A 72,089-nucleotide genomic window follows, 5' to 3' on the forward strand; every position below is an offset into this window, starting at 1 on the left:
GCTTTGGCCTTTTCAAATAATAAGGCAAGCTTATGATACTCATTGACCATGTCATGCAATGTTGAAATAAGTTCTTCTCTTGTAAAATCAGTTGAGCTAAAGTCAAATACCTGTTGACTGCTGGACTCCAGTTCTGTGGCACCAGCCATCAGAGATTTCACTTCCTCTTCATTGTCACTAGAACTGCATGAAGTTTCTGGTTATAACTCCTCGCTGTCAGTGTCTGCCCACTTTGATTTGCTCTCTTCAGCCAAGAGCACTTCATGCTTCTTCCTGGAGAACTTCTTATCATCTTTGGATCTCTTTTTGTGCTCATATGGTTTCTTTCTTCTTTCAGTTGTGCCTTGACTGTCTTTCTTTGGTTTGGTACAGTCAGCAATGAAGTGACCTGGTTCGCCACAGTTGTAGCAAGCGTTTGATTCTTCCTTGGAATTACTTCTTTGATATTTATTTTGAAAGTTTCCTTGATTTTTCCTCATAAATCTTCCAAACGTTTTGATGAACAATGACATGGCATCATTGCTTAGTTGATCAGCAGCTTTTTCAACTGAACCAGTTGGTTCTGTTCTAACAGCAGCTAAGGCAGTCGTGGCTACTGGAGTAGAAGATTCTCCTTCTCGAGTTTGCAGCTCAAACTCGTAGGCTTTCAAATCAGCAAATAGATCATGAAGCTCAACTTTGTTCAGATCCTTGGATTCCCTCATTGCCATGGTCTTCACGTCCCACTCCTTTGGAAGACCTCTGATTATCTTCAATGCAACTTCTTTGTTTGTGTACACTTTTCCAAGTGCATTTAATTCATTGATGATGCAGCTGGTTCTTTCATCATAATCATGCATCGTTTCACCAACTCTCATTTTGATATTGTCAAACTTCTGAACAGCAACAGAAAGTTTGTTTTCTTTGGTTTGTTCGTTCCCTTCGCAAAGCTGGATCAGCTTCTCCCAAATCTCTTTGGCAGTCTTGCACATTTTGATTTTGCTGAAAGTTACTTTATCCAACGTCTTATATAGTATGTCCTTTGCCACATTATCCAAGTTGGCTTTTCTTTTATCCTCTGTGGTCCATTCTTCTTTGGGCATATCTATACGATGAGGTGCCCCATCAGTAATGGCAACAGCTGTGTTGGCTTGCAAAATCTTCATGGGTCCATCATTTATAACGTACCACATATCATCATCTTGTGCAGCTAGGTGAGCCTGCATCCTGATCTTCCAATCATCGAAGTCTTCTCTAGAGAACATAAGAATCTTATTTAATGAAGACATAATGAAAAATTTGAGTATAGATATTCTGAGACGAGATACAACTACTCTGATACCACTTGAAAGGATCGGTTTAACGTATAAAGAGTGTTTAGAAGGGGGGGGTTGAATAAACACTCCTCAAAATTTAAAAATACTTCGACAATTTGAGTTCAGTTTGTTACAAACTGATACTAGGTATCACGTCGGTCAATGACAATCAGTTAAACTGAATGAAACAGTTGCGGAAAATAAACTGACTGAAAGATAGAGTATCTAACTGAAAAGTAACGACTGAAGTAAAGATAACACAATTTGTTTCTGGATGTTCGAAGTCTTGAATAACTCCTACGTCACCCCTTCTATCACGAAGATAGGATATCCACTAAAAGACTTTGATCAAATACAAGATACTGCACTGACCCACTTCAGTTTGGACTTGTCACTTTGCCACAACTGAAACTCTTAGTATATAACACTTTTACAGATGGTAACTGATCTTAGCACAACTTATAAAAACTTATCAAAGATTACACAGTGCTATTTAAGCTCGAGAATGTAGCCTTGAATGCTACTGATATAACCAGTAAACGTGAGCTTTTAACTTCTGAATGTGAGTAGATATTTTTCCAGCGTAACAACAAGTAGAATGTAATAGCTGAAATCAGTCGTTGTTTCTTCGGCTGCTATCTTCGATTATTTATAAGCTTCTCTCTCAACGGTAACATTAAAGGATATTTGAATATTCTAACCGTTGATTTCCACATCGATATTCTCTGACAGTCATACACTGCTCATTCTGAAATGCGGCGTTCCACTACTAGTTGCAGGTAGTTGTACCTTTTGTCGGTTGTCGTTTTCAACTAATGACGTGTACAGCTGAGGAATCAGCTGGTAAAGAGTCAGTTGACGAGAATGACTGAAGAGATGTTCAGCTGAAAGAGCAGCTAGCTGTTCAGTTATAATACAATTGCGTCGATCAGTTAGCTGGATTCAGTTGCTTGGTTAAGTTGGTTTATCTCTTGTCAAACACCGGAATTAAGTTTCCAACAATTGTTTTTATTCATGCTATGATATTTATGTTTCAGAGTTGATGGTATTCAAATGTTTTCAAAGTTATGTTTTTCAGAGTATGCAATGTATCTGTTGCTATGTAAGTGTTCCACTTGCTGAGTTTTATACTCATTTCAGTTATTTCATGTGATGCAGTTAAGAGCGACGAGCCTGGACGTTGATTGGAGCCGGAGTCATATGCATATAGAGAAGGAAGGAAGAAGGCTATTTTGCTAGCATTCTGGACATGATCACAAAAATGATATTTTGTATTTTGTTGCATCATTTTATTGATCATGTATATATTTTTGATTATATATTGAAATGTATTTTAAATCCTTCTTTCTTTTAAGAAATTTTAAATTCCGCTGTTATTTTATAAAACTGGTCAGAAGTGTTACAAGACAAATCAGTTTATTTGGTTTGGTTTCAGTTATTTTTATGGAAAAATCTGTTAAAAATAAAATTGTCTTGATTTCATTGATAACAATATTTACATGTGGTTAGCTATCCTACTAGTTGTTTAGTTGTTGTTAGGATATCTTGTTGGATGTATATTGGTTGTTGGACAAAGCTGTTAGATTAAATCCTACTAGATTCTTTATGGTTGATGGAAGATACTGGATGTTATCGGAGCAAGTCAGAATATCCTAAGTGATGGACAACTAAGTTTTGGTGAGCTTACAAAATATGTAGTTGGGCTTACAAATATGTATCTAAACCGAATTGAATCCTACATGATATTCGGAATATATAAAATTGGTTAAGTGTAAAAATAGACAAGTTGTCTAAAACAATGAACTCAGCAATGACTACTTTTCAAAGCATGTCGATTCATAGTCAAACTGCTCTTTTATCCAAGCTGGTATTTCCTTAAAATATGAAAACATTCAGATTAACACTCAGATAATTTCAGAGAATGTTTTTAGGGTAAAAGACAACAGTGCAGAAGTCGTTGCATAGAAAGTATCTTGCGCACATACCGGCTGTAACATTTCGTGAAACTTTTCAGGGACACATGGCACAAGATGCCATTTTTTAAATGATTAATTTACGATCCAAAGAGGCATTCAAATTTGAATGTTTGAAACTTTCCTAAAAATAGGATCGATATTTGAACTTATAAAGTTTGTAATCTTTAATGCAATTATTCATAATTAAACTCTACCGATTTTCAGCAATCCTTGCCGAAGTGCATCCTAGCTAAATTCTACAAGCACACTGCATATTTGTTATATCGGACCATTTTAGGATCGTTTGTTTGTGCTAGAATTGAATCTAAACTACTTGTAATTGTGAGGAGTCCTTCTGTACAAATTTTGTAAGTTTGATAGACTAAGAGTTTCAGTTGGTAAAAGTGTGTAAGTCCAAGTCAAGTGGGTAGTTGCAAATTTCTTGTAATCATCAAAGTCCTTTATGAAAAATCCTTCTAGAAACAAAAGAAGAGACGTAGAATAAGTACATAACCTTCGAACTTCTATAAATATTCTACTACCTTAAATATTTACCTCTTTAAATTCTCTTGCCGATTTTTGTTTAAGTATCATTTTGTTCAATCGAGATCACGAGTTTATTTCCGTGCATAATCATTATCTTGATGACTTGTATCTCTATTGGGTTGAGATAAAGTGATTGTATTTTGTTAACCTAAGCCAATCAACAGGAAATTTTATTAGGTATTTATTCACCCCCGATCTAAACACCTAGCCGATCCTAAAAATATTATCAAATAGGATTTATCTCGACCTCCAAACCTTGATACTAAAATGGCCTCATTAATAAAAATCCCTATGTGTTTTAAGGAATAATTTGATGATTGAAAGATAAGAATGAAATTAAAACTTGCTAAACAAGATAATGATATATGGTACATCATTGTACCAACCAAAATGATGAAGGCTAATATTGAAGCAGCCATTACTGAAGGTGCACCACAAAATGATAGAAAATTATAGAAGCGAGTGGACTACCGATTTCAAAAAGAAAGCGAAAGCAAACTTGTAGGCCAATGACCTGTATAAAACTTTGGACAAAAACACTTTCAACAAGATTAAGAAATGTTATTCTGCCAAGGAAGTTTTGGAAAAGCTTACTCAGCTGTGTGAGAACAATGATCAAACGAAAGAAACAAAGCTGACTATGGCAATGAAAAATTTTGAAAGCATTAAATGAATCCTGGTGAGTCAATGAGTGACTTCGATTAAATATTCAGTAGTGTGGTGTTTGAATTGAGTGGTCTCGTGAAAGGATTGGTTAGAAGGTGATAAGTGTTTAGAATGAGGGGGGGGGGGGGGGGGGGGGGTTGAATAAAAACTCACGGATTATATATATTTTCCAAAGATTGAGTTCAGTTTAGTGACAAACTGACACTCGGTATCTCGTCAGTCGATAACAATCAGTTTAACTAAAAAATAGTTGCGGAAGTAAACTAACTGACAAATAGAATAACTGACTGAAAATAATAACTGAAATAAAATGCACACGATTTGTTTCTGGATATTCGAAGAATAGAATAAATCCTACGTCACCCCTTCTATCACGAAGATATGATATCCACTAAAAGACTTTGATCGAATACAAGAGTTGCATTGGACCTACTTCAGCTTAGACTTAACACTGTCAAAACTGAAACTCTTAGTTCACAAAAACTTACAGTGCGTGATTGAATTTAACACAACTGAATGAATCTATCAAAGATTTCAAAGTGCTGACAAGCTCGTAAATATAGACTTGATTGCTACTGATATATCTTATAAGGGTGAGCTTTTGATATTTGAATATGAGTAGTGATTTTAGCAGTGTAGCAGCAAGTTTGAATAGAATAGTTGTTCGTTCTTGATTCTCAGCTGCCCTCTTCACCTATTTATAGGCTTCCCTATCAACGGTAATATTAAATAATATTTGAATCTTTATATCTGTTGATTGCCACGTCAATATTCTCTGACATTCGTACACTGTAGATTCTGAAATGCGACGTTCCACTCCGAGTTGCAGTCCGCTTTGTACTATTGTCAGTTGAATGTCCTTTTTAACTGATGACGTGTTGCAATAGCTTGTGTGCTCTCAACTGAATATATCGACTGATTGGCTTACGACTGATCAGTCAGTGGACTTGAAAATTTAGTTTCGCTCCACTGATCAGTTTCCAACTGATCAGTCAGTTGTAAATTCAGTTTAGCTTGTATCAGTTGCCTTTAATATTATGCACATTAATCTTCAGTTAGGCAACTGATAGTAGATTTGCGAAGCCTGGTTACTTGATCAGTAGTCCAATAAATTTGATGCTTAGTTTGTCAAATCACTGAAATTTAGATTCCAACAATTTCCCCCTTTTTGGTGATTGACAAAACTTGGAACTTAATAAACTGATCAGCTGAAGTAAAGAGAATACTTTAAAACATTGTAGATAACATAATTTTTCTAGTGTACAGATTTGTACAAAGAAAACAAATATCCTTCAACTAATAACTGATAACAGTTGTTCTTCAGTTCTGATCCTATCTTATTCCTTCATCAATATAGCTGCTTCCCTTTTTTTGGTGATTGACAAAACTTGGAACTTAATAAACTGATCAGCTGAAGTAAAGAGAATACTTTAAATCATTGTAGATAAAATAAATTTTCTAGTGTACAGATTCGTACAAAGAAAACAAGTATCCTTCAACTAATAACTGACAACAGTTGTTATTCAGTTCTGATCATCTCTTATTCCTTCATCAATCTAGCTGCTTCCCCTTTTTTGTCAAGAACATCGACTTTTCGAGATAAAATCCTAACATCACCTGCAAATATCTTTGACAGCAGACAATACAGTGGTTTTCAGCAAATAGATTTTCTTTGAAACAGATGTCTCCATAGATTCTACTCGTTTGCTGATTGAGTCTTGAGTTAAGGAGAGACTCTCAGCTAAGCCTCTGTTCTTTTTAAGTTCATCGATTGTAAATGAGATAGAGGTCACAACAGTTTGAATTGACTTCAGTTTCCCTGAATTGAATTCACTTGAGGAGTTCAGCTTCAGAGAGTGAGCAAGTTGAGTGTTTTGAATTTCCTTGATTTCTTTCATTATCTTTGACATGTTGTTCTGAATGTCCTGAATTTCTTCAAGTACTAAGTCCATTTCTGAGGATGAATGAGGAGAAACGGGTCCAGATGGCCCTGGTTCTTGTTCCTTGGTAGTTTGATCAAAGACCACCAAAGTCCTGTCAGAAACTTCCGTTTCAGCATGTATAAGCTCTTGTAGATTCAGGGGAGAAGAAGAGATAGTAGGAAGATCCAATGAAGAAGATGGTTCTTCAGTTTGTTGAACTATTGGTACTTCAGTTTGCAAATTTTTCAGTTGAAACTGAGTTCAGTTGAGTCTCGTCCGTAGAACTAAGAACTGTCTGTTCAGTCACAACCACCGACTGAACAGTTTCATTAAATTCTTCAAAATTAGCCATTTCGGCTTGTTCTTCAGTAGCTTCAGTTTGAACATCTGCTGGTTTTTCAGTTGATGCAACATCTTCAGCTGTTCTGACTGTTTCAAGTTGAATGTCAGTCGTAATTGACTCGATGACCTCATCTAGATTTGCCAATGTCAATTAAATTTCAGAGTAAAGCTGTGGATTATCAGTAGGAGGTGCAGAAATTGGTGATGTTGGAGCAACTGAAGTTGAAGGAACATTTGCTTTTTGATAAGAAGTATCAACGTCCTGAGGAGATTCTTGAACTGAATCTTCAGTTGAGAAATCTTGAGTAGCTACTGGGATGATCAACTCTTGATCCATTTCCCAATGTTTGATCTCCGTTTGTAGTCTGATAAGATCCATTCCAGTTGAGCATACATTGCTTTATCATTGAATGCGATTGGACTGGTCGGATCAAAGTTTTATCACAGCTTAGCAACTAACTTCTGTAGTCTCTGTACTCTCATAAGATCGAAGAAATACTTCTTCCTTTCAAGAACTTGAGTAATGGTTGATGCCTTTACTATCTTCATCACCACTTTTTCAAGATCAATAAACCTCCTCTGTTTGGATTTCTTCTGAAATTCTTGGCAAAGACATGAGTCCTGAATCTTACCCATTCATCAAAAATTTTGAGCTTCTCTGCTGAAAATTCATTAATCTCATGCCAAATGAGATTAATGTGCGTCTGTATGGCATTTTTAGGTCTGGGCTCTTCTTGCATCTTTCCTTTTCTCTTTGGATCAGTCAGGATATGTGTAATACTCAATCCTGAAGTAGTTGAATCGATACCTTCTCTGATCACTACTCCTTTTGGTCTAGAAAAAGGTAAAGGACTATATCCGGAGATTTTGATCAGTGGAGCCGTAACTCCAACAAGATTTTTCTTTCCACTAGATTAAGTGACTTTATTCTATGGCAGAATCTTGGATAAAGGTAATTGATCCTCAGTTGAGGGTCCAGTTGGGATTGCTTTCAAAGGGCAGCCATGATGGGCTGTTGAGTTTCTGATATAGTCACCCTATCAGTTGGGATAGTGCCAAGTATTGCAGTAAGCTTGGTCTTCAAAGTACGTGGTTTTTTGATGATCTTTGGAGATGGAGTATTCTCAGAGTTAGATTCAGTTACAATCAACTTGCGTTTGATTGTCTTTTTCTGAACAGCTTTCTTCTATTGGACTGATTTGGGAGCTTGTTCAGTCTCAATCTCCTTATTGATCTTCAAGAATTGTTCAGGAGACATTTCCAACTTTGATTTTGGTGGCTGAACGTTTTTGGGTTTGAAGATTTTAAGTTTTGATGATCTCTCTGAATCATCAGCTACCAGTCCTTTGACTTTCATCAAATAACTCAGCTGTACTGCGAATCCTTTCGACTGCTTGGTTGATTGAAACATATTCCTCAGGATATTGAAGATAAGGTGCTTCCAGTTCAATCTTCGACCAGCATAATAATAGTAATGACCTGAAATTTCTCCAAGGTTAGTGCAGCAAATGATCATGCCTTCGCTAATAGCCCCTTGGCTAAAATATCAGCCAGCAACTGAACTTTTGGATTCACTTCCTTCTTTGGATCGAAAACTTTGATTTTCCGTCCATCCGTAGAAAGTATAGTTTGCATCTCTTCGACATCAGATGCCTTTACTTCAGCAAGGTTTGCTAGCCCATTAGAAGACAATAAGAATTGTTCTCCAAAAGACTTTTCAGAAATGGTCAACAACTGACCATTGATAGTAGTGATGACGTTTCCATCAGAATTGACATACACATTTGAGTAGAAATCATGAAGTTCCTTCGGGTAGATTTCCTGAGAAGATTGTTCCAGAAACGTCTTCAAACCAGCTGCTTCCAATTTTAGAAATACGTTCTTGATATATGCCTCGTTGACTGACAGAACTGATTCAAAATCAATAGCCATAGCATTCAAAATGTGTGCTGGAATTTGATTTGCCATTTCTGAGAATACGAAAACCTGAAAGTTTGCAAGATATAAGTTCTGAGTATGAATTTGCTCTGAAAATTGATGTTCGCGTAAGGAAGAACTGAATTGGGGCAGGAAAGGTACATATATAGGTGACTGTTCAATTTCTGGACATATGTCAGTCCACGAAAAATTTGAATTAAAAATGTGTGTACGTGTGCTGCAAGCGTGTGTACAATTTCAAATGTTTCAAATGAGGCCACGTTTTAAAGATGCTATTTAGCAATTAAAAAAAAAAAACAGTCACATCACTTGATTTGGAATATAATGTGGTTAATTAGTTAACTTATGTGAGAAGATTAGTAAAATAATCAGCTGAACGATCAGTTTTGAATCTGTGTCTTTTCAGTTGAGGATTTACTAACTGCTATATTCTCAGTTAACCTTTTAAAACAAAATTCCTCCTTAATAATGCATATATAAATTACTAGAATTTAAGCATGATATAAAATGACTAATTAAAGTAAATTTTATGCTTAGCAGGTTAATCGTCTGTCGTAATGAGTTCGTCCTTTCAGCTTCCTTGACCCTAGGCTATAAATTAGAATAGCTTGGTTAGTCTCAATCATATTAGCAAATAATTATTCAAAAGCTATAATGGCAGGTGCAAGTAGCTCGAAGACTCCTGATATGGCCGAAGCATTTAAGGACTCAGCTTTGGAGAAAAGAAAGACTGCTATGGAAGATGAAGTCTTCCACAAAATTCTCCGATACTGGGAAGGAATTCAAGAACTCCAGTTCCTCCAGGAGTGTGGAGCGGCTACCACCCCCAAACTTGTGGCAAAAATAAAGAAATATCAGCAGCGCTTGCACGTTGCTGATGAGGTGGACATCTTCGCAGATGAAAGTGTCTATCTACTAATGTTCCAGAAAGAAGGGAAGATCCTAGAATGAATTGCTGAATCAGATAGCTTCCTTAAGACTTCCACTGGAGTTTTAACCGGTTGGTTGGCCAAGTGGAGGTCTTCTGTTGAGGAAGAATATTTCACTGTACTCCGTGCTTATTACTTTCAATGAATAAAATGTTTATCTAGTTTATCTTTGTCTTTTATCTTCCTGCAAGAGTTAATCTCATCAGTTGATAAGTAAATCATGAACTGAACATAATAGCTGACAAATAAAAAACTGACAAGCTGACATCAATTAAAAATTAAGAATTGATAGATGGCACAAATTAATTAACAACTGATATATTAGCAGTAAAACTGGTTAGGATAAATCAATTAATCCAAGTATATTGCGAAAGTGAGAAAAATTAGTCTCGGGCAATGGTTTGGTGAAGATGTCAGCTGCTTGTTGTTCAGTTGAGACATATTCCAGTCTTAGGTCCTTCTTCAAGGCATGATCTCTGATAAAGTGATGCCTGACATTTATGTGCTTGGTCCTTGAGTGAAGAACTGGGTTATAGGTAATAGCAATCGTGCTTGTATTGTCACAAAATATGGGCAATTATTTGGTAATAACTCCATAGTCTTTCAGCTGTTACTGAATCCAGAGCAGTTGAGCACAGCAACTCCCAACAGCAAGATATTCTACTTCAGTTGTGGAAGTAGCAATGGATGTCTGCTTCTTGCTGAACTAAGAGATCAGTCTGTCTCCTAGAAACTGACATGACCACTTGTACTTTTACGATCAAGCTTACATCCTGCATAATCTGCATCTGAATATCCAACTAAATTGACAGAGGAGTCTTTAGAATACCATAACCCAACATTTTGAGATCTTTTAAGATATTTTAAAGTACGTTTGGCAGCTGAAAAATGTGATTGCTTAGGTTTTGCTTGAAATCTAGCATACATACAGACAGCAAATACAATATCTGGACGACTAGCAGTTAGGTACAATAATGAACCTATTAAACCTGTGTAAAGTGTCGCCTCAACTGATATCCCTCCTTGATCAGTGTCCATTTTAACTTATGAACTCATGGGAGTATTTGAAGTTGAACACGATTCCATGGAAAATTTCTTCAGCAACTTCCTTCGTGTATTTAGTCTGACTGATAAAAATGCTTGTCTCCAGTTGCTTCACTTGTAGTCCAAGAAAAAATTGTCAGTTCACCCATCATGCTCATTTCAAATTTATCCTGCATCAACTTAGAAAATTTCTCACATAATATGGGGTTAGTTGACCCAAATATAATGTAATCAACATAAATTTGAAAGAGTAAAATGTGATCATTATTTGAAAATTTGAACAATGTCTTATCAACTGATCCAACAGAAAAATCACGATCAATTAGAAATTTTGAAAGAGTTTCATACCAAGCTCTTGGAGCTTGTTTAAGACCATATAAGGCTTTTTTCAAATGGTAGACATGATCAGGAAAATGATGATTGATGAAACCTGGAGGTTGTTCAACATAGACTTCTTCTTGCAACTGACCATTCAGGAATGCACTCTTTACATCCATTTGGTAGACTTTGAAATTCTTGAATGATGTATAGGAAAGGAATATTCTGATAGTTTTCAGTCTTGCAACTGGTGTATATGTTTCATCATAGTCAATTCCTTCTTCTTGCCTGTATCCTTGTGCTACCAGTATCTCCTTGTTGCACACAACTGAACCATCTTCGTTCAGTTTATTCCTGTACACCCATTTTGTACCTATAATAGTTTTTGAAACTGGTATTAGAACTAGGTTCCAGACATTGTTATGGGTAAACTGATTCAGGTCATCTTGCATTGTATTTTTTCAGTTTGGATCAGCAAGAGTTTCATCAGTTTTCTTCGGTTCCAATTGCGATACGAAAGCTGAATGAATAAATAAATTGAGCATTTTATTTCTTGTTCTTACCGGGTCAGATGGATTACCTATCACCAATTCTGGAGGATGTGATTTCTTCCATCTGAGTTCAGCGTTTGTTGCTTCTGTATCATCAACTACTTTTTCAAGAACTACTTCCTGTTCAACTGATTGATCCACAATTTCGGGTTCATGTGTTTGAAGGATGTTTTGATTGATATGATTTTCTTCTTCATGATCATCATCCAAACTGATATCTGTAAATCGATCAACTAGCTCAACTGGATTAGTTGGCTTATCAGTTAGTACAGTTTCATCAAAAACAACATGTATAGATTCTTCAAAATTCAAAGAATTTTTATAAAAAACTCTATAAGCTTTGCTGACTGAAGAATATCCCAGAAATATTCCCTCTGCAGATTTAGCATCAAAGGCTTTTAAATGATTTTTGTCATTGTCAAGAGTAAAACATCTGCAGACGAATATTTTGAAGTAAGAAACCACACTTTTTCGTCCATGCCAGATCTCATATGGAGTTTTCAAATGATTTTTATTAATCATTGATCTGTTCTGAGTATAACACGCAGTGTTTTACCGCCTCTGCCCAAAACATTTGAGAAATACCAGAATCAGATAGCATTGTTCTAGCAGCTTCTTTAAGGGTCCGATTTCTCCTCTCAGCTACACCATTTTGCCGAGGAGTTCTAGCTGCTGAGAGCTCATGCTTAATTCCAGCCATTTTCTTAAAAATTTGAAAGAATTTGATTGATGAATTCAGCTCCTCGATCGGATCTGATTCTATCAATTCCAACTGATTTTTCATTTAATAGTCTTTTGAAAAGCTTGATCAGTTGTGCAGCAGTTTGGTCTTTGGATTTGAGAAAAATAACCCAAGTAAATCTTGAAAAATCATCCACAACCACCAAGGTGTATTTCATACCCCCTAAGCTCATGACTGGTATTGGATCAAATAGATCCATATGTAACAGCACTAAGCATCGGGAAAAAGATTTACGGCCTTTGTTTTTAAAATAAGATTTTACTTGTTTACCAAACTGACATGCTGAACAAATTTTATCTTTGGTAAAATCCATTTTGGGAAAACCAGTGACAAGATCGTGATTACTCAGATATGAAATAGATTTAAAGTTCAGGTGGTTTAATCTCTTATGTCACAACCAGTTTTTAGAAAATTTTGAAGCAATAAAACATACTGGTGCATAAGGTTGATCATTCCAATTGACTTTGTAAGTGTTTTCCACACCATTTGCCAGTTAGGATGACTTCATCAGTTGCGTCTCTAACTGAACAAGAATGTTTTTCAAACTGAACTGAGAATCCATTATCGCATAACTGACTGATGCTAATCAGATTATACTTGAGATTCTCAACTAATAAAACATCATTAATGATAAAGTTACCATGGATAAGCTTACCCTTACCCACAGTTTTACCTTCGGAATTATCTCCAAAACTGATGTTTGGTCCAATGTACTTGATCAGTTGAGATAACAAGTTTGCATCTCCCGTCATGTGTCGTGAGCATCCACATCCAAGTACCAGATTGATTCCTTGCTTGTACCTGTTACCTGCAATCACACAAAAGATATAATTTTGGTACTCATTTCTATTTGGGTCCAAAACTGATTAGTTCTTTAGGAACCTAGACTTGGATTAGTCTGACTGACTGTCTAGTTGCTGTATTCCAGATGGTCTTTCTCGATTTGTGTGTGCTTGGTGTGTAGTGTGCAGATGAGACAACATGTGATTTAGCTTTGTTCAGCTGATTGTTCAGCCGATATCTTTTTTGAACTGGCTTGTTGTTATAGTAATTGTAGTAGCCATTTGAATAATTCCTGCTGAATATTTTTGACGACTGGCTGCGTGAGTTAGTTAAAACTTTTGAGCTATAACCAATACCATATCTTCTAGTCTTGTTCGTACTTTCAGTAGGCTGTTCAACCAGTTTACTTGTCTCAGTTTGTTCTTGTACCACAACTGATTTGACAAAGTGAATGTATTCCCTTTATCCATATTTAGTTTTGGTCGAGTATCATTGGAAGACATTTAATCTTGGTTACTGAACCCTAAACCAGTTTTATCAGTAACTGATTTCTGTGAGTTCTATATTTCAGTTAATGCAGCAGATGATTTGTTCCAAGCCTGAATAAGCTCAGTTTGCTTTGAATTCTCAAGCATCAACTTCTGAATCATTGACTGATTCATGCTTCTTTCAGCATTGAGCTCAGCAATCTCCCCTTTTAGACTCAACACATCAACAGATTCATCAGTTTTAGTTTTATTGTCTATGGGATCAGTTTGCTTTGCTATGGCCTTTTCAAAAGATAAAGCAAGCATGTGGTACTCATTAACCATGTCATGAAGAGTTGAAATGAGTTCTTCTCTAGTGAAATCAGTTGAGCTGAAGTCAAATACCTATTGACTGCTTGACTCCGCTTCTGAATCACCAGCCATTAAACACTTCACTTCCTCTTCACCATCACTGGAACTGCATGAGGTTTCTGGCTCTGACTCTTTGCTGTCAGTTTCTGCCCATTTAGATTTACTTTCTTCAGCTAAGAGCACCTCATGCTTCTTCTTGGAAGACTTCTTATCATCCTTGGGTCTCCTTTTGTGCTCATATGACTTCTTCCTTCTTTCAGTCGAGCCTTGATTGTCTTTCTTAGGTTTGGGACAGTCAGCAATGAAGTGACCAGGTTTGCCACAGTTGTAACAAGCATTTGATTCTTCTTTAGAATTGTTTCTCTGATAATGCTTCTGGAATTTCCCTTAATTTTTCATCATAAACCTTCCAAATTTTTTTATGAACAATTACATAGCATCATTGCTCAGTTGATCAGCAACCTTCTCGACTGAACCAAATGGTTCTGTTCTGATAGCAGCTAAGGCAGTTGTGGCTGCTGGAGTGGAAGGTTCTCTTTCTCGAGTTTGCAGCTCAAACTCATAGGCCTTCAGATCAGTGAATAGGTAATGAAGCTCAACATTGTTTAGATCCTTGGACTCCCTCATTGCCATGGTCTTAACGTCCCACTCCCTGGGAAGACCTCTGATCACTTTTAATACAACTTCTTTGTTGGTATACACTTTTCCAAATGCATTTAGCTCATTGATGATACAACTGACTCTTTCATCATACTCATGCATCGATTCTCCAGCTCTCATCTTGATGTTGTAAAACTTCTGAACAGCAACAGAAAGTTTATTCTCTTTGGTTTGTTCATTTCCTTCACAAAGCTAGATCAATTTTTCCCAAATCTCTTTAGCTGTCTTACACATTTTGATTTTGCTGAAAGTTACTTTATACAGTGTTTTGTACAGTATATCCTTTGCCACATTGTCCAAATTTGATTTTCTTTTATCCTCAGCAGTCCATTCATCTCTGGGCTTTTCAATTCTATGAGGTGCCCCATCGGTGGTTTCAACTGCTGTGTTGGCTTTCAATATTTTCATCGGACCTTCAGTGATGACATACCACATGTCATCATCTTGTGAAGCTAAGTGAGTCTGTATCCTGTTTTCCAATCATCGAAGTCTTCTCTCGAAAACATAGGAATTTTATTGAAAGATGCCATGATAAACAGTTTGAGTAGAAATATTATGAGACGAGATACAACTGCTCTGATATCACTTGAAAGCTAATGAATTTGATCTTTAAACCATGAAGGCTTATGAATTTGAGCTTGAAAACCATAACAAGTGAAGAATCAACTCCAAAGTGACTAAAGCCTTAGCTACAACCACTGTATAAACATCATCATCAAAAGAGTCTACCGAACAGTTAACAATGATGCATGTCACTATTTGTGAAGAAATTCGTAAAGTTTATGAGAAAGAACCAAGGGAAGTTTGACAACTATGACCGAATGCAACATTACAATAAAATCTCAAAGAAAACTATAATTCCTGCTTCAACTGTGGAAACACAAGGCACTTCATTGCCAATTGTATTAAACCAAAGAAAAATGAGAATGGAACATATGACAAAGAAAAGAGAATCCAAGACAAGAAAAATAAGCACATGGAGGAGAAGAAATCCTTCAGAAAGGAAAGAGATCAGAAAGTTCTAGTTGCAGAGTAAGGAAATAGCAAATTGGCGAATCGGACTCTGAATCATTTGAAACAAAAAGCTCATATGATAGCAGTGAGATGATGAAGTTGATTATATGATGTTTGATGCTGAACAAGAAGAAATCTGTGGTGTATTTAACTTTGACTCTGGTGAATTCACGTGCAATGATTTAACTGAAGAATTATATGAAATGGTTAAAGAAGACAAGATACTCTCTCAATCATTTGATGAAATTAAAGATGAGAATAACAATCTGTTAAAGGAAAAAAAACTAAGCTTTTTTGGGAACAAAGAGGTGAAACAAACAGTCTAAAATCAGAGAATTCCGAGCTAAAAATTGAGAATTAGAGTGTACAAGCCGATAATCAAAAGCTGTTTAAAGAGTACATAATATTGAATCTTTTGATTTAAGCTTGGAACAAGTCGTCTCTATCATTGGAGAGAATATGTGGGGACCCGGACTCTAATCATGTTCTTAATCGTTATTGGGACTAAATCAATTATAATAATCAGGGTCTAAATTTTTTTTTTAAATGCGGAAGGTAATGGAATCAAACTCCTATACATATCAGTATAAAAATATAAATCTGATAAAATATACAATCATACATACTCAGATTCAACAACTACTATCAAGTGTTTAACCCTAGGTCTAGTCCAAGTCCGGTATCACCACTCTAATCTCGGTCTGTCTTCACCTCTGTGACCCTGTACCTGTCCCACCTGTTGTCATGCACACATACAAATAAGACAACAGCCGGATAACTCCGGTGAGATATAAATATCCCAGTATAAACAATGTATTAAATGCAATCATATAAAACATATATAAAAGCATAAACAAACATCAAAACATGTATCTAATCTGACTACATGAATCAATGACTCGTGATCTACTCTTATCTTATCTCAAATCTAGGGATCCCAATCTAATTTAGACTTTGGTATTCTGTATCAAGTGTCTGAGATAGACGTCGATCTACATCTAAGGCTCTTCGATACACCGTAAGTCTAGAGTCTTATCGGTTCTGAGAAAGACTCGGCGGTTCTGCCCTAGCTAGGCTGATCTGCCCTAGACTCGGACTCTGACTCTGTTCTAAGTCAATACAATAACATATCAATCTGATAATCTGCAAATATCAATGCAATAAAATAAAGTATGTGATTTAGGGAAACTCAAGTCAAACCTAACTCGAGTTGTGCAATCCCGAATCAACATTTATTTATACCTTTCTTGATGTCACTCTGATACAATCGAAGTCTCGATTCACAGTCTGTCACTGTTTAATCTGGCAATGACAATATCAATATACTGTATCAATATTCTAATCAATTCACAACATCTCTGTTTTATCAAATTCTGTCAGTACAATGGTACAATCTTGCGATACCAGTGATACCACACCAGTATATACTAATACCAATAACTTAAAATCAATCACTGTACAAATCTGACATCACATCTCAGTCAATTTCATTCTGAAATTCATAACAATTCTATAATCAGTCCGTTTCTTAATCTGACTTCGATTCTACGATGTCTAACATGTCAAGAACAACATATATGACATGTATTCAATTCTAACAACATCATAATTTCAAAACATGTCAAAACGTAGTAAAACTTACGTCCAGTTGTATCCTGCGTTGATAGGAACACAGTACCGAAGTCGGAATTAAAATCTAACGGACGGATTTCTCACAATTCAAATTTGGATGAAATTCCTCTCGGAAGCTCTCGTTCCTTTTCCCTTAAATTCTGAAGGGATTTTTGCATGTATATATATATATATATATATATATATATATATATATATATATATATATATATATAAACCCACTTACATGAAACAGCCAAATGTCGCTTCTTCATTATGCATGTCTCGCGCATATGCGCGACATTTCTGGCGCATATGCGCGAGACCTACTGGTCTCGATCTCGGCAACTCGCGCATATGCGCGACATTACTGGCGCATATGCGCGAGGCCTACTAGTACTCAACTGCACAGGCTCGCGCAAATGCGCGACATCTTTCGCGCATATGCGCGAGGTCTTCTGCCTTTTTGGCGCATGTGCGCGCATCCGGTCGCGCATGTGCGCCGATGCTACTGTCCTCGCACATCAATTTTCACACGCGATCTCATTTTGTGTCTCTGTTAGCCCTTTCATAATTGTCTCGATTAAAAATCTATAATAGTAATTTAACACGACTATAAAATCTTGGACATTACATTTCTCCCCCCCTAAGATACGATTTCGTCCTCGAAATCACAAACATTTCATTCGTATCAATAAGGAGTATATATACAAAACTGTATAAGAAATTTACATCATCGAAATAACTCTGGGAATCTTGTCTCATATCTGATTCAGTTTCCCAGGTTGCTTCTTCAACACCATGACGAGTCCATTGAACTTTTACAAGTGGAATAGTCTTCGTTCTGAGCTGTTTTTCTTTACGATCAATAATTCTGAATCGGTTTTTCAACATAGCTCAACGTCTCATCAGTTCGGCCTCGTCTGGTTGAATAGCATGTGAAGCATCAGGAAGGTACTTCCTTAATAATGATACATGAAAGACATCATGTATCCCAGATAATGAAGGCGGTAGGGCTAGTCGATAGGCACGATCTCCTATCTTTTCGAGAATCTCATAAGGCCCAATGTATCGTGGAGACAGTTTCCTTTTTTTGCCAAATCTGACAACTCCTCTGAAAGGTGAAATTTTCAAAAATACTCGGTCTCCTACGTCAAACACCAACGGTCTACGTCAAACATTGGCATATTTGGCCTGTCTATCTTGTGCTGCCTTCATTTTCTTTCGAATTAGCTTCACTTTTTCTGTCATATCTCTGATCATATCTGGTCCAATTTCAGGCACTTCAGAGATATCATCCCAATAGAGAGGGGATCGACACTTCTTTCCGTACAACGCTTTGAATGGTGCCATCTCAATACTCGTCTGATAGCTGTTGTTGTACGAAAACTCACAAAGAGGCAATGCATCTTGCCAATTAGTGCTGAAATCTAGCACTACTGCTCTCAGCATATCCTCCAGTGTCTGGATAGTCCGCTCTGACTGTCCGTCGGTCTGTGGATGATATGCGGTACTCAGATGTAATTTCGTACCGAGAGCCTGCTGCAAACTCTGCCAGAAGTGCGAAGTAAATCGAGGATCACGATCTGATACGATAGACTTCGGCACCCCGTGTAATCTGACCACTTCTCTGACATCTATCTCTGCCATCTGGTCAAATCTGTACGTCATCTTGTACGGAATAAAACATGCAGATTTGGTCAATCTGTCAATCACGACCCAAATCGCATCACAATCTCGGGAGGAACGCGGCAACTGCGTCACAAAGTCCATGGAAATATGATCCCATTTCCATTCAGGAATGGACAAGCTCTGTAATAAACCTCCTGGTTTATTTCTTTCTGCTTTCACCTGCTGGCAATTCAGACATTTGGAGACAAACTCGGCAATGTCAGTCTTCATTTGTTTCCACCAGAACTGTCTTTTCAAATCATTGTACATCTTTCTGCCACCAGGATGAATACTGAATCGACTGTTGTGCGCTTCTGACAATATCTGTCGTCTCAAATCTGAAACATTCGGCACAACTAGACGATTATTCACATACAAGACGTTATCACGTACCTGATATTCTGATCGATGTCCTGTTCTAACCATCGATACTGATTTCTGTACATTCTGATCACTTCGCTGAGCTGCCTTAATTCTCATAATCAGCTCTGGTTCTACTTGTACCGTATAAAGTTTCAACGGTTTATAATCTGTTTAAAATTCTAATCCAGACAAACAGCAGTCTTCTATCAAATTTGAAGCACCAATCATCGATAAGGATAAAGAACATACCTTTCGACTCAGTGCATCAGCTGCTGCATTAGACTTTCCTGGATAATATTTGATTTCACAATAAAAATCTTTAAGCAAATCAAGCCATCTTCGTTGCCTCTTCAATTCAGATTGGGAAAACAGATATTTCAAACTCTTATGATCAGAATATATCTCAAACTTCTCCCCATAAAGATAATGTCGCCATATCTTTAATGCAAAGACAATGGCTGCCAATTCTAAGTCATGAATTAGATAACGGGTCTTATGTGGTTTAAGCTGTCTTGAGGCATAAGCGATAACATGCCCTCGTTGCATCAGCACACATCTCAATCCTCTGTGAGAAGCGTCACAATAAACAACAAAATCACCAGTACCGGATGGAATAGTCAACACCGGTGCACTGGTCAACCTCTTCTTTAACTCCAGAAAACTTGTCTCACACTCTTCAGACCAAACAAATGGAGCATTCTTCTGAGTCAGCTGAGTAATTGGTTTAGCTATACTCGAGAAATCTTTAATGAAACGACGGTAATATCCTGCTAAACCCATGAAACTGCGAATTTCAGGCACTGATGTCGGTCTTGGCCAAGAAATCACGGCTTCCACTTTACTGGGATCAACAGATATACCATCTCCAGATATAATATGATCCAGAAATACTACCTGTCTTAGCCAAAACTCATATTTCGACAGTTTAGCATATAATTTCTCAGCTCTTAAAATTCGCAATACCGTTCTTAGATGCTCAGCATACGCACTCATATTCTTTGAATAAATCAATATATCATCGATGAAAATAATCACAAAATCATCGAGATATTTCTGGAATATACGGTTCATCAATCCCATGAATACAGCTGGAGCATTCGTCAGACCAAACGGCATGACAATAAATTCATAGTGTCCATACCTGGTTCTAAATGCCGTCTTTGAGATATCAGAATCTCTGACTCTCAGCTGATGATATCCCGATCTTAAATCAATCTTGGAATATACTGAAGAACCCTGCAACTGATCGAATAAATCATCAATACGAGGCAAAGGATATTTATTCTTTACCGTTGCCTTGTTCAGTTGCCTATAATCGATGCAAAGTCTCATCGAACCATCTTTCTTTCTTACGAATAGAACTGGAGCACCCCAAGGAGAAACACTCGGTCTGATGTACCCCTTGGCCAGTAAATCTTCAAGCTGGTCTTTCAATTCTTTTATTTCAACTGGTGCCATTCTGTACGGAGCTCTCGAAATCGGTACTGTACCTGGCATCAGTTCAATGATGAATTCTATCTCTCTAACTGGAGGTAATCCCGGGATCTTATCTGGGAAGACGTCAGCAAACTCACGTACCACTGGCAGATCTGCCAATGCTGGACTCGACTTCAGTAAATCTACTGAATATACAAGGAATCCTTCTACTCCTTTCTGTAACAATCGAGTCATAGATAATACGGATACTAAAGGAATTCTCGATCTAGAACCCTTACCGTAAAATTTCCACTCTTCAGCCATATCTGGTCTAAATCTCACTATCTTGTGGAAACAATCAATAGTCGCTCTGTACTTGGTTAGCATGTCAATACCGACAATACAATCAAAGTCAGACAATCCAAGTACGATGCAATCTAATTCAATTTCATGCCTGTGATACTGTAGTACACAACGCTTAACAGAATTTACAGATATCAAACCTATCCCCAAAGGCGAAGATACAGATACTACAGTAGCTAAAGACTCTACAGGCAATGCATGACTCAATGCAAATCGTTCAGAAATAAATGTGTGTGAAGCACCAGTATCAATTAATACGTAAGCAGGGTAACCACATAAAGAACAGTTACCTGCTATAACGTCATCTGGTGCTTCCTGGGCCTGCTCCTCTGTCAAAGCGAAGACTCTGGCCTGCTGTCTAGGAGGCTGACCAACGGTCTGGCTTCCTCCTGGCCTCTGCCGTGACTGAGCTGGCGCTGGCTGGAACATATGAACATCAGCTGATCAGTCTCTCAGTCTGTGCTGCTGATCCTGATGACTCGGCCCCCTGAGATCTTTGGGAACCTCTCTGGGGACACACTTTAGCAAAGTGTCCCGGCTGTTTACAGAAGTTACAACTACCAGTCACTCCCTGGCATTGCTCCGTAGCATGTCTTCCTCCGCAAATCTTGCAATAAACTCCAGTGTAACTCTGGCTCTGTCTGGAACCACCGGAGCTGGAAGAACTGCTGCCAGGTTTCTTGAATTGCTTTCCCCTGGCTTTCAAAAATTCTTTCTTCCCTCCACTGCTGCTGCCACCCTCAAATCTGGGAGGTGGTTGCTGTGGTCTCGGTGCTGGAGGCACAAATGAAGCCCCTTTCTGTCTCATCAGACCGGCTTCTGCTCCCTTGGCTCTGTTCAGGGCGTCAGTAAAATTATCCGGTCGCCCTGTGTTCACCAATGTGAAAATATCGGGGTTCAGGCCATTGATGAACTGGTCAGCAGTAGCTTCTTCGCTGTCAGCCACATGTGGAGCAAATTTCAGCAAGGAGGAGAACTTTGACACGTACTCTTCTATGTTCATCTGTCCTTGCTTTAGATTGGCAAACTCCGCCCCCTTGTCGTTCCGGTACGACACTGGAAAGAATCGTTGATAAAATTCAGTTCTAAATATATTCCAGGTAATATTCGTACCTCTATGCTCCATGGCTCTCTTCCTCGTAATCCACCAGTCCTTGGCAACATCGTGTAACTGGTGTCCAATCAATTTCACCCTCTTCTCATCTGTATACTCCAAGGATTCGAACAACATCTCTATATCATCGAGCCAACTCTCGCATTCCACAGCGTTCTCTGTGCCTTTCCAGGTCGGCGGATGAAATGATTGAAATCGTTTCAGTAACGTTTCCATTGGAGTCGGGGTGACATCCATTGGAGGATTTGATGTACTTCCCTGTTCTGGTACTCGTCTCGGAGGCATATCTAATAATCAAATAAATTAATAACAGATACAACAATTTTGTTTCAATTCTCCTCTAATCATCTTACTGCTGATCTAGAATCAGTACTGATCCAATCTCAATAAAACATATTACTATATTACATCAGATAAACAAGTAACATGTAATAAAGCAGTAAGACATGCTAGCATTCAAAAGCAGGAAAGAAAACCTCAATCTACCCCGCTCACTAGCCTCTTCTATCTTAGTCTAAAGGATCTATCGCTCTGATACCACCTGTTGTGGGGACCCGGACGCTAATCATGTTCTTAATCGTTATTGGGACTAAATTAATTATAATAATCAGGGTCTAAATTTTTTTTTTAAATGCGGAAGGTAATGGAATCAAACTCCTATACATATCAGTATAAAAGTATAAATCTGATAAAATATACAATCATACATACTCAGGTTCAACAACTACTATCAAGTGTTTAACCCTAGCTCTAGTCCAAGTCCGGTATCACCACTCTAATCTCGGTCTGTCTTCACCTCTGTGACCCTGTACATGTCCCACCTGTTGTCATGCACACATACAAACAAGACAACAGCCGGATAACTCCGGTGAGATATAAATATCCCAGTAAAACAATGTATTAAATACAATCATATAAAACATATATAAAAGCATAAACAAACATCAAAACATGTATCTAATCTGACTACATGAATCAATGACTCGTGATCTACTCTTATCTTATCTCAAATCTAGGGATCCCAATCTAATTTAAACTTTGGTATTCTGTATCGAGTGTCTGAGATAGACGTCGATCTACATCTAAGGCTCTTCGATACACCGTAAGTCTAGAGTCTTATCGGTTCTGAGAAAGACTCGGCGGTTCTGCCCTAGCTAGGCTGATCTGCCCTAGACTCGGACTCTGACTCTGTTCTAAGTCAATACAATAACATATCAATCTGATAATCTGCAAATATCAATGCAATAAAATAAAGTATGTGATTTAGGGAAACTCAAGTCAAACCTAACTCGTGTTGTGCAATCCCGAATCAACATTTATTTATACCTTTCTCGATGTCGCTCTGATACAATCGAAGTCTCGATTCACAGTCTGTCACTGTTTAATCTGGCAATGACAATATCAATATACTGTATCAATATTCTAATCAATTCACAACATCTCTGTTTAATCAAACTCTGTCAGTACAATGGTACAATCTTGCGATACCAGTGATACCAAACCAGTATATACTAATACCAATAACTTAAAATCAACCACTGTACAAATCTGACATCACATCTCAGTCAATTTCATTCTGAAATTCATAACAATTCTATAATCAGTCCGTTTCTTAATCTGACTTCGATTCTACGCTGTCTAACATGTCAAGAACAACATATATGACATGTATTCAATTCTAACAACATCATAATTTCAAAACATGTCAAAACGTAGTAAAACTTACGTCCAGTTGTAGCCTGCGTTGATAGGAACACAGTACCGAAGTCGGAATTAAAATCTAACGGCGGATTTCTCACAATTCAAATTTGGATGAAATTCCTCTCGGAAGCTCTCGTTCCTTTTCCCTTAAATTCTGAAGGGATTTTTGCATGTATATATATATATAAACCCACGTACATGAAACAGCCAAATGTCGCTTCTTCATTCTGCATGTTTCGCGCATATGCGCGACATTTCTGGCGCATATGCGCGAGACCTACTGGTCTCGATCTCGGCAACTTGTGCATATGCGCGACATTACTGGCGCATATGCGCGAGGCCTACTGGTACTCAACTGCACAGGCTCGCGCATATGCGCGACATCTTTCGCGCATATGCGCGAGGTCTTCTGCCTTTTTGGCGCATGTACGCGCATCCGGTCGCGCATTTGCGCCGATGCTACTGTCCTCGCACATCAATTTCCACACGCGATCTCATTTTTTGTCTCTGTTAGCCCTTTCATAATTGTCTCGATTAAAAATCTATAATCGTAATTTAACACAACATAAAATCTTGGGCATTACAGAATATATGAGTAACCATCAAGAGACAAGTCAAGTCTCGGTTTGCAGCAATGAAATCAACTCTGTCGATACTTGTTGTAGAGCCCAAAATTCGTACACGTAAAACCCATGCATTATTTATTTGTTAAATCAGTTATTTAATTTAAAATGATTTTCTTAGCCATGCATAATTTATTTAAATGTATTATTTTAAATTATTCATGTTTATTGTGATGCACGTTAAAATATATTTCTAGTTTCATGTTTCAGGCGATCATTCGAGGCGGGATTGTGGAAAAGACCGACGACGATTTTGGCAATTTAAAATGTGGTATTTTATTTTTAAGTTGAGTTTGGGGCGTTTAAAAGGATTTACTAAGCTTTAGTATTTTTACAAGCCTTATTTATTTATCTAGGGATTTTAGAATTTTAAAGTTAGCATGGTGTACCTTATTTTGCTAAGTAGTAAAGTTTGTAAAATTAGTGTGGATTTTACTTAAATTGGGGGACTTTTATTAAAGGATTAGTAGGGATAGTATTTTATTTAATGTGTTAATTGAGTAACTTTTAATTAGCACCTTAATGGTAGAATTAAGCCAAAATTTTAGTCCCTAATTATTAGCCTAACACACGCACACACCCTTATTTACACACACTTACACGTATAACACACACACACATCTCCCTTATCCCCCTTCCATCATTTTAAAAGAAAAATTTTAGGGTTCTTGGCACAAGAGCAACAGCCGCCCCCTCGCTTCAATCTTTCCAGCAAATTTTTGTTGATTTTAATGCAAGAAATTCGAGCCGCAAGTCGTCCCGGATCAAGCCTCGCTCCGTTCCCGCATCGGTATCGTCGTTACGGTAAAGTTTATCATCAAAAGGCACGTATAATCTCTCTTTTTTGCATCGATCATGTCATAGTATGTGTTGCGTTATTTTTATGTGTAAAATCCATGTGTGATGTGTAGTAGTTTGAGCAGAAAATTCATCAATGCGTCTTGCAATAGTTTTTAGATCTAAAATCCCGTTTTTTACAGTATTTTAGATTAATGCGATTTTTAAGTCGAGAATCTAAGAAAACTTTCAACGTGAAAGATGTAGAACTTTTTGATACCTTCGATTTGATATAGAATTCGAGTGATTTGGATAAAAATTGAGTGAGTTACGGTGTTTTTCGTGAGACTCCTCAAACTGCGTTTTCAGTAAATTATGATATTGATGCGTTCTTGAAGTTTAATCGTTGCAGGCTTCGTTGGGGATCGACGGGTGATCGTTGCTGCGTCTAAGTATTTTTAGCGTGGCGTTGGAATGATTTTTGGGTTGTCGTTTCGTGTTGGTAGGCACTTCTATGCATTAAAAGTTCTATGATGGGTTTGTTCGTCAATTGTTGTGTTTGTTGCATTGTTTGCGATGCGTAGTCGTATTGGAGTATTTTTAAAGGTTTGATTCGGTGCTATAGTGTCCTAGGAGGTGTCTCGGGGTGTCGATTCTTAGTCCTTTTGGGTTGGTTGGAAGAAAGAAATGTCATGTTAAGTTTTCACGCAGGTTTCGTCATACAGTGGCTAGCCGGACCCCTACACGGACCCTGACACGGGGTCCGTGCCTTTGTTTCCTCCTTAGTTCCAAGAAACCGAGTGTACACGGATCTTGACACGAACCCGGGGTCCATGCCCTTCTTTTTCTTCACGACACATTTTACAGTATGTATACGGACCCTTACACGGACCCAGGCACGGGGTCCGTGTACTGCTTATTTTGGGAAAAATATTGATGTATGCTTTGAGGTTTGATGTCTTGGTTTAGTGCATTGATTTGCATGGTTGAGTCATGGGAATTTTATCATGTCCTAAGTAAGCGATTGAGCTTAGGTATAGGCATGATGATTATGTCTAAGTCACGCAAGTTAAACTTTTGAGCTCATGTTAGCATGTTGCAGCAACGGCCCCAGTCGAAGTCCAACGAATTCCTCAACGCCAAGTAAGTATGATGACGTGCAAAGAAAATATTTTAATTTTTTGGAGGTATGCTAAATGTCTTGTGACCAAATTATGTTAGGATTGGAAAGCGTTAAAGTATGAACGGGGACCAATCCGCCCGATTAAATTACGAACGAGTTAGATCGAGGTTGAAAGCGTTAAATTATGAACGGGGACCAACCAGCCCGTTAAATTATGAACGGGGATCTCATGTATGTGGCAGTGGCTACGTCCCTGTCAGCCCAGTACTGTGGTTTGTCTGATCAGGCATTTATTATGTTATGGGTTACTTGCTTTAAAACATGCCTCTACGCAAATTAAAGTCATGTATGTTTAAGTACGTTCAGTTATGCAAGCATGTTTATGAAAGCTTTTAAGTTATGGCACGTCTATGTATGTACGTATGTTCAATTTACGTTATGCAAGTTCAAGTTTTAGTATGTACGCTCTATTTTAAAGTTGCATGTGGTTTTATTACGTAATACTCGTTATTCCGGTTTATACGTATTGAGTCTTTAGGCTCACTAGACTTGATCGATGCAGGTGAGTATGTTGATGAGGAGACAGGAGGTGGCGACCAAGGGGCAGGCTTGGACTGAGCGGGAGGCTAAACCCGAGGACCGCCATGTTTAAGTTTTATGCAAAAGTTAAATTACTCTGATTTCATATTTTGATGGAAATACTTTGAGCAAACCTTTTGTGAGCAAATTTTATTGTAGTTATCTTGAACGACCATGTCTTATGGGGGACTTGGTTGAGATATTTTATGGCAAACTTTGAAGGTTATTTTATGTTTAAGAAAATTTTAATTTTTTCCGCAAATTTTAAGTAGTAAAAAGTACGGTACGTTACAGTTGGTATCAGAGCGGTGTTCTTGTAAAGGTTTACGCCTACCGCCAGCCGCAAGAAGCTAACGAAGTCACACCTCAAGTCTGTAAGTTTTAAAGTTTCAAATATTTATGCTATGTAGTATGCATTGAGCCATGATTTCCGCATGTTCTTGTTTAAGTTCGAATCTCGTGCATCTTATGTATTTATGTCATATTCATGCATGTTGGGTTTAGGAGGATGAGACCAAAGGAGTTTTCGGGTACCACTGACCCGATGATAGCTGAGGGATGAATCAAGTCCATCGAGGTGATCTTTGACTTTATGGAACTGACCGATGCTGATAGGGTCAGGTGTGCTACGTTCCTTCTGTCAAGGGACGCCAGGCTATGGTGGGAGAGTGCGTCAGTGGCGATCAATTTGCAGACTTTGTCATGGACAGAATTCAAGGAAGTTTTTTTCGCCAATTACTTCACTGAGGAAGTACGTTCCCGCCTGACCAGGGAGTTTATGACACTGATGCAGGGGGACAACAGTGTCGCAGAGTTTGTGAGGAGGTTTGAGAGGGGGTGTTACTTTGTACCCCTGATTTCGAATGATGCCCAGGCAAAGCTGAGGCATTTTATGGATGGTTCGCGGCAGATCTTGCGCCGTGATGTGAGGGTAGCTGGCCCCACTTCTTATGTTGTCGCCGTATCTAGGGCTTTGGCGGCAGAACAAGACCAACGGGACATTGAGGCAGACAGGCAGGGCAAGAGGCCCTATCAGGCACCACCTCAACACCCACAGCAGCAGCATCAGAGGCCCCAGTTTAAGAGGTCGTTCCAGAGGGCCGCCAGGGAAGAAACCATATCAGGGACCGCCAAAGGGCAAGGGTCCAACTCAGCAGCAAGGGGCACGTCAGCCTGTTATTTTCCCAGTGTGTCCTAAGTGCAACTTCCAGCATCCAGGGCAATGCTTATATGGATCAGGCAAGTACTTCAAATGTGGAGCTAGTGACCATATGTTGAAGGAGTGCCCGCAGTGGAAGCAACCAATCCAAGGGAGATTTTTCGCCATGCATGCCCAAGAGGCGAATCCAGACACTACCCTTTTGACTGGTAATATATTTAATTCGGTACAGTATTGATTTCTTTGCCTTTCATGTTTAATTTTAATTGTGAATTCTATTGTTTTAGTTGGAATTGTGGGTGTCTTTTGTTGCATGAGGTTTGTGGTAGAATTTTTGGGATATAAGTTAGTTTGTTGTGCTAATGTATCTCAGGGAATATTTTCATTAAGAGATTAGTCACAACGGCACTGATAGATTCAGGAGTCACTCACTCCTTTATCTCAGAGACTTTTGCTAATCATCTGGACATCAAGTCCATTGGTCTAGATATGAATTTTTCGGTGACAGTCCCATCCGGAGAAGAACTGTTAGTGACAAGCGTGATCAGAGACATTGATCTAGAATTGCAGGGCCATCTAGTATATGCGGATTTGATTCTACTGCCGTTGCCAGAGTTCGACATTATTTTGGGAAAGGACTGGCTGACAAAGAACAGGGTTCTGATTGACTTCCAGAAAAGATCAGTATTGGTTAGGCCGCTGGGCATAGAACAGTTTTTATTTGAGCCAGACAGATGGAGAAGCTTCCCTCGCATGATTTCGTGCATGCAGGCGAGGAGGTTGATTTCCATGGGGTGTCAGGCCTTCTTGGCCAGTATTATTTCGGCGCCTAATGTGCCCTCTCCATCTTTACCCGACGTGCCAGTGGTCAGTGAATTCCTTGATGTCTTCCCAGACGATGTTTCAGGTCTTCCAACCGAGAGAGAGGTGGAGTTTGCTATTGATCTCATGCCAGTCACATTGCCAATCTCTTAGGCACCGTATCGATTAGCTCTAGCTGAAATGTTAGAACTCAAGCAGCAGATTCAGGAGCTTCTCGACAAAGAATGTATCCGCCCTAGTTTCTCATCGTGGGGCGCACCCGTACTCTTTGTAAAGAAGAAGGATGGAGCATGAGGCTGTGCATCGATTACCGTGAGTTGAACAAGGTAACGATCAAGAACAAGTATCCACTTCCTAGAATCGAAGACTTGTTTGATCAGTTGCAGGGAGCCACAATGTTCTCTAAGATAGATCTTCGATCAGGGTATCACCAGCTGAAGTTGAAAGATGCAGATGTTCACAAGACGGCCTTCAGAACTAGGTATGGGCATTATGAGTTCTTAGTAATGCCATTTGGATTGACGAATGCTCCAGCAATTTTCATGGACCTCATGAATCGAGTATTTCAGCCCTACCTTGATCAGTTCGTCATAGTGTTTATTGACGACATGAAAGAGGATCGGTTACGGTGACCGGAAGCGCAACGGAAGCACAAAAAAATCTAATTTTAAGGAAAAATTTCGGCCACCATGCATTTCATGTAGCAAATACAAAAACACAACTATGTAATACATAGGATGTAAGAAAATCGTTACCTATCAACCTCTTGAGGTTGATGATGGCACCAACCAAGTTGTAAACAACTTGGCTCTTGAAAAGGATGACAATCTACAAGCTTCCTCCTTACTCCAAAAATTAGGCCCACCACCAACTAGTTAGATCCCCTCAAATTTTGCACTAAAAAAATAGGAGGATTTTTCAAAGAGAAGTATTTTTCATTCTTCAACACTTGAAGAAGAAAATGAGAGAAAACTTGGAGAGAAAGAGATTGTTTCTTCAACCCTTGAAGAAAGAAGAATGTGAGAGAAAAAATGAATAGTATTTTCGGCACTATTCATCCAAGGAGAGAAGGAGAGACATTTTTTTTTGGTTGTGGGAAAAGTTGTTCCAAAAAGTTGCATGCCATGCCTTGAAAACTCAAAAATTAGTCTCCCAACCTTTCACCTCCCATGCATGTATATTATATGGTTTTTATCAAAATAAAAACCATGGACTAAATTTAATTATCTCAAACATATTTGAGACTAATTAAACATTACTTGAATTTACACAAGTCCCACTAGTTAAATAATTAATTTAAATTGAGCTCTACAAGACTCAATATAATTTAATTAATTCAACACTTGAATTAATTTAATTATTTGGACTCTACTAGGTCCACTAGTGTTTAATTAATTCAACACTTGAATTAATTTAATTTAGTCCATAATAATGTCTATGAAAATCACAATTTTCAAATACATTATTCACTTGGCCAAATTTTAATTTAGGAACACTTCCATAAATCAAAATTTACATTTCTCTCATAGAAGTCATACTTCTATTTTTCTTTACACTTATAAACTCATTTATAAGTTGTTCAACACATTGAACTAGTTTCTCCTTTATAGAAGTCATACTTCTAATTTTTCATTACGCTTATAAACTCCTTTATAAGCCGTTCAACACATTGAACTATTTTTACTTCTCAACGGGATCTAGAAAGCTAGTACTTGTGTGGCCCTCAATGGTTCATTGATACAACTAGCCGTGGGTTCACATCTCTATGTGATTCGGACTAAACATGTCCTTATATGAGCATACCTCAATTGCTCCATTCTTATTTATCAATACCTTGATAATAAGAACGTCAGAACTCAAGTCTAATAGTACCCAACCAATCATGTTAAACGCCTAGCAGCATCGCTTACATGATTCCCTAGGTATCAAATGATAGTGCCTGCAAGAACCATTCTATTATGGTTAGCGTACAGTACGGTCCCTTCAACTCATATATCCCGACCGATTCGACAACCATTGGTTTATCGAGAGTTGTTAATGAATCGATACTATGTGTCATGTCGTAGTTGCATCGATGGTGTAATCTATGAAACCCCTTTCATAATTACCACCATACTCTGGCCAGAGATCTCAACCTACATACACATGATAACACATAGGATATCAATACCCGAAGGTAAGCGGTGAATCCCCGACTACAATGCATCGACTCCTATGTGTTTCGATAGAACACCCAACCTTGCCACCTGATGACCCCATTAGAGTCGGTAAACAAGTCAAAGTGTAATTCTAGCACATAGAGTCTCAATGTTGTCCCGGGTCATAAGGACTAATTCTGTACAACCATAAACTAGGACATTTCCACTCGATAAGTGAGAACCACTTGGAAAGTCCTTTTATGGAGGGTTGTTCAGTGCACTCTACAAGGAGCACCTATCTGCATGTTCGGACATCACAATGTCCCCTACCAATGAAACATGGTACTCACATCGCAGATACTAGTCTCGAACTCTAGCGGCCTATATCCTTCTTAGTGGCGGCTGAATCGACTAGGAACCGTTTAGAATATACAGTATTACAAATATGAGTTTCATGATACTCATCATATGAGCATCTCATATTCTTTCTACTATTTGTATATTCAAGGGCTTTATCTATGCAACTAGCATGGGTATACAGATAAAGATTTTCCAAAACAATAATTTCAAATATTATTAAAATAAAGATTGCTTATACATAGAGTTTCATTGTGAACACTCGGCCAACACTTGGCTCGACGGGCACCTACTCTAACAATCTCCCACTTGCACTAGAGCCAACTACCCATATTCTTTAAATCCATTGATTCGTGATGCTTGTCGAATAATGGTCCAGGTAAAGGCTTAGCTAGTGGATCAACAACATTATCTGCGGAGCCGACTATGTCAAAATACACTTCTCTACTTTCCACAATCTCTCCGAGGATGTGGTACTTTCTCAATACTAGTTTGGATTTCTGATGAGACCTAGGCTCCTTTGCTTGAGCTATAGCTCCCGTGTTGTCACACAACACCGGGACAGGAGCAACTCCATTAGGAATGACGTCCAACTCTTAGACGAAATTCCATATCCAAACAGCCTCCCTTGTTGCATCTGATGCAGCAATGTATTCGGCCTCTGTGCTGGAATCCGCAGTATTGTCTTGCTTGGAACTCTTCCAAGAGACAGCAGCACCATAGAGCATGAATACAAAACCAGAGGTTGACTTCGAGTCATCGATATCGCTTTGGAAGCTAGAGTCGGTATAGCCTTCCAATTTTAGTTCTCCACCCCATAGACCAAGAACAATTTATTGGTCCTTCTCAACTACTTGAGGATGTCTTTCACAGCTTTCCAGTGTGGAAGACCAGGGTTCGATTGATATCTACTCACTACACTTAGTGCGAAAGCCACGTCAAGACGTGTAGATATCATCCCATACATGATGCTACCAATAGCCGAAGCATACGGAATGCGAGTCATCGCCACTATCTCTGCATCAGTCTTGGGAGACAGACTTGGATAGGGACACGCCATGACACATTGGTAGATGTCCTCCCTTGGACTCATCCATCGAGAACTGGCTTCACGATGGTATCAATGTATGTGGACTGGGTGAGACCAAGCAATCTTCTCGATCTATCTCAATAGATCTGTATTCACAATACAAAAGATGCTTCACCCAAGTCGTGCATCGAGAACTTACTCGCTAACCATATATTAGTTGATTGCAACATTCCTACATCATTCTCAATGAGTAGAATGTCATCAATATACAACACCAGGAATGTCGCAACACTCCCACTGACCCTCTTATACATATAGGGTTCCTCAGGATTCTTAGTAAATCAAACTATTTGATTGTATTATCGAATCTGAGGTTCCAACTCCTAGATGCCTGCTTTAGATCATAAATAGATCTCTGAAGTTTGCATACCATATGCTCACTTCCGATAGATGTAAACCCTCCAGGTTTAGACATGTAAATAACTTTCTTAAAATCCCCATTAAGAAAGTCTGTCTTGACATCCATCTGCCATATCTTATAGTCATACCATGCAGTTATGGCTAGCAAATTCCTTATGGTCTTGAACATTGCGACTGGGAAAAGGTTTCCTCAAAGTCAACTCCTTGTCTTTGAGTATATCCTTTTGCCACCAATCGCGCCTTGAAGGTCAATACCTTCCCATCCGTCCCAAGTCCCTATGGGAACCCTTCCCTCAGGTAGATCTATAAGATCCCACACTTGGTTCGAATGCATGGAATTCATCTCAGATTCCATAGCATCAAGTCATTTGGATGAATCGGCATCAGATAACGCTTCCTTGAAGGTCCTTGGATCACATCCATGGTTAGGCTCATCATGGCCCTCTTCAAGAAGCTGACCATACCTCATAGGTGGTCTCGAGACTTTCTCGGATCTTTTAAGAGCTTGTATCTCCTCACTTGGCTCTTCGGGTGCGGGTTCTTCAATTGTGGGTGTCTCTCGAACCTCTTCGAGTTCTATCATCTCCCTTTTTTTTATCCAATAGAAATTCCTTTTCCAAAATGGTCGCATTCCTAGAAACAAACACTTTTGTTTCTTGGGGATGATAGAAGTAGTATCCAATCGAATTCGTTGGATATCCCACAAAGTAGCATAAAATGGATCGATTATCCAATTTATCTCCCACTACCTGCTTCATAAGCAGGGCACCCCCATATTCTAAGGTAATAATACTTAGGAGACTTACCCATCCATATCTCATATGGTGTATGCCTTTGAATGGACATTTAGTAGAATATCTTTTAATTTAAGTTATAGAGATCGTTTTCAAGTTTACCAGTACCAATCAAACATTCATTCATGTAAATGTTGCAAACACCTTTGCAAAATAAACAAGAATATCCATTTTTATCGGCATAGAAATAGAAACAATGTTTTTTCAAAATTAGGTACAAACAAAAAATCTCATAAAATTAACTTAAACTATTGTTCAATAATAAGTAAACATCTTCAATAGCCTTGGCAGCAACTCTTGCTCCATTTCTCATCCTCTAGAAGGTCACACCTTCCTTAAGCATTCTACTTCTTCCCATCACCTGTAACCCATTACAGAGATGTGAGTCACAACCGGTATCTAATACCCAAGAAGTAGAGTTAATTGAAATGTTTACTTTAATTTAGAACATACCGTTTCAAGAACACTTATGGGCCAGATATTCCTTGCAATTTCGCCTCCAATGTCCAGGCTTCTTGCAGTGATGACATTCAGCAGCAGTCTTGTCAGCCTTAATTGGTGTGGCTGCCACAACGGGATTCGGAGATTGCCTCAACAAGGGCACGTTATTCTTGGGACGTTGGAAAGAACGCTTCTTTCCATTCCCATGTGGATCAATCTTCGTACCAGATGAAGAACCCACATAAAGAACCAACTTCTCTTTCTTGATGGTGGATTCAAACGTAACAAGCATATTCACCAACTCCTCAAGGGTCGGCTCTAGCTTGTTCATGTTGAAGTTCACCACAAAAGGATCAAATGAGCTAGGCAGCGATAACAGCAACACGTCGGTGGTCAACTCCAAAGGAAAGATCATATCCATGCTAACGAGCTTATCCACGAGCTCAATCAACTTTAGGCCATGCTCATGGACCGAGGCCCCATCTCGCATGCGCATAGTGATCAGCTCCTTGACGGTAGCATGCCTAAGAGGCCGAGTCTGCTCACCAAAGAGCTCTTTGAGATGCTTATGAATGTCAGCAGCATTCTTTGCACCCTCAAAACGCCTCTGCAGCTCATCATTCATAGAAGTCAGCATATAACACCTGGCTATCAAGTCATGGTCACACCATTCCTTGTAAGCCTGCAATTCCTCAGGAGTGCAGTCAGTCGGAGCCTCAACAAGGGGCGACTCAGTCAGTGTATATGCTACCCTTTCCGAATTCAAGACGATTTTCAGGTTTCTTAGCCAAGTGAGGTAATTAGGTCCAGTTAATATGTGTTTGTCGAGTATTACGGATATCGGATTGCGAATCGAAGACATTGTCAATTTGTACTGAAAGTAAAAACAGATAAATGTTGATGACTATTTTAAAATATTTGGTAAGATATAAAGTATGGACTTTAACTTTATAAATATTTACTCCCACTGTTTTGACATCTTTCACTACCCTCTAGTGAAAACGGGAAACTCCTTTCCTCAGTAGGTACGTAAGGTCCAATTAGCGAATTATGATCCCGATTATACAGCCAATCACAATTCCTAAAAGTAGTTTCCCAATTGCATCACAATGCAACCCTTAACGTAAAATTTTGTCTCACGTTTGATTAGGACCCATTATAGACGTCGTTCATCTTTACGTGTCAAGCCTTACCCATCGATGTTGAACCTTAATGGACGGTCGCCATGAGTTCCCTCAATTATCTGAGCCGAAGTCATGGGAGTTCCACGTAGTTCACATCACCATGTCAATGAATGTCACAGCTTTCCGGCACTAAGGGCCCCCCCAATAATATGAGCCGAGCCCCGAGTACGGGTAGCGTTCATCATGCACCCATTGTCGATGGAAGACAAGGAAATTATAACCAAATTTATAATTCCCCTTTTCGGACTTGATATTAATTTTGAATCTTATTCAAAATGAGGGTTTTAATTTTGAAAGGTCTCATCATTAATTTTATTTAAAAGCTCGCCATGTTTGATCGTATGTTTGCCGGATTCATTCAACTTTGTTATTATCATAATAATAACGCACATACTCATTATTTATAACATATCATGCATATATTATAAACAGTAAACAAATAAGGATGATCAATCGCTCCAATACTAATGGACCGTGTGAGCTAAACACGGGCCTAGGTCTAATCCTAGGGTAAATGCACGGGATGCAAATGCAACTATTACATTAGCTTCCAATATTTACATGTCTTCGATCTTCATAATCATCATGGCCACCATCTTCCAATCTTGATCATCCACTATACTAATATTTACAAATAAATATCCATGGCAAATAGGGATACATCTCATGGGGTGGGAACGGGCCATAAACCAAGCCCACTTTATAAACTGATAATTATTACAATCATTCAACACAAAATATCCTAGCATACACCTAGCAAATTGGGCTTGGGCTTTTGATCATCCTTCATGCATAATATCACATATCATACACCATCAATTAATTATCACAATAATTAATTGATCCAATATTATATATCTTGATCCAATCACTAACCGCCACGATTATAAACTAAATTAACAAAGTATACAAACACATTTGTCTACTTTCAAATTAATTTATTTATAACCGAATTTATTGTAAATCACCATTTACTATAAATAATTAAAGTCCAACTTAAATTATTTATTTCATGAGAAAATATTTGCAACTTATGTAATTTTAAACTTAAGGGCCCAAAAAACTTATTTTTCACCAAAAACATTTTTGGCCCATTTAAAATTCACAAACATGTTAGCCATCCAATGGCCCAACAACTCAAGGTCCATGACACTTTGATATTCCAAAACACTTTTGGAAACCCTAGCCGTCATCGCCGTCGCCGGAGCTCCGTCGCCGGATTCCGGCCAACATTCCGGCGAACAAAAATTTTTTTTTTATTTAAAAATGTGGGGCTGTTCGGGCAGCCCCTTGGGCTGCCCTAGCTGCCCGTTTCGAGCAGCCCCTCGGGCAGCCCAAGCTGCCCGAAATGGGCAGCAACTTGCTGCCCAAAAACAGCCCCGAAAATGGCCTTGAATCGTTGCAAAAAATACACTCATGCGGTTAGAAATCGATCTCAACATAATATCTTGTAAATGCTACACAAAAACGTAACCATAGCTCGGATACCACTTGAAAGGGGATCGGTTACGGTGACCGGAAGCGCAACGGAAGCAACAAAAATTTCGAAAATCATATTTTCTAGCAAAAATTTCGGCCACCTCTCATATATTGTGTAGCAAATACAATAAAAACAAAATGACATTCATAGTGTGTTAAGAAATTTACCTATCAATCTCAAAGATCGATTGTTTGGCTCCAACTAAAGTGTAAACAACTTGGCTCTTGAAAAGGATGACAATCTACAAGCTTCCTCCTTACTCCAAAAATTAGGCCCACCACCAACTAGTTAGATCCCCTCAAATTTTGCACCAAACAAATAGGAGGATTTTTCAAAGAGAAGTATTTTTCATTCCTCAACACTTGAAGAAGAAAATGAGAGAAAGCTTGGAGAGAAAGAGATTGTTTCTTCAACCCTTGAAGAAAGAAGAATGTGAGAGAAAAATGAATAGTATTTTCGGCACTATTCATCCAAGGAGAGAAGGAGAGACATTTTTTTTGGTTGTGGGAAAAGTTGTTCCAAAAAGTTGCATGCCATGCCTTGAAAACTCAAAAAGTAGTCTCCCAACTTTTCACCTCCCATGCATGCATATTATATGGTTTTTATCAAAATAAAAACCATGGACTAAATTTAATTATCTCAAACATATTTGAGACTAATTAAACATTACTTGAATTTACACAAGTCCCACTAGTTAAATAATTAATTTAAATTGAGCTCTACAAGACTCAATATAATTTAATTAATTCAACACTTGAATTAATTTAATTATTTGGACTCTATTAGGTCCACTAGTGTTTAATTAATTCAACACTTGAATTAATTTAATTTAGTCCATAATAATGTCTATGAAAATCACAATTTTCAAATACATTATTCACTTGGCCAAATTTTAATTTAGGAACACTTCCATAAATCAAAATTTACATTTCTCTCATAGAAGTCATACTTCTATTTTTCTTTACACTTATAAACTCATTTATAAGTTGTTCAACACATTGAACTAGTTTCTCCTTTATAGAAGTCATACTTCTAATTTTTCATTACGCTTATAAACTCCTTTATAAGCCGTTCAACACATTGAACTATTTTTACTTCTCAACGGGATCTAGAAAGCTAGTACTTGTGTGGCCCTCAATGGTTCATTGATACAACTAGCCGTGGGTTCACATCTCTATGTGATTCGGACTAAACATGTCCTTATATGAGCATACCCCAATTGCTCCATTCTTATTTATCAATACCTTGATAATAAGAACGTCAGAACTCAAGTCTGATAGTACCCAACCAATCATGTTAAACGCCTAGCAGCATCGCTTACATGATTCCCTAGGTATCAAACTGATAGTGCCTGCAAGAACCATTCTATTATGGTTAGCGTACAGTACGGTCCCTTCAACTCATATATCCCGACCGATTCGACAAACATTGGTTTATCGAGAGTTGTCAATGAATCGATACTATGTGTCATGTCGTAGTTGCATCGATGGTGTAATCTATGAAACCCCTTTCATAATTACCACCATACTCTGGCCAGAGATTTCAACCTACATACACATGATAACACATAGGATATCAATACCCGAAGGTAAGCGGTGAATCCCCGACTACAATGCATCGACTCCTATGTATTTCGATAGAACACCCAACCTTGCCACCTGATGACCCCATTAGAGTCGGTAAACAAGTCAAAGTGTAATTCTAGCACATAGAGTCTCAATGTTGTCCCGGGTCATAAGGACTAATTCTGTACAACCATAAACTAGGACATTTCCACTCGATAAGTGAGAACCACTTGGAAAGTCCTTTTATGGAGGGTTGTTCAGTGCACTCTACAAGGAGCACCTATCTGCATGTTCGGACATCACAATGTCCCCTACCAATGAAACATGATACTCACATCGCAGATACTAGTCTCGAACTCTAGCGGCCTATATCCTTCTTAGTGGCGGCTGAATCGACTAGGAACCGTTTAGAATATACAGTATTACAAATATGAGTTTCATGATACTCATCATATGAGCATCTCATATTCTTTCTACTATTTGTATATTCAAGGGCTTTATCTATGCAACTAGCATGGGTATACAGATAAAGATTTGCCAAAACAATAATTTCAAATATTATTAAAATAAAGATTGCTTATACATAGAGTTTCATTGTGAACACTCGGCCAACACTTGGCTCGACGGGCACCTACTCTAACATTCTTATTTACTCGAAAAGCCATGAGGAGCATAGCCAGATCTGAGGACGGTGTTGCAGGTTTTGCAGAGTCGTAAGTTATTTGCGAAGTTCAGCAAGTGCGAGTTTTGGTTTCAGAAAGTAGCGTTTTTGGGGCATATAGTGTCTAGAAGTGGCATTGAAGTGGATCCAGCAAAGGTAGCAGCCGTTAAGGAATGGGTTGAGCCAAAGAATGCATCAGAGATCCGCAGTTTTCTAGGTTTAGCCGGTTATTACCGTAAGTTCATTCGAGGATTTTCATCCATAGCAGTGCCACTCACTTCCCTGACCAAGAAGAATGCTAAATTCGTGTGGAGTGATGAATGTCAGAAGAGCTTTGATACTTTGAAGCAAGCTCTTATTTCAGTACCAGTGCTAGCCATGCCGGCAGGGCAAGGTGAATTTGTGCTTTATACCGATGCATCTAAGCTCGGATTAGGCGCAGTGTTGATGCAGCAAGGTCGGGTTATAGCTTATGCTTCCAGGCAGTTGAAGGTGCACGAGAAGAACTATCCGACGCATGATTTAGAATTGGCCGCAGTAGTCTTTGCTTTGAAGATTTGGAGACACTACTTGTATGGCGAGAAATGTCAGATTTTCACTGACTACAAAAGTCTGAAATATTTCTTCACGCAGAAGCAACTAAACATGAGGCAGAGACGGTGGTTGGAACTGGTGAAGGACTATGATTGCGAAATTAGCTACCATCCGGGAAAAGATAATGTTGTGGCGGATGCCTTGAGCAGGAAAGTTGGGTCATAGATCAGTTATCAGTGCAGATACCTCTTCAGTCTGAGATTCAGAGGTTTGGTTTGGAAGTTTATCGTGAGGGTAGAACTCCGAGACTGTCTAATCTGACAGTCCAATCTTCTCTGATAGACCGCATTCGTGCAGGTTAGTCTTCAGATGAGCAATTACAGAAATGGAGACTGAAGGATGAAGCCAAGGGCAGTGTTCTTTACACAGTGGCAAATGGAATTGTGAGATACAGAGGCAGAATGTGGGTGCCTAGTGTTGATTCGATCAGACAAGATATTCTGTCAGAGGAGCATGCATCTCCATATTCTATCCACCCAGGAGGTACCAAGATGTATAAGGACCTACAGATTCTGTATTGGTGGCAAGGGATGAAGAGAGATATCCGCAGGTTTGTGTCTGAATGCTTCACTTGTCAGCAGGTGAAGGCAGAGCATCAGAGGCCAGCAGGATTGGTTAAGCCACTCCCCATACCAGAGTGTAAATGGGAGAACATCACTATGGACTTCGTCATTGGGTTGCCTAGATCAGTCAGAGGATTTAATGCTATTTGGGTCATAGTGGACAGGCTCACTAAGTCATCGCACTTTTTTCCAGTGAAGACGAATTTCTCCATGACGCAGTATGCGGAGCTTTATATCAGGGAGATAGTCCGTTTACATGGGTTCCCAGTTTCGATTGTTTCTGACAGGAACCCGAGGTTTACGTCGTCCTTCTGGAAGAGCTTACATGCAGCCATGGGGACAAAATTACTGTTCAGTACAGCTTTTCACCCGTAGGCAGATGGTCAGTCTGAGCGAGTGATTCATATTTTTGGAGGATTTGCTAAGAGCCTGTATGATTGATTTTCAGGGCACTTGGGAATCAAATTTACTTCTAGTAGAGTTTACCTACAACAACAACTTCCAATCGTCTATAGGTATGGCTCCCTACGAGGCTTTGTATGGAAGAAAGTGCAGGTCACCAGTTCATTGGGATGAAGTTGTTGAGAGAGCAGATCTTGGTCCAGAGATAGTTCAGCAAACTGCCGATGTGGTGGTCAAGATTCGGGACAGAATGAAGACTGCCCAAAGCTGTCAGAAGAGCTATGCTGATAAGAGAAGGAGAGACCTCGAGTTTTCCGTTGGCGATCACGTTTTTATAAAGATAGCACCCATGAAGGGTGTTATGAGATTTGGGAAGAGAGGCAAACTGAGTCCGAGGTTCATTGGGCCGTTTGAGATTTTGGAAAGAGTTGGGACACTAGCCTATCGTGTTGCTCTTCCGCCGAATCTGTCCGGGGTGCACAATGTGTTCCATGTCTCGATGCTGAGGAAATATTTGGCTAATCCTTCGAACATTCTGAGTTATGAACCGTTGCAGTTGGCTCCAGACCTGTCTTACGAGGAGAAACCGATTCAAATCCTAGGCAGGCAAGAGCGCAGACTCCGGAACAAAGTGACTAAGCTAGTCAAGGTTCGGTGGCTAAACCAATCAGTGGAAGAGGCCACTTTGGAGTCAGAGACAGATATGCGACTTCGCTACCCGGAGTTGTTCGGTAAACTTAATTTCGAGGACGAAATTTTTATAAGTAAGGGAGAAACTGTAGAGCCCAAAATTCGTACACGTAAAACTCATGCATTATTTATTTGTTAAATCAGTTATTTAATTTAAAATGATTTTTTTACCATGCATAATTTATTTAAATGTATTATTTTAAATTAGTCATGTTTATTGTGATGCACGTTAAAATATCTTTCGAGTTTCATGTTTCAGGCGATCATTCGAGGCGGGATTGAGGAAAAGACCGACGAAGATTTTGGCAATTTAAAATGTGGTATTTTATTTTTAAGTTGAGTTTGGGACGTTTTAAAGGATTTACTAAGCTTTAGTATTTTTACAAGCCCTATTTATTTATCTAGGGATTTTAAAATTTTAAAGTTAGCATGGTGCACCTTATTTTGCTAAGTAGTAAAGTTTGTAAAATTAGTGTGGATTTTACTTAAATTGGGGGGACTTTTATTTAAGGATTAGTAGGGATAGTATTTTATTTAATGTGTTAATTGAGTAACTTTTAATTAGCACCTTAATGGTAGAATTAAGCCAAAATTTTAGTCCCTAATTATTAGCCTAACACACGCACACACCCTTATTTACACACACTTACACGTATAACACACACACACATCTCCCTTATCCTCATTCCATCATTTTAAAAGAAAAATTTTAGGGTTCTTGGCACAAGAGCAACAGCCGCCCCATCCGTTAAATCTTTACAGCAAATTTTTGTTGATTTTATTGCAAGAAATTCGAGCCGCAAGTCGTCCCGGATCAAGCCTCGCTCCGTTCCCACATCGGTATCGCCGTTTCGGTAAAGTTTATCATCAAAAGGCACGTATAATCTCTCTTTTCTGCATCGATCATGTCATAGTATGTGTTGCGTTGTTTTTATGCGTAAAATCCATGTGTGATGTGTAGTAGTTTGAGCAGAAAATTCATCGATGCGTCTTGAAATAGTTTTTAGATCTAAAATCTCGTTTTTCAGTGTATTTTGGATTACTGCGTTTTTTTAAGTCGAGAATCTGAGAAAACTTCCAACGTGAAAGATGTAGAACTTTTTGATACCTTTGATTTGATATAAAATTCTAATGATTTGGATAAAAATTGAGTGAGTTACGGTGTTTTTCGTGGGACTGCTCAAACTGCGTTTTCAGTAAATTATGATTTTGATGCGTTCATGAAGTTTAATTGTTGCAGGCTTCGTTGGGGATCGACGGGTGATCGTTAATGCATCTAAGTATGTTTAGCGTGGTGTTGGAATGATTTTTGGGTTTTCGTTTCGTGTTGGTAGGAACTTCTATGCATTAAAAGTTCTATGATGGGTTTGTTCGTCAATTGTCGTGTTCACGGTTTGTTGCATCGTTTGGGATGCGTAGTCGTATTGGAGTATTTTTAAAGGTTTGATTCGGTGTTATAGTGTCCTAGGAGGTGTCTCGGGGTGCCGATTCTTAGTCCTTTTGGGTTGGTTGGAAGAAAGAAATTTCATGTTAAGTTTTCACCCAGGTTTCGTCATACAGTGGCTAGCCGGACCTCTACACGGACCCTGACACGGGTCCGTGCCTTTGTTTCCTCCTTAGTGCCATGAAACCGAGTGTACACGGACCCAGGCACGGGGTCCGTGTACTGCTTATTTTGGGAAAAATATTGATGTATGCTTTGAGGTTTGATGTCTTGGTTTAGTGCACTGATTTACATGGTCGAGTTATGGGAATTTTAGCATGTCCTAAGTAAGCGATTGAGCTTAGGTATAGGCATGATGATTACGTCTAAGTCACGCAAGTTAAACTTTTGAGCTCATGTTAGCATGTTGCAGCAACGGCCCCAGTCGAAGTCCAACGAATCCTTCAACGCCAAGTAAGTATGATGACGTGCAAAGAAAATATTTTAATTTTTTGGAGGTATGCTAAATATCTAGTGACCAAATTATGTTAGGATTGGAAAGCGTTAAATTATGAAAGGGGACCAATCCGCCCGTTAAATTACGAACGGGTTAGATCGAGGTTGGAAAGCGTTAAATTATGAACGGAGACCAACCAACCCGTTAAATTATGAACGGGGATCTCATGTATGTGGCAGTTGATACGTCCCTATCAGCCCAATATTGTGGTTTGTCTGATCAGGCATTTATTATGTTCTGGGTCACTTGCTTTGAAACATGCCTCTACGCAAATTAAAGTCACGTGTGTTTAAGTTTGTTGAGTTATGCAAGCATGTTTATGAAAGCTTTCAAGTTATGGCACGTCTATGTATGTACGTATGTTCAAGTTACGTTATGCAAGTTCAAGTTTTAGTATGTACGCTCTATTTTAAAGTTGCACGTGGTTTTATTACGTAATACTCGTTATTCCGGTTTATACGTGTTGAGTCTTTAGACTCACTAGACTTGATCGATACAGGTGAGTATGTTGATGAGGAGACAGGAGGTGGCGACCAAGGGGCAGGCTTGGACTGAGCGGGAGGCTAAACCCGAGGACCGCCATGTTTAAGTTTTATGCAAAAGTTAAATTACTCTGATTTCATATTTTGATGGAAATACTTTGAGCAAACTTTTTGTGAGCAAATTTTATTGTAGTTATTTTGAACGACCATGTCTTATGGGGGACTTGGTTGAGATATTTTATGGCAAACTATGAAGGTTATTTTATGTTTAAGAAAATTTTAATTTTTTCTGCAAATTTTAAGTAGTAAAAAGTACGGTACGTTACACTAGTGCTCAATCGTGTATGGACACTGGAAAAAGTAAATTCATTAAATTTGTGAGATCCAACATGATATATGAACATCAGGAACCGATTATTCAATTTGAAAAGCATGTTGAAACAATGAACAAAGAGAATCGATTTTGTAAGATCTAGGACTTTAGGCCACGTAACCTGAATGCATGCAATCTAAGATTTTTATTTAAATTATGTGTTTAATTATTTTGTGCATGTTATGCATAATTCATGCATGATAGGATTTAATTCGTGAAATTTTTAAAAGTTCATGCATTAGGGTTTCTAGATTCATTTCGCGCTCGAACGAGGAACGGAGACCGGAGAATTTTCAGGAAAATTATTTTAGTACATGATTAATTTTTATTAATTAATTTAAGGTGTTTTTAAGTGTTTTTTTTTAAAAAAAAGGATTTATTGGGTATTTTTACCCGTAGATTTTATTTTCATCTCGTATGCAAATTTTATCGAATCGGATGACTTTGTGAGGATTCGGCTAATACTTTCAAAAGCATTCCAACACAAAATATCTTTCAGGGATATGTTTAGACTTAATGGGCCTAATTTTAAACTTGTTGGGCTTAAAACCTTTTCTAAACTTTTAATTAGAAATTTAAGGCCCATTAGTTCATTTTTTAACTATTTAAATAATACCTAATTAACCCTAAACCTAATATTATTCACCCCACACTACAAAAAAAATGATTTTCCGCAAAAGCACACTGCAGATAGTAATATCCGCAGCCTGCATTTATGTGTGTTGTTAATAAATTATAGAAACGACAGCGTCCAGTTATATGTGAGCTGTTAATAACCTATGCAATTTTCGCAGCGCACAATAAAGGCACGTTGTTAATAGAATTATTAACAGCTTGCAGGTTTATGTGTGCTGTTAAAAGTAAATTATTTTTTTACAAAAAATCTTGTCTAGACATTAACGGCGTACATTAATTGCACGCCGTTAACATTATTATTCATGGCATGCAGCACGCTACACAAAATGGGTGGCAATTTTATTATTAGCGACGGTTTAATCAAAACTGTTGCTAAGTTAAACGTTGCGACGGTTAACATAAAACCATCGATGATTTGAATTGGCGACAGTTTAATACCAAACCGTCGCTATTAGCTTCGGTTCAAATTCAGTTTTCGCTAAATGCCGAATTAACAACTGGCACTCATTTTAAATAAAAGAGAGTTTAATAAAAAAATAGCGACGGTCTATGCTCAACCGTCGCAACTAGCGACAGTTCTGTTACAAACTGTCATTAATAGCGATGGGTAAAGCAAAAACCATCGCAACTTGTCTTTAAATATACACATCTTCGAGCAAAAACCATCGCAACTTGTCTTTAAATATACACATCTTCGAATCATTTTCCTAAACACCATTTCACAACATTTAAAATTTTCTCTCTTACACGATTTTAGTTTTCATTTTGGTACATTTTTTCGTTTCAATTTTTGTTTATTTTTTTAGTTGTTAGTGTCGCTAATTTAGCGACGGATTTTAAACAGTCGCTGCTTTACGACGGGCGCTATTATTGTGAGCCGTCACTAATTAGCGACGGTTTTATCAAACACCGCCGCTAATGTTAGATGTTATCTAAATATTAACGGCGTACAATGCGAGCAACAGATAATTGTATTAACGACGTACACATGCACTCTGGGAAAAATAGTATTAACAACGTGCACATGTATGCCGCGGATAATCTTGAACTTTCAATAGCTTGCAGTTGTACAGCATGCAATGTGCTCCGTAGAAAGAGAATTTACGCGCTGGGAAAAGTAATTTTTGTTGTAGTGCCACCAGGTGACACCCCTTCAATTCAGAGTTGCTCCCTCGTTTTTCAGCGCCTCCCCCAGCTTCAAGTCTCGGCCACTTCATTTCTTGCAAAAAAATTCTTCCGGTGCTCTCCCGACGTTCGTTCTTCATCGTTCTTGTGTAGAAATCACCAAGGCACGCTTGTATTCTCATAAGTATGCTGTAATATATTTATGTGTACGGTTGTTCTACGATCTCTCATGTGGCTGCGTTTTTTTGTGATGTTACTCACGTTTTGATGTTTTGCGTGCAACGAGACTGTCGAGGGGTTGCTGAGTCCTGTTAAGCTCAAGGTTATGATGTCTAAGGGTTGAGGTTGAGGTGTGCTATAGCTTAGTCGGAGAACGATGGAACCTAGGTGGGATTGGGTGCTTGTGGTTTAGATCGGTGATTGGGAAGTCTCGGCTGTGCAAGGGCATCCCGAGACCTGGAACAGATCATGAAGGGTCAGAACCACGGTGAAGGGTGGTTCGAACACAGTTGTGGCATAGTCGCTTGAGCATTGGGCGTGGGGTGATGCTCGGGTGCACTACGTGAGGGGCCAGGGGCTGTGTGAGTTGTGGGGGCTGCATGGGGCAGGGAACTGAAGTGGGTTCGGTCGAAAGGGTTCTTAGTGTGCTCTAGGGAGGGAAGCCAGGGCTGGAACAATCAGTGTTGTGGGCTAGGGAGCAAAAAAAGGAAGTAGTGCACTAGGGTTTGGAGGAATAAGAAGCCACGAAAATTCAGCAGCTGGATATATTAAAATTCGAAAGTTTAGGGGTCTGATTTTTGAGGTTTTAGGATCTTTTAGATGTGTTTATGGGGTGGTAAAAATTTAGGAAAAATTCGTTTTAAGTTTCGAATCGATTTGGGTTAAAACCAGGACCCGGCCCAAGTTTTAAAACGAATCTGTTAAGTTATGAAATGAGCTCGAGTTTACATATAAGAATGATTTTAAATATGTTTTGGGATGTTTTAAGAAGGTTGGTAAGCTTCGGGTCAGTTGTAGAAGTCCAGGGGTAAAACGGTAAATTTTGGGTTTCCAGAGCAAAATGGTCATTTTGCACCTGGGGTGAGATTTTGGTAAAGCAGCGCCCTGAGTACAAATTTTATATATTTTAAATGTTTATGCATCATGATCAAGATTTTTATGATTTTATGAAAATATACGTTGTCTGCTTGGATTTAAAGAAAATTGCTTTCATGCATGATTTTTATAAGTGATGTAAATGATGATGTTTTAAATGATGGAAATTAGTTGTGGCTATCAAAATATATGTAAATTCATAAGACGTATATGTAAATGATGATGATGAGGCTTAGGCACAGTAGATGGGTAATCATGTCACTGATTTCCGACAGCCGTCGGGTACCGCGGTTCTATGTATGATGGATACATCGTAAATGAGGATGTATGATAGTCACCTATAATGGAATGAATACACCATGGAAATGATAAATGATGAAGGATGAATGATGATTAACAATGAGCTGTTTCGACACGTCACGATTTCATATGACACGTTTACATTACGTTTTTAAAGTTCGTGAAAGATATGTTGAATATGATATTTTTCACTGTTGTGTGCTATGTATATATATTTGTTATTTATGGTACATGTGTGTTGAGTCTTTAGACTCACTAGGCATGTGTGATGTAGGTGAGTTCGATGTCAAGGGGACTGCCGGTGCTGATCTCTGAGTCGGCAGACCTGGTGGGCAACACAACCCAAGGACCTCATGATTTTCCGCACATTCACGATTTTATGTTATTGAGAGGATATCAGCATTTTTACGCTGATTTATTTTACTGTTTGATGTTAGGATTTTTACTCGTTTTTACTCCGCTATATTTTTATTGGTAATTACTTATGATTATTTTTAAATAATATTTTTAGTAGGACTGAATGTATGTAATTTATTTAAATGATAAATTTCAAAATGTGAGCTTTACAAAAAAAAATATTTCCGTCCTTTTAAAAAGGTAGACGTTACAGATTTGGGATTGGTTACAAGAATCATGAGAAGAAAATAACTAAGCCGAATTGTTCTGTTCACATAAAAAAGTCGACAAGGTTCTCTTCAATGAAAGTAAAAACTCACCAATATCATAACATCAAGCCTGATCAGAGGAGATACAGGGTTGCCAAAAATTGAAAAGCTAGTGAAACAACATTTCAGCACAAGCATGTGTTCTGCATCACAAAATATTTCCAATGCACGACTTTATTAAACAAACATGAAACCAAGCCGATTAGGCTAATGCAAGTTTGGGTTCCAAAGGGACTAATTAAGTTTGGACCCGAGTATGAATGAGGACCAGTTACTTATAATCTGTCTTGCATGTATCAGAAGTCAATTACTCATAAAATCTATATTGTAATTGAATAGTAAATGTTCTAGACATGATAGGATAATCAAAGTTTCTAAGTGAACCCACAGCTTATAATGGACCAAAAATCACCATCGACAACAATGCAAAGGATAAAACTGTGGGTAAGAATAATATTACCCACGATAACATTATTATCAATGTGTGTAATTAGTTGAGAATATTTGTTACAATTTAACCAGATTTAGTCAACTGTGTGATCATGGTTATTTTGTTGAATTCTTGAAAGATAAATGCAAGTCAAGGAATTTTCCGGTAGAACTCTGTTTTTAGAAATCAGGAATGATACTACTTATAAGATTGATTGGAATTATGATTACATTATCGAGCCTACATGTTCCATTGTCATTATTATTATTATAAGAACTAGTTATGGCATAAGAGACTGAATAACTTGAACTTCAATGACATTAGAAATATGTGAAAACATATTTTTGTCATTGGTCTGCTGAAAATTTATTTTGTGAAAAAAAATCCTGTTGAACTTGTCAACAAGGCAAGCAAGTTAGATCAAGCTTTAAAAACAAAATGAGTAAGTTATCCTCTCGATACTTAGATCTGTCGCACATGGACTTGTTTGGTCCCATACCAGTGCTCAGCTTAGAGGGAATGAAATACAATCCGGTTGTTATTGATGATTTCTCAAAATTCAGTTGGGTGATAATATTGAGAGGAAAATATCAGGTCGGTCTTCAGCTGATCAAATTTCTAAAACGTATTCAAAATGAGAAATCGGCTGCGATTGGTAGAACTAGAAGTTATCGAACAACTGAATTTACAAACCAAAAATATTGAATTATAATTAAATGAAAAAGGAATCAGGAATGAGTACTAGCCGCTAGGAAATCTCAGCAAGATGAAGTTGCTGAGAGAAGATATAGAACTTTAAAAGATGTGGCAATGACTATGTTAGCCGAACCACGAGTTTCTCAGAGATTTTGGGTGGAGACAATGATTAGTGCATGTGAACCATTTTTCAAATACGAAAAGAAAACGCGCTAAAAAACGGAGTCACGCCCTCGAGTTGATAAAATAAAGAACGTTGTGTTGCCCCAATCTTTTGAAATAAATAATTGTTTGTTTTATTCATCGCTAAGCTACTATTAGCAACAAATATTCACGAATATAACAATCAATTTCAAACGAACCTTCAAAGAACTTGTCTTTGACAATTCGAGTAAAGGACAATCGATAAATGCCACAAAATATTAAACTTTTATAAGTTTTAATTGAGAAATACATAAAAGTGTATACAAAGCCCAACTTTGAATTTGAGAGAAAAACTCATAAAATATGTTAAAAGTCAATCAATCATGTTTACAATTCGTGTGTACAATGTGTTTAGATGGTAAAATACAGCAAAATCGTAATATAGGGTTTTCATAAATAAAATCTTCATCGTCGTGTGCATGTATGCAGGAATTCGTGCGAATGCACACAAGCTTTTGTTTTCAGCCAGCAAAAGGCGCACTGGTGCGCGCTGAGTTCTGCCAGGTGTGCATAGTTATGCGTTCAGTTTCATGGGTGCGCGCCAGCTACTGTCCTCACGGGTCATTTTGCACTCGCATCCTTGGTTGCTCTACACTCCTAAATTATATTCTTCTTTGAACTCTTTCAATTTCTTGAATATGTTTGATTATTCATCATTAATCATCATCAAGCTTGAAAGTCTGAGACAAAACGCTTCTTAAATCTCCTTCCGATATTCGTAGGTCACTCTTGATCAGATTTATATCATACTCCCCTTCTTCAAAAAAATTTGTCCTTAAATCTTGACTACCTACAAAAAACGAAGCAAGTTAGTAATAATAAGAATTATACTATCAACACGCTAACCTTAAAACTCAAGTTTGTAGGTGCTATCATCTGCTCGCTCCAACCGCACTTGAAATCCCAACTTCGCGGTCGCCCTTTCTATATGTTCATCTATTACACCGGACATCAAATAAAAAATGACGCAAAATGATAATAATAACATCTCATTAAGCATAGAGAAAGCTAAGTTCTTTCCTTTGTTAGACCTAGTTAACACCAAAATGATATTCATGCAAATGTACGACCATAACTCACTAGGAATAAGAAATATTTCATGAAACACATAAGAATCAAGCTTAGATATCATATCCCTAAACGCAATGCATCCTTCGCTACATCACTTAACATACATCTTCATATGCAACAAACATATATATTCATCCATTATATCAATGATAAAATCACAACAGTACGCCTCACTAGCACACAACTCATACAATGAATATAAAATGAAGAATTTTTTTTCTGTAAAAATATATTCATCATGAATATAAAAATTCTTATATTCATTCATGCTCTTCCAAAGCCACCATCAAACCAATATAGGTCATAAAAATAGAAATGTCACGTGTATTATCCATGCAATATCTTAACATATCGCAGAAATTTAAGTTTAATGCATACAGTCTTGTAGCAACCAAATCCCACCAATTTAGCAACTCGTGAGAAATTAAAATGTACAAGGTTTAAAATCAATGCATGAAATTTCTCATAAATCTCACATACATAAAATTTAGAGACAAAAGTGAAAATCTGATCACCTCTCTTATATATTAGCTTTTGCAACCTTTACTCTAAAATCTTGAAAACAACACAACAACGAATTAAGGTAAAGAAGCAAATCATACCTTGTAGTTGTTGCGTTGGAAACTAACATTACCTCATTTCGGTTACTTCTGACTTCACATGGATCATCCCATTACATTGTCCCATCATCAACACTTGCTCTCTTCCTAATCATGATGTCTCTAGAATCCTGCAAAGAAGAACTAATCACGCTCGGGATTGAACATGCTATATCATCACAATGAGAATAAACCACTTTTTACAAAGGTACTTGAAAGGGTTTATGCAAAAGCTAGCAACTCTAAACCTCTCTCTTTTGGGCATTCAATTTATTTTTATTTTTCTTTTCTTTGGCCTCTTTTTCTTTTTCTCTCATCTCATCATTTTCTTTTTCTTTTCTTTCTATGGAAATCTCACACTTTTATTCAATCTTTCATATGGCCATTTTAAATTTTTTTCGCTCACCTTTTGAATTGACAATTGAATATCGAGAAATTCTTCTTTTGGATTCAACTGTACTAGAGATGTACATTTTTCCTCAACACATTCATGAACCATAGGTCCAACTCTCCTCCTCCATAGTAGGCAAATCACGTACTGCTTCTCTACTTGATGATTTAGTCTCCACTGTATATTGTTCCAAAACATTCAAACATCAACTAGTGAAATACCATCATAATCTCCAGCCGCAAATTCACATACAAGTTCAACTCTGACGTCAACATCCATTTGGATTTTAATCCCAATTGACGATTCTATTACGGCCACCTTCTTACGTGGAAATTGGCTAATATCATTCCCAACTTCTAAACACCAACAACATTTAATATTAAAATCACGAGTATTGAAATTTTCAGATGTACCTTGGTATTCATGCTTGGTAGATGAAAGTCTAGACTCCATTACAGGAATATCCATGATTTTCTCCTCCACGCTCGACCTCTACGTGGATGCCAACGACTCCTTATGCATGTCATGTTTACCTCTTCTGCCATCTCCTCTATTATAGTGATTAGGAACAAATTGCTTTCTCATTACTCTTTTCATCTATTCTCACATTCCTATGAGGTCCTCATTGTAACTCCTTCTATCCAATGCTAACTTAACTCACCAAGTAACAGCATAATCGGTAAACTAACTACAAGCTTGTGTTACCTTCATTTCTTCCGTATAATCTCGGCTTTCAAAGATACACTCCATCATCTCCTTCCACTCAAGGTACACCTTTGAATCGGTTCCCCCATTGAAAAATGGAACTGCAATCTTTGTGCCACTCAGTCTACTCTTTCCTAGACTTCTACGTTTAGGACTCTCATAATGTCGCCTATCATCATCCCGACTCGAGTACGACACTCTATTTACATAAACTCCTCTCGTTATCATATCCCCCACCAACTTGCCTATACTTATCAAGTAGAAGCTTAAACTCCTTCACCCACATTCTATCCAACTCTCTTATCATTGTTTGAAATTGTCAGTCGTCAAACATTATACCTGCAAGAAAATGTTAATAGAAAACAATAAAGAATAAAGTTTCCTCATCACGAATCCTCACTAGTGACTCCAACGAAAATTCAATCAACCTTTTTTTTTTGTCCTCACTACAGATACTTCTCACGTCACTTCAAGAACTAAACGTTCAGACTCTAGCATTTCACTCTATTTTGAGAGTACTCTCGTAGGGTACACTTTCGGCTCTGTAGCTTGTATGCATCAAACTCACAAGTTCAAACTTCACGACACTTGCAAATCGACTTAATCAGATTGTGTAAAACAAGAAATTTGAATATTTTTTGATATACTCTTGAATACGACTCGAAAATAGACAAGAACAAAAATCAATGCTAAATAATAGCAAAATTTTCGAATTTTTTTTTTACTTTTTTTCAGATTTACATAAGAATAATTCCTACAACTCGAAAAACGAAAATAGACTCACGAAATTTCGAGTATCAAAAGATTCATGAAATGAAAAGATATGATAGAAAACACGTGGATATGAAAACAAAACGATATAATAACGCAGATCTGATAATAAAAACGAGATACTTACTTGAATCAAAAAGAACCAAAAGCTCTGATGCCAAATGATATGGTTCTTAAAACTTGAAGAGAAAACGCGCTAAAAAATAGAGTCATACAAATGTTGTGTTGTCCTGATATTTTGAAACTAGTAATTTTTGTGATATTCACCTCTAAGATACAAGAAACTTAGCAACAAATATTCAGGAAGATAACAATCGATCTCAAACGAACCTTCAAAGAACTTTTATTTGACAATCCGAGTGAAGAAAAATCTTACAAAACCAAAAATATTAAATTTGATAAGTTTGATTTGAAAAACATAGAAAGGTGTATACAAAGTCAAGCTTTGAATTTGATAGAAAAACTCACAAAATATATTAAAACTCAATCAATCATGTTTAAAATTCTTGTATACAATGTGTTTATAAGATAAAATACAACAAAATCATAATCTAGGTTTCCATAAATAAAATATGCATATGCATCGCGGAGCGCATGTGAGCGTGAATTCATGCGGGTGTGTGCAAGCTTCGGTTTTTGGCTAGCGGAGGGCGCGCTGGTGCTCCAATTTTGGTGCTGGTGCACGCCAAGTTTTGCCCGCACGGGTGAGCTTTTGGTTGCATGGGTGGGCGCCAACTACTGTCCTCACGGGTCATGTTGCACTCGCATGCTTTGTTGCTCGAAATTCCTTCATTATATTCTTTTTTGAATTCCTTCAATTGCTTGAATATGCTTGTTTCTTCATCATTAATCATCATCAAGCTTGAAAGCCCGAGACAAAAACGCTTCTTAAATCTCCTTCCAACTATTCGCGTGTCACGCCAGACCATATTCATATCAGCCTGTTACACACAAAATCGAATGATGATAAAAATGAAATTTGTATGGTAGTGAGTCGAATGTATCTTACTTTCATGTTTCCATCTGCATATATTTTATCCATAATAATGCCAAGAATCACTTGACTTCTTTTTTATGTCAGAGCAGATGAAGGTACTTTCTTACGATATTCGGCAGTGGGAAAAAAATTTAGAGTGTTCAACTGAAGAAATTTAAATGTGGAAGAAACAATTCAAGTCATGTTTGATGAATACAAGGACCAATATGATCAAAATAACATATGTGAGCCGAAAATTTGTATTGAGAACATAAAATAGATGATGAAAGTTAAGATGATATCTCCAGAACTAGAGATCAATTGCAGAACAAGTTATTGAACAAGAAGGTAATATCCCTCCCGATAATGATCATGTCGATTTAAACCTAGACGACAATGAGATACATGAGAACCTTGCTGAAACCAACTTTCCATCATATATTCAAATAGAGATTTTCTAGAACCAATCGACCAATGGAGCAAGAAGAATCCATAATCTTTTGTGATTGGTAACCCTACAACACCTCTTAGAACTCGTAGACAAATGCTAAACGAATATACACATGCTGCTTTTATTTCTCAGTTATAACCTAAAAATATTGATGAAACCTTGATTGATAGTAATTGGATAGATGCTAACAGGATAAACTTAATTAGTTTGAACGAAATAAGCTAAGACATTTTGATGGATCGATTTGGGCACCTGCGAGGGTGCTTCAAACACAATATTCTCAATGAGTTGCAATAGTTTGTATTCTAAGAATGTATACACTAATGAATTAGATCGAGTTTGGTTTCAAACCAAGCAGAAAACACTCGAAGTAATCCTTCATTAAGAAAAACTGAAAGATTTTAAAATCTAATTACTTGTGTAAACTGATTGACTGAAATACGGGGAATCAGTTCTGGCTTCTATCAGTTCAGCTAGGGACAAAACTGAACTGATCAAGTCGGTAAATACATAAGATATGTTTATGGATGTTCGAAGACTTCAACTGCTCCTACGTCACTCCTTCTACTTCCTCGGGTAGGAATCCACTAGAAGACTTTGATTTATACATCACCTTGTACAAAACCACCTAGCTTAGGACTTAACAACTGCTTAGCATCACCTTCCATCCAACATTTGTTTAACGTATGTGTTTCAAAAAATAAATACACAAGTTTTATGTTTTTGTGCAAGACTGCATTTGATTACTGGTATGTGTGTGTGAGAACTGATCTCTGAAACAACTCGAAAGGTGTTCTCACACACTGAGGGACATAAGCTTCTACACTAAGCTGATATAACTTTGGCTTGTTTCCTCGACTGGGCTGATTGCTTCTTTGTAAGCTTATATGCAATAAGCGCGCCCTTTCTTTTCTTTCTTGTTTTTCCACTCTCGTTCATAAGTCTGCACCGATCTTCATCTACTATTTACAGGAGCGAAGCTTGATCATGCAGTGAGACTAATTCATTGTATCCATTGCCTTTTGAATATGTTCCTCAAAACGTGTCTTGTACTTTCAGACAGCAATTCTGGAACGTTTAGGCTTTAAACATTGTTGCAACGTCTATTATTGTCCTTTGACTGGACAATTGCTTTTGTACCTTTGTGCCCAGCTGGATACCATAGAATAAGCTTGTCATGTTCTGGAACTGATTGATTCTAACTGATGATCTGAACTAGTCATCTGAACTGCTCTTCAGTTGGGCTGGTGAAATCAGTTGGCTCGTCAGTTGAACTGATTTCACTCTTTAAGTTAAACTGGTCAACTGGACTTTCATCAGTTGAACTCTTTGTCAGCTTGTCGGGCTGCTGAATGTCTTCTGCAGAACCACCTATGAGCTGGACAATCATTTGAATTGTTTTACGATTCATCAGTTGAACTGGTTCAGTTCGATTAAATAGTTGGTACTTTAAGTTTGCATTCTTCGATAGCTTCAATTTTGGCTTGATAACTGATTAGTTCGAATCCTGATCAGTTTCAGTTTCAGCGCACTTAAGTAAAATCATTAGAAAAAAATAACAAGTTTTGTTAACATCAAAATCAAGATTGCGAACATGAATGTTCCAACAATCTCCCAATTTTTTATGATCACAAAACTTGAGCAATTAATCAAATTTTGAAATTTAAAATTTAACTGATTCTGCCCTTTTGTGAGAATAAAAAACATTTAAAACGATTAAAAAAAATTCAGGTCAAGGGAAAGAAAGCTCCCCCTCACTAACTGAATTAAAAATGAGTTTTACAAATATTTTTCAGTTCGAAGGAAAGAAAGCTCCCCCTTGCTAACTGAATTAAAAACTCCTCTTTAAAAATAGTTATCTACCCAAAATTTAGTAACTTTAATCATTCAAGCAATTCAGACAAGAAATCTGGAGGTATCAGTTCAATCACATAGAAACATAATTTGATAAACATAACATTTATTTAATCAAATAGATGTCCATTCTATTATACATTTAAGTACATCATAAGTTATAAGGGAAAATTGTTACTACAATAGCATATTTTAAAAAACATCAAATAACAATCAGTTTATGCATGACATAATTGAAAATACCAACAACTGGTTGCCTTGAACTCTTGAAGTGCTGCAACGATCTTGAGTCTCTTTGCCAGACAAACAACTAGTTGCCTTGGACATGATCTATGAGTTGTCAAACTGGTCGGGCTGACTCAAACTGGACTCATCTGATGTTGAACCGCATTGATCATCTACTTGATCTGATATGGCAGTTAAGCGGTGGTGCACTGCTGATGATTAAGCTCCACTTTAACCATCCAACTTCTCAACATAGATGAGCTTCGTCTGTTGATCAGCTTCAACTGGTAGGATGGCAACCGAAACCTTGTCTTCCGATCAGTTTTGCTGAATAGCCAACATGTAGGACTCATACACCTACAGGCTGATTAAAGCCCCAAAGCCAAGAGAAGTGGCTGCAATGTTAGTTGTAGAGTTAATCCTTTCTACTATTTGAATTGAGCGTTAGATAAACATTTTCAAATAGTTTTGAAAAAAATATAAGGTACTTTTAATATCATTTAAAACTGTTTTAAAATAAAATAATTTTAGTCAGTTTTCAAATGTCCTTCTTAGAATAGCTAGCTCTGATACCAATTGATGGATCGGTTTGGGCACCTGCGAGGGTGTTTCAAACACAATATTCTCAATGAGCTGCAATAGCTCGTGTTCTAAGAATGTATACACCGATGAATTAGATCGATTTTGGCTTCAAACCAAGCGGAAAACACTCGAAGTAATCCTTCGTTAAGAAACACTGAAAGATTTTAAAATCTAATGACTTACGTAAACTGATCGACTGAAATACGGGGAATCAGTTCTAGCTGATATCAGTTTAGTTCTTTCCATAGCTGAAATGATAGAAGCCAGAACTGATTCCACGTATTTCAGTCGATCAGTTTACACAAGTCATTAGATTTTAAAATCTTTTACTTAACGAAGGATTACTTCGAGTGTTTTCTGCTTGATTTGAAACCAAACTCGATCTAATTCATCGGTATATGCACTCTTAGAACACGAGCTATTGCAGCTCATTGAAAATATTGTTCTTGAAGCACCCTCGTAGGTGCCCAAACCGATCCTTCACATTTAGTACCTAGACAAGGTATCAAGCTGTTATAGGAACTTGATGTGTGTTTAGGAATAAATTGAATGAAAGAGGTATAGTGGTAAGGAATATGGATAGATTAGTTGCACAACAATTTAGACAGGAAGAATGTTATTTCGATGAAAATTTTATCTATAGAAAAATTATAAGCTATTAGTATATTTCTTGCATTTTCTGCTCACAAAATATTCAAGATATATCGAATTGATGTCAAGTGCATTTATCAATGGATTACTTTAAGAAGAAGTATTTGTGGAACCTCTTTATTTTGCAAATCATACTCCACTAGATCATGTATTCAAATTAGATAATGATTTGTACGATTTAAAACAAGCTCCTAGAACATGATATGATAACTTGTCTCAATTTCTTCTTGATATTTGTTATCAGGTCTATTGATAAAAGACTTTACACATTCACATAAGGTGATCATACTTGTTCAAATTTATGTTGATGACGTTATCTTCGGCTCTACTAATTCAAAATTATGCGAGAAATGGCAGGTTAATGCAAAAGCAATTTGAAATGAGTATGATGAGAGAATTAATTAATATTTTTTTCTGAGATTAGAAGTATAGAAGTTCGATAATGGAATTTTCATCAATCAATTCAAGTATATTAAATAATTTTTTTATGAAAACATGCACGGCCGCATTAACCCCAACGATTTCATCGACTAAGTTAGACAAAGACTAAAGGGGAATTTAGGTAGAGGTAATAATGTATCGATGTCTAATAAGATTATTGTTATATCTAACTGGCCGAGTAGACCCTATATCATGTTGGTTGTATGCATTTGTACTCATTTTCAATATGATCCCAAACAATCACATTTTCTAGCTGCTAAAAGAATAACTAGGTACCTAATAGTTAGAGTAGACTTAATTATAGCATTGTTTTCCATTTTCGGTCATATTATGGTTAATTTTTATTTTAGTCATATGATTTGTATATGTATATATATTTTTCATTTTTATTCCTTTAACTTGTACATTTTTTTTTATTTTTGGTCATTTTTTAACCAACAAACAATATATACTCCGACCAGAATGAAAAATAAAAGTTACATGGATAAAAATAAAATTTACATTAACAAGATTAAAAATGAAAAACAAATGTTAGTTACAAGACTAAAAATGCAAATTTATTGTTAACAAGATTAAAAGTGAAAAATTTACAAATTACAAGACCTGAAATATAGCCTTCCCCTTCTCAGTGCATGAAGGCCTATGATCAAGATTAGTTTTTAATGCTTATAGGTAATAATTACTGTTGGGGATCGAAGATGAGTTTAGAGGGGGGGCTGAATAAACTCTACTCGTTTTTCTTTCGTTTCTGATGAGGTACTAAAATCCTGTTAGGGATAGTAGTTTATCTTGTGTGAATACTTTCACCTGATTACAATAGAACGCGCGGAAACAATCTGATGAAATAGTTGAAAGACAATAAAACAGTAGGCAGCAGTTGTTTATGGAAGTTCGAAGATAAACTCTTCTACGTCTCCCCTTCTTCTGTTTCCAGAAGGTATAACTAAAAGACTTTGGATATTACAGTACAACTCTTGTACACACCCACTTCAGAAGGACTTACACTTCAGCCTACTGAAACTCTTAGTTTCTCAACTCACAAGAATGTGAAACACAAAGTTCTGAAAAGACTAGTTTCAGATTACAGACTCTTCTTGATAAAGTATAAATGATGTAAAGATTGTGAAGAGTGTAAGAATCAGTAGCACAAGATGATCTTCGAAAGATCAGATATTTGCTATGAAGCATGTGCTACTTTTCTTTGTGTTGAACTTTTAAGAACTCGAGGAATTTCGAGATAAGTCTGAAAAGATAAGAATAGCTTTGTTCCTTGAGAGATAATATTATGCGAAGCGAGCTGTCGTAAAAGGATTTGATCCAAGTATATATAAACGACTGAGTTCAACGTTCACAATCAGAGGATGTCTTCAGATAACTGATACAATCAGCTTTATTTCCAAAAGAAGTTCCTGCAGAAAAGCTATAAAACAATCAGTCTTGTTTCATACTTATTTGGGTAAAATGCATTAAATGAATCCGTATAGTAATTAATGCTACAATTAATACTAGTACTAGGAACTCTTTATGGTAACATTTAAGGTAGCAACGTTAGGAAACGTCCTCTACTGGTTTTGTATTACTTTCCTTTCTACTGGTTTTGTTTTATCAGACCAGTAGCTCCTGATAAATTAGTCAACTGTTCTGATCTGCTGGTTTTAGTTTATTATCGCCACAATAAAATTCATATCTAACAATTTCCCCCTTTGTGGTGATGCCAAAACCTAAACAGTAGAAGGACGTTAAATAAAGCAGATAATCATTTCATCAAAAAGATAATGTCAATAGAGTATCAAAGAAAATGATCAATCAGTTTCAATATTCCTGAATATGACTTCCTCATTCTGAGGTTCTTGAAGTCTTCTGTTTGATGGTTCAGCTTCATCTTCTGGTTGTCTGGCTCCTGTTGGATCTCCTCTATCTTCCCCCTTTTTGGCATCAGCCGCAACTACATGGGCGAAGAGGTCATTCAGTCTTCCGGATATGTTTTGAATGCCATCGGTTAGCATCTCCAGATACGGAGTTTGAGAAGAGATGCGATTATCCAATGAAGCGAGAGATTGATTTTGAGAGTCAATCTTGGCATTCATAAGTTCCACAGAAGTAGAAAGTGATCGGAAGAGATCATCATGCTCAGTGATTCGGTTGAGTATATCATTTTGAGAAAGTATGATGCTACCGTGAGTTCTCGATATAGCTTGTCTGAAAACGACGGTTTCAGCATACATCTTTTCCATGGTCTCCGCCGTGTTATAGATGTGTTTTCCCATTCATTCTCTGAAGGAATGAGCACCACTGAATTCCGAAATGTTTTCACAAGATATACGTTTCACTAAATCAGATATGTTGTTGAGTTCTCGTTGTAGAGACTCAATCTGATATTCCAGGTTAAATGCATCTGATTCCGGGGAGGGAGTTCGCGCAAGAATGCGTTGCTTAATCTCAGAAAGACGAGAGTTCGTCTCAGTCAGAACAGTATGAGAGACAGTCAACGCAGTAGAAACAAGATTAGCATTCATCAAGGCAGTAGAAGGTCCAGGGTCTGCTGTGCGTTCTTCTGGAAGTGTAGAAACAGTAGGTTCAGCAGCAATCAGGGGAAGAACAATTTCTTCAGCGGGAACGGCCAAGTCAGAGGCCAAAATTTCTTCCGTTGGTGCAATAACCGCCTGTGAGACTGATGGTTCTTCAGTAGAAAGGTGCAGAAGGCTGATCCAGAAGAATGTTCATTTCTGCTTGATAAGCAGCAGAAAACATCTCTAAATTTGGCAATAAGGAGGAGGCATCTGGTTCTGCTAAATGTTGACCTAGGATCTGAGGAGCAGAAGGTGATAATGAAGTAGCCGGTGCGACTTCTAGAGGAGTAGAGACTGTAGGAACAATTGATTCAATGACTTCCTCGACCGAAGCCAGTTCATGTACAGATATTAGGGATGAGGACTGAATGGGCCTTGTCGGAGATGCAGGAGTACTGAGAGCAGAAGCCTTTGGGGAGGCTGTGTTCCTTTCCTCAACTGTCTGATTCTGTTGAAAGTTTGGGACAAGGCCAATGTGATAAACAGTAGACTCGCCAAAGCCTTGTTCTTGAGCAAGGAGTTGCTCACGCATCTGTTTGAGCATGTCAGATAGAATCACAATAACATTTTGATCTTGAACAGCAGTAGGAGCACTAGGATCAAAATTATATTCAAGAACTTTCAAAACTGATTCTAGCTTCTGACATTTTAGCTGCTCGAGGATGAAATTCCTTCTAAGCAAGGCCTCGATAACATTTTCCGTTTTTGCAAGCTGAAAAATTTTCTTCTCTGCAACCATTATTTTGGCATAGTTCCCTTTAGTCTTAAAATAAGCAAAAGAATGGAAAAGACGAACTGAGTGCCATTCATCAAAAAAATTCATATCATCATTTGCAGAGGTTTCAATTTCTGTTATATGAAGATCAGCGCCGGTGGTTACAGTTGATTTGTGTCCAAAAATTGGTGGTTCTTCGACCATTTTCCCTTTGCCTTTATCAGATGAGGAAATAGGCACGATAGATCGAAAAGCAGAGGACCCACTTGTTGATTCTCGAATCACTATTCCAGAAGATGGCTTGAAAATAGAAGCAGTAGACGGTGCTGGAATAGATGTAGTAGCTTGTGCAGTCGCAGATGTAATGGGTCGAACAGTATAAACCACTTCTGGAAATACCTGTCTGATAGGTATTTTCTCAATCTCAGACAGTGCTGCTGTCTTCTTGATTTTAAGAATGGTGCGAGGTTTCTTCTTGGCTGGGGTTGGCACTGCTGGTTGAACAGCAGCAGCAGACTCTTCTGATGCTGTTTTGTCCGAGTCAGTCCAAATGATCACTCTTTTCCTCTTAATTGTCTTTTGAGGTTTTGGAGCCTCAGAAGCAGTTTCTCCAATTTCCTTTTTCAAGGCCACAAACTTCGCCACGGTTGGCTTAGGCCTTAAAGCAAGTACGTTCGCAGCATCAATCATGATTACTGAAACAGCATCCTGATCACTGGTTGAGGCGAAACTAGCATCCTTGAGCATAGCGCTGATTTGAACAGCGAATCCAGAACTTTTCCTGACAACCATATCCTTCATAACTCTAAAGAGAAAATGACTCCAGTCCACTTTGGTTCCCTTAGTGATGGCAATCATCACTTGAACCTTCTCCTTCGTCAACTTGTCGAAGGTGCCAGCTTTGATCAAAATAGCTTTTGCCACGATATCGGCCAGAATTTGATATTCCATTTTGAGTAGTTTCTTGTGACAAGACGGAGACACTTCTTCTCCAGAGGCTGAGAACGAGCTAAGCGCAATAGACATATCTGTTTTGGAAATATCAGATAGTTCAGAAATACCTGAGAGTGGGAGAAGGAAAGTCGCTCCTAGAAGTGCGGCATCAATAGAGATGGATGCATCTCCTTGAGAGTGAACAATCTTTCCTTCATGTACTGTCGCTTTAGCGTAAAAATCCAGAAGAGCATTTTTGTAAATAACGGCTGGTGCTTCCAGAAATTGTCTGAGTCCCGATTTTTCAATATCTTGAAACATTTTAACAAGATTCTCATTGTTGATGTTGAGAACAGAGGCAAAATTGACTTGATAAGCGTTAAGAGTGTATGCTCCAGCCATTTCTGTATAAGGATAGAAGCAGATATAATTTGCAGTAGTTAGAGGTGATAGAGAGAAATCAGTAGCTGAATAACGATAGATATGAAACAGTAAAGGTGAAAAGGTGAAATTTGAAATAGATATACAGCCGTCAAATAAACATAAAGACACGTGTCAGTATGTTTAAGGTTGAGTGTTTGAAAAGTTTTGCAGAAACTGTCAGATATACGAATGATTTTGAAAATTTTGAAAAGGGGCGGGCTGTCCAGACGGTTACTAAAATATAGAAGAGGATTTGTCATTTTATGATAATGTCTGCTGGAAGTTTCAGGGTGCTGAAATATTTAAGCACTTTGACAAAAACCAGCAGACTTGAAGTTTTATCGAAAAGACAAACATTTTCTCTGTTTTCTGAAAAGGTGTCAAACTCTTAGTCTGACTAAAATACTGTTCCCCCTCGGTAAATGCAATTAATAACTGGTCATAATTGCGACATGTGACTCTTGGCCATCTCTCAATCTGAGCCGTTGAAAATGAACAGTCGCAATCTTGCGATTCGCAAGAGTCTTTGTTCCCTCTATAAATACCTGCATATCTTGAGCGAAGTTAAACAGATGAACTTCAAAAATGAAAACTCAAGTAAAAAGAGAGTTAGAGTTTGATTCAGGAGTCGAAGCAAAACTGTTCAGAGAGAAGTTTGAGGATATCATTATTTTCGTAATGATCCTTGAAATACACTCCTGGAGTTGTAGTTTCCACAGTCAAGCAGATCTGTTGCTTCGATTGAGTTTGAAATGTAGCATCGATTTCTTCCAGAAGCATGCTAATGCAATAAGAGAGTGCTGGTGGATTGATGATGCTGAAATCCTCTATGATGTCCTGTAAGGCATCTAAAAAATACATTAGTGCTGACAAGACCCAAGCTTGCTAGATTCTTTCTAGGCCTTGAGCTTGCTGGATTCTCTTGTTCATGTTGAAGTACTTTGCAAGCAAATTACAGAGAACTCCTATTACTGAAGAAAAAAGCTAAATGTAACGCTACTGGTTAAATAGCATTGAAGATCTACTGTTTTTACTTTTGCATCGTGTAATGTACTGAAATGGTTTCTAATAAAGTTCCAGTTTACGTATCTGACTTTCTTTCTGCTTTTTTTTTTTGCAAATATCTTACTGTTAGTTCAATACGATAAATAAGCGAATATAAATAAAATAAACAAAGATAACAGAAAATAATCAAGTTAAATCTATCAAACCAAGAGAATTACGAAAGTAAGAAAACTTATTTTCTGGTAAGGGTTTTGTGAAGATATCTGCTGTTTGTTGATCAGTAGAAACGTATTCCAGCAAATGTTCTTCTTCTGTACATGATCTCTGAAGTGATGTCTGATTTCAATGTGCTTCGTTCTGGAATGAAGTACTGGATTTTGTGTGATTGCAATTGCACTGGTATTGTCACAGAATATAGGTGATTCGGAGTCTTGAATCCCATAGTCTCTTAACTGTTGTTGAATCCACAATATCTGAGAGCAACAGCTTCCAGCAGCCAGATATTCTGCTTCTGCAGTAGATGTGGCTATGGAAGTCTGCTTCTTGTTAAACCAGGATATCAGCCTATCACCAAGAAATTGACAAAAATCACTAGTGCTTTTTCGGTCTAGTTTGCAATCTGCATAATCAGCATCTGAATATCCAATAAGATTTAATGATGAATCATTGGGATACCATAAGCCGACATTTTGAGTTCCTTTCAAGTACTTTAAAATACGTTTAGCAGCAATATAATGAGATTGTTTGGGGTTAGATTGAAATCTAGCACAAATACAAACAACAAACATGATATCTGGTCTACTGGCAGTTAGATATAATAATGAACCAATAAGACCGCGATACTGAGTTAGCTCTAATGGAATACCACTTTCATCTTTATCAAGTTTAATAGATGAGCTCATTGGAGTAGAAGCAGCAAAGCATGCTTCCATTCCAAACTTTTTCAGAAGCTCCTTGGTGTACTTGGATTGATTTATAAAGATTCCAGTCTCTGATTGCTTAATCTGTAATCCTAGGAAGAATGTTAATTCTCCCATCATACTCATTTCGAATTTATCCTGCATCAATTTTCCAAACTTTGCACATAATTTGGGGTTAGTTGACCCAAAAATAATATCATCAACATAGATCTGTACTAAAAGAATGTGCTTATTCTTGACTAAAGTAAATAAAGTTTTATCTACTGCTCCAATGGTAAAATCATGATCAATAAGAAATTGTGATAGAGTGTCATACCATGCTCTAGGTGCCTGTTTTAGACCATATAATGCTTTGTGTAATTTAAATACATGATGAGGTGAAAAATGATCGATGAAACCTGGAGGTTGTTCATCGTAAACTTCTTCTTGTAAGAGACCATTCAGAAAAGCACTTTTCACATCCGTTTGATATACTTTGAAATTCTTGAAAGCATCAAAGGCTAAGAATATTCTGATTGCTTCGAGCCTTGCTACTGGTGCGTAGGTCTCATCAAAGTCTATTCCTTCTTCCTGTCTGAAACCTTGAGCAACCAATCTTGCTTTATTTCTCACCATTGTGCCTTCTTCATTGAGTTTGTTTCTAAATACCCACCGAGTTCCAATGACAGCTTGGTGAGATGGTCTAGGTACTAGAAACCAAACTTCATTTCGTTTGAATTGATTCAGCTCTTCTTGCATGGCTTCAATTCAGCTAGGATCCAGAAGAGCTTCTTCAATTTTCTTTGGTTCATCCTGAGATATAAAAGCAGCATGGATGTATTCATTAAGCATTTGCCTTCTGGTTCTCAAAGGCGCTGGTGAATTACCAATAACTAATGATGGAGGATGATATTTTCTCCAGATAAAAGGATTTAAAAGGATATCTTCCTAATTTGATATGTTGAGATTGTTCTCGATGGAACCAATAGTGGGTTCCTGAGTGTCTTCTGTTGGTATTGGTAGATCCAACGTCTGTACTTCTGGTTCCACTAATGGAATGTCTGGTTCTGGATTTTGAAGATCCTTGATGTTTGCTTCTACATCATCTTCACTGTCAATTTCCAAGTGAATCATGTCTAGCCTGTTACTAAAATCCGATATGTTAGATATTTCAGGAGCACTGTTGTCTTCATCGAAGACAACATGGATCGATTCTTCAACATTAAGAGTTCTATTGTTGAAGATTCTAAAAGCTTTGCTTACAGCAGAGTAACCAAGAAATAGTCCAGCATATGATTTTGAGTCAAATGCAGTCAAATGATTTTTGCCATTATTTAGCACGAAGCATTTGTAACCAAACACATGAAAATAAGATACGTTGGGCTTCTTCCCTTTCCATATTTCATAGGGGGTCTGATTGTGCCTTTTGTTGACCATATATCTGTTTTGCGTGTAACAAGCAGTATTGATGGCTTCAGCCCAGAAGCGCTGAGAGATGTCTGCATCTGCTAGCATTGTTCTGGCAGCTTCTTTTAGAGTTTTATTTCTCCTCTCAGCTACTCTGTTTTGTTGAGGTGTTCTGGCAGCTGAATATTCATGATGAATCCCCTGTTCATTCAAATATAACTCAAGATACTTGTTAGTGAACTCAGTACCCGATCGGTTCTGATTTTAATGATGGTAGTAGATTTTTCATTTTGAATCCTTTTCAGAAGCTTGATCAAGAGGCTACTGGTTTGATCTTTTCCTGCGAGAAATATTACCCAAGTGAATCTAGAAAAATCATCAATAACAACAAGAGTATATTTCATTCCCCCTAAGCTCATGATGGGGATAGGATCAAAAAGATCCATGTGCAGTAGTTCCAGACATCTTGAAGTTGATTTGCTATCTTTGTTCTTGAAACTGGATCTTATCTGTTTCCCAAGCTGACAAGCAGAACAAACATGATTTTTAACAAAATTAATATCAGGTAATCCATCAACTATATTCTGCTTCTTGAGATAATTGATTGACTTGAAATTCAGATGATTCAATTTCTTGTGCCATAGCAGTGTTTATTGCTAAGAGAAGCAACCAAGCATGTAGGAGTATTGACATGATTTGAGTTCCAAGAGACTCTGTAAGTATTGCCTTCTCTTTTTCCGGTTAACACAGTAGTTTCAACAGAATCTCTAACTATACACGAATGCTTCTGAAAGGCTACAGAATAACCATTATCACATAATTGACTAATGCTGATTAGATTGTAACAAAGATTGTCAACTAATAATACATCATTGATAGTTATGTTACCATGGATAATCTTACCCTTACCCATTGTTTTACCTTTTGAGTTGTCTCCAAAAGTTATCTTTGGTCCAGTATAATTCACTATCTCGGAAAGTAGGTTTTTCTGTCCAGTCATGTGTCTGGAACATCCACTGTCCAGATACCATGTAGAGTTACTGATTTCTGCTTTCTTCTTCTGTTCCTGCAAACACAAATTTTAGTATCTGGTACCCAAATCTATTTGGGTCCAAGCCTTATCAATCCTTTGGGGACCCACATTTGTACAATTCTTGGTGATCTTGTACTTCGGGTATCCAAAGATGTGTGTGCAATAGAAGGTCTGTTGTTTCTAATAGTATGCATATTAAAATGTTGTTCCTCCCTTCTGTTTCTGTTTTCCAGTCTGTATCTCCTCTGAACAGGTTTAGAGTTGTAGTACTGGTGGTTTTTAACCTTCATAGGATGTTGTCTTCCAGAGTTGAATTCTTTTCTGAATCTAGAACTCTGGTCAACTTTTTCCTTAGGTTTAACGTAACCCAGACCATAGTGCATTCTTCTGTTCATCTGATTTACATTCCTTTCAACTGAAACAGTAGGTACCTCTGGTTCCTGTACCACACTGGATTTCACAAAGTGAATATATTTCCCTTTGCACATATCCAGTGTTGGCTTTGTATTCGTTTCGGAAGTGCCTTCATTATTACAAAAACCGAGACCACTCCTATCTCCTGACTGTTTTTGTAATTCTTGCATATTTTCCAATGAAACAGAGGACTTGTTCCAAGTATTTACCAATAGCGACAACTTCTGGTTTTCAGAAAGCACCTTCTGGTAATCTGCATTGGCTCTTTCATTCTCAGTTATTAATTTACTCATCTTAACTTGTAAATCATTACAGCTGTCCACTTGCAAGCAAGTTAACTTACTGTTCTGATTTTTTAAGTTCTGATTTTCGATCTTAACTTCTTCAAATGATTGAGAAAGTCTGGAATACTCTTTTACCATGTCATGTAGTGCATCAATCAAATCATTTCGTGTAAATTCGTTTGAGTCAAAATCAAATACCTCTTCAAATGTCGAGGTTGAGTCATTGTCTGCCATGAGACATTTGACCTCTTCTGCTCACTATCACTGGAATGACTTTCTGAGTCAGATGACTCAGAACTAGAGTCTGACCATTTGGATTTGCTTTCTTCGGCAATCATTGCTTTTCGATCTCTTCTGGTCTTTTTGTCATTTCTCTTGTGATCCTTTCTCTTGTGATCATCCTTCTTTGGTTTAGGACAATCAGCAATGAAGTGACCTAACTTTCCACAGTTAAAGCATCCCATATCACCAGATGGTGAATCTTTATTGAAGTTGTGATTGGGACCCTGATAGGTTCTTCTTCATGAACCTGGAGAATTTCTTTACAAATAAGGACATAGCATCACTACTGATTTGTTCAGCAGTCTTCTCCATTATATTGTCAATGATCACAGCAGGTAATGCCTGAGGTGCAACTGCAGCAGCAGTAGAAGAGGTAGTAGCAGTAGCAGTAAAGCAGTAGCAGTAGCAGCAAGAGCCTTGGTAGGTAGGCTTGAAGGCTCTTCTCCACTTCTTACTTCTAATTCGAACTCGTAAGCTTTCAGATCTGCAAATAAATCGTGCAGTTCCAATTTGTTCAAGTCTTTGGACACTCTCATAGCCATTGTTTTAACATCTCATTCTCTGGGTAAGGCTCTCATCACCTTGAGGGCTATTTCTCTGTTGCTATGCTCTTTACCCAGAGCAGCTAGCTCATTTACCAGGCTACTGAATCTTTCATCAAACTCGTTTAGAGTTTCACCAGCTCTCATTTTTAGATTTTCGAACTTCTGCATTGCTACAAACAGTTTGTTTTCTTTCGTTTGCTCATTTCCTTCACATATCTGAATGAGCTTCTCCCAAATATCCTTTGCAGTAGAACACATTTTGATTTTGCTAAAAGTGTTTTTGTCGAGAGTTTTATACAATATATCCTTCGCCACATTATCAAGGTTGGCCTTCTTCTTATCTTCACTGGTCCATTCACTTCTTGATTTTTCAACCATCTGTGGTGCACCCTCAGTAACAGCAATAGCTGTATTAGGCTTTAATATTTTCAGTGGACCATCTGTGATAACATACCACATGTCATCATCTTGTGCTGCAAGATGGGCTTGCATTCTGATCTTCCAGTCATCGAAGTATTCCTTAGAGAACATAGGGATCTTGCTGAAGTGTGCCATTTGTTGCAGTTTTTCACGAACAAGAATAACCTGCTCTGATACCAATTGTTGGGGATCGAAGTTGAGTTTAGAGGGGGGGTGAATAAACTCTACTCGTTTTTCTTTCGTTTCTGATGAGGTACTAAAATCCTGTTAGGGATAGTAGTTTATCTTGTGCGAATACTTTCACCTGATTACAATAGAACGTGCGGAAACAATCTGATGAAATAGTTGAAAGACAATAAAACAGTAGGCAGCAGTTGTTTATGGAAGTTCGAAGATAAACTCTTCTACGTCTCCCCTTCTTCTGTTTCCAGAAGGTATAACTAAAAGACTTTGGATATTACAGTACAACTCTTGTACACACCCACTTCAGAAGGACTTACACTTCGGCCTACTGAAACTCTTAGTTTCTCAACTCACAAGAATGTGAAACACAAAGTTCTGAAAAGACTCTTTTCAGATTACAGACTCTTCTTGATAAAGTATAAATGATGTAAAGATTGTGAAGAGTGTAAGAATCAGTAGCACAAGATGATCTTCGAAAGATCAGATATTTGCTATGAAGCGTGTGCTACTTTTCTTTGTGTTGAACTTTTAAGAACTCGAGGAATTTCGAGATAAGTCTGAAAAGATAAGAATAGCTTTGTTCCTTGAGAGATAATATTATGCGAAGCGAGCTGTCGTAAAAGGATTTGATCCAAGTATATATAAACGACTGAGTTCAACGTTCACAATCAGAGGATGTCTTCAGATAACTGATACAATCAGCTTTATTTCCAAAAGAAGTTCCTGCAGAAAAGCTATAAAACAATCAGTCTTGTTTCATACTTATTTGGGTAAAATGCATTAAATGAATCCGTATAGTAATTAATGCTACAATTAATACTAGTACTAGGAACTCTTTAACGGTAACATTTAAGGTAGCAACGTTAGGAAACGTCCTCTACTGGTTTTGTATTACTGTCCTTTCTACTGGTTTTGTTTTATCAGACCAGTAGCTCCTCATAAATTAGTCAACTGTTCTGGTCTGCTGGTTTTAGTTTATCATCGCCACAATAAAATTCATAACTAACAATTACAAGTTCATATATATAAAGATAACTGTCTTTTAGTAAGTATTAAATTTGTAAGCATTTTGAGATTTTGGTTTTTGTATTCGTACAAAATAACAACAAACTTCATTATATCATTACTTAACAAAAAAAATACTGGATTTTGTAGGAGTCATGCGACATGTAATGTGTAAGGCCCGAGATGTTACTACACTAATCTGAGATTAATCTGAAATGATTTATTCATTAATCGAGAAATTATAGACAGAAAGGATCAAACCTGGAGAACCGAGAGAAGATTTGACATGAATTATAAGGAGAGTTCCCGCGCACATGCGCGACATGTATCGGCGCACATGCGCGAGAATTACAGAAACATCGGCGCACATGCGCGCACATGCGCGGCAAGTCCAGAATGTTTGGCACATATGCGCGACGTAGATGGCGCATATGCGCGGGATAGGCAGAATGATTGGCGCATATGCGCGACGAAGATGGCGCATATGCACGAGCAGGCAAAATGCTGGTGCGAGCTACCGGCGCATATGCGCGACCTTGTTCGCGCATATGCGCGCAACGTGTAGGTATATATATACCTACATGCAATCCTTCAGATTAAAAGGAAAGAAACGAGGGATGAAGCTCCAAGTTTTCTCGGGTGAGAAATTGAATGCCACGTAAAATCCGTCCGTGTGTTTTTGAATCCGATTATGGTACTGTGTTCCTATCGACATAGGATACAACTGGACGTAAGTTTTATTACATTTCGACATGATTTGAAATTATGATATTTTCAGAATTGAATATGAATCAGATATGGTGTTCCTGCTATAGTAGGCAATGTATAACTGAAGTCAGATTAAAGAATAGACTGTTTATACAATTGTTATGATTTTCAGAGTTGAATTAATTGAGATTTGATATCAGAGTTGTGTTATTATTCAGAGTATGAATTATGATAGTTTTGTATATCCGTGATGTTGAGATTGACGGGGTTATCGAGACTGTATCGTTATGCCGTCGAAATATCGGTTGATTTAGATCGATCAGATTCAATAATGATTTTGAGTGTATCGTGAAATCGTTGATATGAATTAGATTGTATCTTGTTCAGATATGGATCAGATTATATACTGATTTGAGTATTGATCAGAACATGTTTTGAATTGAATTATATACTGATATTGTAATTATACGATTGTCATTGCCAGACTGGGTATGGACAGATCAGAATACAAGACTTCGTCTTCATCAGACCGGGAAGACAATGGTATAAATAAATGTTGATTCGAGATTGCACAACTCGAGTTAGGTTTGACTTGAGTTTCCCAAAATCACATACTTTATTTCATTGCATTGATATTTGCAAATTATCAGATTGATATATTTAATTTTTTGAACGATAGCAGAGCCAGAGTTTGAATCTAGGACAGATCAGCCTAGCTAGGGCAGAATCGCCGAGTCTTGGACAGAACCGCTAAGACCCTAGACTTTCGGTGTATCGATGAGCTTAGATGTAGATCGAATTCTATTGTAGACATTCGATATAGCATGCCCAAGTCTAAGTCTTTGACAGAACTGCGAAGACTCTAGACTTGTGGTGTATCGATGTGCTTAGATGTAGATCGAATTCTATTGTAGACATTCGATACAGCATACCAAAGTCTAAATTAGACAGGGACCCTAGATTAGAAATAAGTTGAGATAAGATAACGAGTCATTGATTTAAATACATATTGGTATTAATTCATGTAGTCATATTTGATATATGCTTTGATGTTTGTTTATGCTTTTGTATATGTTTTATATGATTGCATGCTTACATTGTTTATACTGGGATATTTATATCTCACCGGAGTTATCCGGCGGTTGTCTTGTTTGTATGTGTGCATGACAACATGTGGGGCAGGATCAGGGTCAAGAGGAAGATGAGAGATCGAGATTAGAGTGGTGATTCCGGACTTGGATGTAGACTCGGTTTAATACTTGAAATTTAGTAGTTGAACCTTAGACTAGTTTTAGTAATTGTTGTACATTATTGTACTTTTATACTGAGATGTATATTAGTTAAATTCCATTACGTTCCGCAATTATATTTTAAAAAGAAAAATTTTTAGACCCTGTTTATCTTAATTGATAATT

At 37.7% G+C, this 72,089-nt stretch overlaps 1 protein-coding gene across 1 annotated transcript; it reads left to right on the top strand.

The window, feature by feature from the left end:
- Positions 1–27,477: 27,477 nt before the first annotated feature.
- On the top strand, positions 27,478–57,785 carry LOC140817998 (uncharacterized). The gene is made up of 6 exons (XM_073177794.1): positions 27,478–27,636; positions 27,679–28,060; positions 28,125–28,253; positions 28,418–28,911; positions 29,020–29,092; positions 57,652–57,785. Exons 1-6 carry the CDS (start codon positions 27,478–27,480, stop codon positions 57,783–57,785), a joined length of 1,371 nt encoding a protein of 456 aa, XP_073033895.1.
- Positions 57,786–72,089: the final 14,304 nt, after the last annotated feature.

Source organism: Primulina eburnea, chromosome 17 (assembly GCF_022965805.1).
Source record: "Primulina eburnea isolate SZY01 chromosome 17, ASM2296580v1, whole genome shotgun sequence".
NCBI lineage: Eukaryota > Viridiplantae > Streptophyta > Magnoliopsida > Lamiales > Gesneriaceae > Primulina > Primulina eburnea.

Coding starts and splice junctions, on each gene's coding strand:
- LOC140817998 (XM_073177794.1), top strand. CDS start 27,478: ATGGAACTGACCGATGCTGATAGGGTCAGGTGTGCTACGTTCCTTCTG. Junction 27,637..27,678: donor CCAATTACTTCACTGAGGAA/GTACGTTCCCGC, acceptor ACACTGATGCAG/GGGGACAACAGTGTCGCAGA. Junction 29,093..57,651: donor GGAGCTTCTCGACAAAGAAT/GTATCCGCCCTA, acceptor ATTTGTTATCAG/GTCTATTGATAAAAGACTTT.